Consider the following 72,089-nt stretch of genomic DNA (forward strand, 5'->3'; position numbering starts at 1 on the left):
TTGGTTACAAGCTTCTTTTTTTGCGGGTTTCAGTAAAAGGACTGGGTTGGGAAGGGGGGGTGGGGTGAGGAATCACATGAATGCAAAAAAAAAATCACAAATAAGGCTTGGTTCCCACAGTCAAAAGCATGGCGGTGACTCCTTAGTGGTAATCTCATCATCTGTCACGTAAAATATAATGTAAAACAAGGGTTTCAAGGCTAGCCCACTAAACTCCTTAAATGCTAAAACTCTATGTATTTTGCTGATCATCTTCCAAATATCTTCTCCCCAGTGCCATCACATTATGTTTGTTTTTAAATTCATCTATCAGCTTTTAGTGTAGTAAGATGAACATCAGACAAATGTTGAAATGATCACGTGGCAGGAGATCTCGCACCGCTGCTGCTGCAAACTTTGTTTACCAGTTTTCTTCTTTTCGCCACAAGAGGGCGCTGTTTCCCAAACGTGGAGATTGACTCGTTCTAGGCCACAGGCCACGTGCCTGGTTTGTCATCTCAGCTTCAGCTGTCAGCTTCACATTTTGCCTCATTGCGCCTGGTGACTCATGCCTCCTCCATGTTTGACACATGACGTACGTTTTGCGTCAAAACAAGCACATAATTAGTTGTAGGTCATGGATAGTTACTGGTTAGTCAACTATTGAATGACAATGGTCAAGAATTTCTTTCAATCTAAGGTTTTCCTGTTACTGCTAGAGAATATTCAATTGTGTTTGATGCAATACCAGAAGGTGCTAGAAGGTTACTGTGTTTTGCTCCTAAAGGTAAAAATTGTAATATTCCAAGGTTGAATCCTGATGACATATATGTTGGTAATATTTGCCCTTTACTAAGTGATAAAGCTACAAATCATTGTATTAGGTATATTATACAGAGAGATATTGTTTCTAAACCTGCAGCAGTTTTCTATTGGAATAACTTATATAATGAGATAGATTGGGAAAACACATGGGTCTTCTCAAGAAAATATATTATTACAAACAAAGTAAGAGAAGTTACTTTTAAAATACTTCATAGATGCTTATCCAGTCAAGACCAAATATTTAGTCAAGACTAAATATAAGATAAACATTGACACACTCTGTTCTTTTTGTGGTAATGTGGATGAAACAATATCTCACTTATTCCAGAATTGCACATATACTCATATTCTCTGGATTGACCTTAATAATTTTATAAATGCTAAAGTTGATTTTTCCTTTAAGTTGAGCATTCAACATGTACTATTTGGTGTATCAAAAAATTATATGACAAGCCCAGACAAAGTATTTTTGATCAACCTTCTCTTAATTATTGCTAAATATCATATTCACTGTACTAAATTTGCTAGCCAACGTCCAAATATAATTGTTCTCAAAAACTATATTGATATCATATTCAGACAGTCTTAAACTGAGCATAAACTCCAAAGCGGTTAAAAAGAGAAGCTTATGTGAAAAATATATTTCTTGATTTAAAAAAAAAAAAAATGTTCCTCCTTAAACCTCAAGCCTTCTATTTTATTTTGATATATAATTTACTGTTCTTAATTTGTAACTGCATTTTATCCTGATGTTTTGTACCTTTCCAGTATATATTTGTCAAAACAAAAAAAAAACACAATAATGGTTAATAACACACCACTAGACTATTCTGAAGTGGTCCTCTTATGAACCCTGATCTAAATCCTATTGAACATTTGTTGAAAGAGCTGAAGCACGCAGTCTGGAGAAGAAACCCTTCAAACCTGAGCCGGCTGGAGCAGTTTGCTCATTGGTAGTGGGCTAAATACTTGTCTGCATGTGCAGAGGTCTCATCCAGTTACAGATAGCCTATGGCTTGATTGCAGAAACTGCTTCTCACGGCTGTGCAACAAAGTATTAATTTGACCACGTAATTTGTCCAGGCCTGTGTCAGTTTTTTTTCTTTTTCTTCCTTTGAATGATTCATTTGAACCACAATTCAAAATCAAATTGGATTTTCATCAGTCATTTTTCAGTAAATTATTTATTATCCCTTTTGTCAGTTTCAAGCTATTTAAATAACCACTATTGGTTTTTCTTTTTCCTTCTTTTTTCTAATGGAAAGGTACCAACAAATGTGTCCACATCTGTAAGTTATTTCGGTTTCATTTGTCCAGGGGGTCTGACTCAGGAACTTAGGAGGCCTTTTAAGATGTTTTCTGACAAGGTTTGATCTTGTTTTCCTGTTCTTGAACATTGTGAACCAGTGACACGCACTTTTGTAAACCCTCTATTTTCATCCATGAAAGTTTTTGGAGTGTTTTTCACTTCTGTTAATGTTGTGAAGGGTTTTTCTTTCACCAAGAAACCGATTCTCTCTTCACATGAGTGTTCTTCCTGGCTTTTTGATGTTGTTGAGCTCACCGGGTTTATTTCTTTAGGACGTGCCGAACTTATTGCTAAGGTTTTTGCTCTCTCTAACAGATTTATGTTTTTTAGACCAACGATGGCCTCCTTCTTTTGCACCGACATCTCCTTGGACTTCATATTGGTAGCGGCAGTAAAACAAACCTGATGTCAACTCCAAACCTTTCATCTGCTTTATTTGTCTTGAAGTAGCGAGGAAACCTGAGCAATTCACTTCTCTTTATTTAACTGTACAATTACTTTTGAGCCCTGAAAAATGGAGGCACTTGGTTTGAAATGACTGTAATTCTTACATGGTAAATGTCCCATTTTGGGGGGAAAGTCTTTAATTAAAGCTGTAAGTCTATGCTTTGATCACATCTCGATTGTTTTGTGCTAAAAGTGGTGATGCATAAAGGCAAAACCATAAAGACTCTGTCATTGTCCAAATACTTCTGAGGTTATTTGTATATCCACTGCTTTTAGAGAAAGCATCATTTAGTCAGTTTCAGTTAGAAAATGTGAATTTTAGGGAGTGTTGCTTTATTTTAGCATTTGCAAATCAGATGTATAAAGTTTACTAATTACGACCTGTTAAACAGAAATAGAAAAACAACAAACCAATCAGCGATAGAAATGAGCATTCTTGCTTTTTTCATCTGGATCTCTGATCACATCCAGAACAACATGAAAACCTGATATTTGCAGATGTTTTCAGGTGTGCACATTTACCAGGTAGGACCTAATAAAAGTCCGTATCAGATACAGAAATGTGTTTAGATAATGATTAAGTTCCTGTCCAGGTCACTGCATCATTTTAAATCCTTTAGCCTTGAAAATAACAGTTTATATTTCACTATGCTTTGCAGCAAGGAAGACACAACTCTCGTTTCACTGTACAAAATCTTCATTTTTTTGTCTTTTCTTCCTTAATGACATACAACAGGGGACCCGTAAACAAAAAGAGTAATTTAATACAAGCTAAAATGCAATTCAAAAATATATAATAAAACAAAATCAATAAAAAGCAGGTCTTTTATCCCTTGTAGTTAGAGGAAATAATTTTAATACAGCTTAATATGATGTACAAAATATCACACAGTGATAAATTGCTAATAAAAAAATAAAAAACAAAGAAATGAGAGTCCTTTACCTTGGCCTCTGACTGGTAAGTTTTTTTTTTAACTTGTTTTCACAATTTTTCAGTTTTTTTGCAAGATTTTCATTGTCATCAATCACAAGCAAGTTCTGAGCCTAGCAAGGAAGAATGATTCACTTATGATACTACAGTAATACCACGTCTTAATAATCATATTCATAATGAATGAAAAGAAACACGAGTAAGAAATCAAGGAAATGATAGACATTTACAGCACATAATGGCAACTCTAGTCATCATTTACATCATCTTTCAATGTTTTCTGTTGATGTGTCATTTTGATTTGTCCTTTTTTTTTTTAATTCTTCAGAGAGAATAGAAAGCGTCACCTGGCCGACAGTAACTCTCACAAACAAAAAAAGAGAGAAAAAAAAAGAAAAACTTGTCAGCTACAGCAGGATTCGCCCCCATGGTATTCATCTCAGATTAAAAAGAAACACATGCAAAACACTGTTTACGCACCCTGTTTGTCCACTCCTAAACTAATCCACCTTCAGATTTAGTGCAACATGGAGCCAAATAGCAGTCGAATGTGACAATGTAGTGACACCTGGTTGTTTTGTCTGACAACCGCAGGATGTCACGTTGGCTGATCACACATCAGTTCAACACCCTGTTTTGTAAATAAATGTAAAAAGATGAATTGTGAATGCTAGTGTTTCAAGATTAGTAAAGTAGTTTGTACCTCTAAAGGATTAATCTAATACTTAATGTTACCAGACTTTTACCAGCCAATCTCACACTAAATTCTACTAGTTTTCTTAAAGATATAAAAAAAAAAAATCTAGTGTACTATTTGAAGTGTGGTCAGCGGTCAAGAGTTAACTCTCAGCTGAAGTAAATGAAGATGTGTCCTGTTAATGAATAAATACGATCTGAGAAGCCATTAGGTATAGACGAAAGAGTCTGCGTCAGGAGTACTCCTGGCCTTACAGGGCGTCCTCAGACGATGGTTTTAAAGTTCTTTTTCAGCCCAGGGGTTGTGCATCTCCTACTCACACAGTTTAAACGTGACTGGTCACTACGACTCAAACCGCGAGACGCTGGTAACAGCAGCCCCGTCTCCCACCTTCAGAGTCTGCCTATTTATACGCAGACGTCTGTGTGTTTAGAGATTAGTAAAAAGCAAAACACAAAAATAGTCAGATGGGATATGTCTCACGGGAACGTGGCTTCCACTAAAGCCAAATGAACTCTGGGTGATATTAAAAATAACAAGTCAGAGAAACTATCTCGGTGCTCAATTGTGTCACTGTTAAAAAAAAAAATGACATCCACACAGATAAAACCAGCACTTTCTCCTTATCTAGCTGGCCTCCGTGCCACTGACGTGGTAATCGTGCAACTGATGCACGCTCAACACCAAGAGGGCATTTCATCTCAGCACACAAGTCCAAGTGAAGCCTTTCAGAACCCCACCAGCTCAAAAACCCACCCCAAGTCCAAAAAGCTCCTCTGTCATCTGTGAGCGAGGCCCTCACTGTAAAATAACCGTTACCTCTGTACACCCGGCAAGTCTGAAACAATCAAGGTCTACATTATTCACATCCCTCTAATCAAAGCATCAGCACTGACGGCTAATTCTGAAATGTGATCACAGTAAATGAAATGGCATTTAGAACAGTGATTCATACGTCTGTAGCGCCATGAGCGAGAAACACCGTCTCTCCCTTTCTCACACAGTACGCAAAACTGGTCCCTGATTCTGACTCAAGACTGACGATGTCTTCCATAGCACCGTGGTTGAACTAGTGCATTTACATTCACACGGAGACTGTACAGCAAAGAGCACCCAATCACACGATCTGTGCCATTGGTTGAAAACACACCGACCAGACTCACGGCCACTGTTGCCTGCTTTCTTGAAGCTCTCCGTTTTTAAATGGTTAAAGTGATGCGAGAGCATCAGGCTGCAGTCAGGCTTGAAATGGATGACGACTGTGGAAGTTTGTTCTCTTATCCTGTACAGCAAAGTGACACTTAATCCCAAACACACACACACACACACACACACACACACACTTAAACAGAGGCAGGAACACAGGGACGTTACTCAGACACACCATCAAACAAGCTCTCTCACTGTCAAATTTGAAATTAAAGCTATTTGTTCAACACTGGTTAACCACTGTCTAGTGTCTCCTCACACGCAACAACATTAAACATTCTCTGATGCAAAATGTGAAACCACACACACACGCACGCACGCACGCACACACGCTCTATCTGGAGTCTTTGGAATGTAGTACATTGATTCCCAACGCAGAGACTGTCAGGTGATTTCTGTTAACACCGAGAACCACTTTAGTTTTAGTTCATGCCTGAATGTTGTCAGGCACACTTTCTCAGCTGTTTTATAAGAAAATTAAAAAAAATGATATGTGGCAGTGTGTTTGTGCATCGTGTGCAGTGTCTTATTGTTGATTCCCTCTGAAATGTGGATGTGTGTGTGTGTGTGTGTGTGTGTGTGTGTGTGTGTGTGTGTGTGTGTGTGTGTCAGAAGCTGAGGCACACAAACATACACAAAGTGCTTTGTTAGAACCGTTAGCAGATAGATCAAAATAAAAATCTAAAACAAAAAGGCAGAACAGATTATTGTAGTGTAGAAAAGTGTAACTCCAAACATGATTAGTTGAAAACAGAGCAGCAAGAATTTTAAAGTTATAAAAAAGCATTACAAGATGTGATTAGTATTACAAGAAATTCAGTGAGGCATCTGAGAAAAGGTGGCGGCGTGTGGGGGTGTCGTCCTGTGGTGGTGACCCAGCCAGTGGGTGCAGGACCAGTGTGTGTGTGTGTGTGTGTGTGTGTGTGTGTGTGTGTGTGTGTGTGTGTGTGTGTGTGTGTGTGTGTACGGAGAAGATGAAATGTTTTCAGTGGAGTCTTCAGTCTTTGTTGGCCCAGTTGGGGTTGGAGGACTGTAAAGAGAGAAGCACAGATGAACAAGGTCAGAGCAGCCGTTATCCAGAACAAGTGACTCAGAAGAGTTATTCATGGAAACGGGAACAAAACACGGAGCCGGTTTCGGCTCAGCATGGCTTTCCTTGTGATGGAGCGCTCTTTCAGGCTGTTTGAACGGAGACGCGTGAAGAATGAAAAAGTTGCTCTGATTAAAATACAAATATGCTGGCATGAAGTTTACTGCTAAAATTTGAAAATTATTCACAGAACTATTTCTATTGAGAGACTGAATTCTCTGCTGTTTGTCTAATGTAAACAAACCTGCACAGTCATGATCTCACCGATGACATTTTAATATAAAAGAGGGATTTGTGGTTTTTGTCTTTTTTCCTTGCTTGCTCCAGTTCAAAGTGAAATTATTTTACTGTATTTATAACATGGAATATCAAATATTTAAGATTAATCTTGGTTATAGTAGGTCTAACATCAGAATTGCAAAATATAATGTCCCAGCAGCATATAAGCCCAAATATTTCATGACCAAAAGATGTCATTCTTTGTTTTGTCAAACTTCTCTTCATTTATTAATAGACCCATCCCTGCATTTCATGCGTTAATTGCATTTCAAAAGCAGCCTGGCGAGTAAAGCTCTCAGCATGTTTTAGTTCTTCTTACGACACCTAAAAGACGTGTCCCCTGTTCTTCCTGCAAACACATCTTAAGATGTGAAACAAAGCCGGTACAAATTCTGCAAACCTTTCGGGGACATGTAGGGGCTGGAGGCCGATCCAGTAACCACAACCTCCTCTCCCTCAGTCATGCGTTTGTAATGTGTGGATTAAATGACTAATTTCGTTTATCTAGTCATTAATAATGCATGTACATCCTTGGAATAAATGTTGTGTTGAAGACATCGTATGTTGCTCTAAAATCTCGCCGTAGTTTTTCTTTATTAATTTTTCCCTCCCCAGTCTGCGTTATAATCTAAATTATTAATTATTACCATGCTCTGCAATCTGAACATGGTTCCTTTCCTCTAGTTTGCTTCCCCCAGTCAACAATAAGTTTCAAATGTCTCGGGGTTTATTTCGTCTGGACTAAACAAAGGTACAGGGCCAATAAACGCACCAAAAAGGCTTTTCTAGTTTTACCCCTTGTCCTTTGGCTAAGTTTGTAATACAGCCAGTCCATTAGGTCTTCGACCACTGTGGTCTAAACCTGCAGGTCATTTTTTGTCTTTTGTCCCCTCTGCTGCAGTTTGAGCTTGTTTAGCAACTGGCAAAGTGTTCTGACAGCAGGCCTGAACGCCACTGTCCATCACTGTGATGTACCGTACTCCTTTTAATCCTGTGTGGAGTTTTGTGGCCATCCTTGCACCAACATTACACCTTTCTACAATGCTAACATCACACAGCATTCTTTTCACCCCCAAAACACCACTGTTATTACCTCCCAAGGAGGAATAGGGTTTATAACAAAGATAACAGAACCAAATGTCAGGCTGTTCCAACTCAGCTGCATTCACACAGTACAGTCTGTCAGAATAAAAGCACTACAGAGGCAGAACAGAAAAAAGTGTGATGAACAACTTTGCTGATCTGGATGAACGTATCTCATACTGATCTGCATCTCAGTGTATAGGGGTTTGCCAAAATCCATTTAACCTACAACTCCCACCCCCGGGGCCCTGCCCTTTTGATTCCTGGCACCCGTCATCTCACCAGAATGAACACAAGGCTGTCACACAAAGATCTTGGCAAGTGCATCTGCGCCCGCGCTGGCAATGAAGGGCTGCGAAGAGTGGAAAGCCACGTCATGAATGGCCTCATCGTGCTTCTTCCTGTGGGCGGTGATCTCCTGCACGCACGTCCTGTTGTCCAGCATCCACAGGCGCACTGAGCAGTCGTGGCCTGGAGGAGGTGACATGCAAAGATCAATGGGACGTACCGCATATAGGGTTGTTGTACAAGCTAGCTTTGAATGCAGCTTCTGTTTTAGAAACTGGATCTGCATGTAATCAGAGAAAAAACATCTCTTAACGTTTCATTTAAAAAAAAAAAAAAAAACAGACCCAATTAACTAATTCCTGATAAATATCAAGCTGCTTAAAGAATGGAAGCAATGTTTGAACAAACTGCTGCATGTGATCACGTATTATGGAAAGAGGTTTTTCAGCATAAAGATTAGAGGTATGTGGTCCAAATTTGATATATTTTTTAAACTGATTGGTTTTACTCTAAAAGGCTGGATTGTAAGATGTAAATGTGGGTAATAAATACTCACTGCCAGAGATGAGGTAAGTGCCTTTAGGGTCCGTAGTAAGACAGGTGACCGCATCCAAGTGGGCCACCATTGAGTGAACGACTTTGCCTACAAAGACATACATGTCAGGCGTATTTAAAAGCTTTCACAGCAGAGGAAATTAACTACCAAACACAAACAATACACCTTGAGCAAATACCTGTCTTGTTGTCGAGGAAGCAGATGGTGCGGTTCTCATGTGCAGTGATGGAGACGGGCTCAGTTGGGTGACTGACAACACGGTTAATCTGCTCACTGCCTGCAAAGGAAAACAAACAATTGTGAGTTGTTTTTTTAATTTTTTAATTTATTCATCAAATATGTTGCTGTCAGCTAATTTCTGAGCGGGTGGGAGAGAATTAATCGTTTACCACGTACCATCTTTTGTGCGTGTCTCTAGCGCAGTGACGCTCTGCTCTGTGTTCAGGTCATAGAGCAGTGTTTCACCGCCGTCAAACGACACCACCACCTGGTTGGGGTCAGTGGCCACAAAGGCCACGGAGGTGGCCGTCCCGTGTTCTAGGAAAGAGATGGGACATGATGAAGCAGGGGGAGTGGACAAATCTACATACATAGCGCTGCAGTCACTTTGAGGTGCAGCCACAACAGTATTTTTTCTTTTACTAAAAGCCTAACTAGGGACAGGAGATGGAAACTAGCAATAGCTATAATCTCTGTATGCAGAACATCAGTCACATTGGCTTGTTTGTAATGAGTGAATGTGATCACATGTAAACCTGCATTCTCCCTATTAAATAAAATTTAAAAAAAAGGAAGAAAACGAAGAAAACGAGAAAAAGAACTTACAGAAAAAAACAACGTTTTTTACAATTTTACCAACTGTTTCACAATTGTGCTTTCTGAAATGTTTTGTTTTTGTTTCACTGTTGTAAAACGCGTCTATTTTATTTTTATATTTTGTCCTTCAGGGCCATACAGGCAGATATGTACCTCTCTCCTTATTAAAGACGGACACACAGGGAGACGAGTTCTGCGGGTCCCAGATGCGAATGGTGCCATCAGCTGAACATGAAGCGAGACGATGGTGAACGGATGAGTAAGTCAGACCCCAGACGCTGTCCTCGTGGCCTGCTAGTGCGCTGCTCTCAATGCCAGGATCTGAATACAAATGGGGGGGGTTATCCAAATGTTAATGAAACGTGGAGTACAACAGGTGAATACTGCACATCTGGTAAAGACTTACCGTAGTTATCGTATGGATCCACGTTAAGGTCAGGCATCTTCCAGCACCTGACGGTTCCGTCCAAACCTCCACTATAGCAGAACTCTCCATCCTCACTCATGGTCAGTGAGAGAACAGCTCCACTACACAGAGAGAGGACTTCAGTGGAATGAAGCTCATTGGTGCGTTGGATGAATCAGAGGCGAGAAGGAGCAGCAAGTATTTGTACAAGTCTCAGACTGAACTCACCTGTGCGCCCTGAACGTGTAGATGGGCTCAACATCCAACGCTGCGTTCCTGTGGAGAGGCAGTTTTTTTACATGTGCTTTATTGTTTTATTTCTCTGCTTTGTTTCAGTTCATATGTGCACAAGTACAAGTAAAAAAAAAAAAAAAAAAGTGCTGCATAATTTATTATGGGATATAATGGTTTAAGCGACAAGAGGAGGTCTTACTTTTTAGAGTGCATGGCCTTGTTCAGGTTCCACAGTTTTAGTGTACCATCCTCGGAGGCTGTGAGCAGCACTGCTTGGCTGGGGTGAAACGTCAAAGCCCGGATGGCATCGAAGTGGCTACGTAGTGTGAAGCGAGGGTTCCACGTCTTTTTGAAGTCATCCCTGTTATCCTGCATCTGATGGGACAAAAAACACACAAGACTGAGCATTTTATCAATATCATATTTCTCACTTGGATTGAACAGAAAGTTAAAATCTGCAATTACGTCTATGGAGAGATCGTTGTCATTGGCAACAGTGAGATCAGCTAATTCGCCAAGGTTCATGTCCCCTCCCCCAACAGCGTCCATAATGAAGACATCAGAGGAAAAACCCAAGGCACCACCTGCAGGTTAGAGGTGGAAGAGCACATGAGTTATTGTTCCATGTTGAGACGTGCACCTGCTCTATAAATGCTCCATATGGCAAACGATCTTAGAAAACTGTCCATTCACCCTGCTTCTCTACTCCCACATGATGTGCCAGAAAAACTATTAACAGGTGTAGGAGCAGCCTTGCTAGCTTACCCTTACACAAGCTTAAAACTCAAAACTTGGCATCTAAATTTGAGTTTCAGTATCTAAGACAATAAAGCTACTATATTTAGGAGCCGACTCAAGATTGTAATTAGAGGAAATTTGTGTTTTTATTGTTTTGTTGTGGTAACTCTTTTTAATTTTTTTCTTTTAATCAAACGGAGCATATTAAATGCAGAAGTCTTACCTTCTCCAGAGCGAGTCTGTCCTGACACAGAGGGTGGTGGGGTGGGTTTAGGGGGGAAGTCTGACATCATGCCTTGTAACTTGTTCCTGTGGTTTTCTGAACCCGGCAAGAGGAGAAACACAAAACATCCAGTCATGCCGAGAGGTGGAGGAAGGACGAAAGGCCAGCAGATGGATAGATGAGACGAATGCAGGCAAAAAAGGGAAAATTAAAAAAAAAAGAAAAAAAAAAAACTAAAAAAAAAAACCCACTACATTCTTAAACTATATGTCATTTTAATCAGTATTTATGGAGAGATTGAAGTGTATAAAACCAAAAAGCCACTACGTGAATATGATTCGAAGAATGAAATGTGAACACATAAAAAGAGAAGGCAGCATGCGTGATAACCTTTGAAATGGCCCTTGGACCACAGAGCGCATCTACAGACAAAGTTGACAGGAACACAGCTCTAAAGAGTCACAGAGTGACAGTTTGTGAAACAGGACAGAGAGACAGGTGGTTGGGAAAAGAGGCTGGTTTTATTGACAAGAAGAGATGCCAGGACACAACGAGAAGTAAAAGGTAAAAAGGTGAACGAGGGGGAAGCAAAAAAAGACAGGTACACAGGTGGCAGTGACTTTGGCAGTGCTGTTGATGTTGCTATGGCAACAGCATACCTAACTCCCGTCCATCCCCCGAGATCCGGGCCTCTCCCGCCCCCTCCCCATCCTCCCCTGAGCCAAGAAAGTCAAATTCACTGAGGGCATCCTCCGAGTCATCTTCATCCTCCTCATCCTCGGGGTCCATGTCTGTAGTCATGGGCTCCGAACTCATCTGGACAGGAAAACAGGGTAAACGACAAGTCAACATCAGAGCTTGTAAAATGACAGTTTATGGGTAAAAATTTTGACTGTTTTTTAACTTTAATTCTCAGAACTGATCAGACCTTTACACGAGACTTTTTGTTCTTGCGTGGACTGTCGATGCAGTCAGTGGTCATGCCTTGGAAGTCGTCCTCTTCGTCACTGTCGTCTTCATCGTCATCCTCGCAGCCATGAAGGAAGGGGATCTTATCCAGCACTGACCCGCCACCGCATACCTTAGAGCTCTCCTTGCCGGCATTCCTGTAAAAAAAATATTCATAATTTTTACTAACGTTACTAGAGACATTTAAAACATTTTTTTTATAAAAAAAAAACAAACATAAAATGGATGAAAGGATGAGACTTGAGTCTTGGCTACAATATTTTTACATTTGCGCATAACGCCCATTTCGACTTGTTTTATCCATCCATTTTTGTTAGTGACTGAGACTGAGATGTGAAACGTTTCCACAGGGTAAGACTCAAGTGTTGTAGTAATACTTCAGCGTAACTACATTTCAAATACCAGCAGCCTTCCTGTCCAGTAAACCTCTCTTTCATTTCTTGAACAGAATTGTTTAATACAGAATATCTTTCACTGCTTTATTATTCCACTGTATCAGGATTATAATCATGATGGATGCCGTACAGAACTCATCCCTGCCATCCAGTCAGTTAGTGTATAAATCAGGCTGTCAATAAAGGGGCTACAAGACTATATAAGATGGTCAAGTATTTTGACAGTAGCACAAGTTACTTCATTATGCCATTGGATTTAAGTTTAAATTGCCATTGAGTTTAAAAAAACTAAAATGAGACCAATTCATTTTCAGCTTAATTTCAGGTGGTTTAAAATACCTCACATTAAAAATACTCAAATGTTGTTGGGCACACTAAGAATTATTAAAAGAGTTACTTTGAAAACTGTAATACTCATTTTCTTTTTTTTCCTTTTATACCTGAACTCTGGAACCCAAGACTATTATCAAATGATGACTTTTCTTCCCCTGCTATGCGTTGCCATGTCTTTATTGCGGTTGCTGCATATCTGTGTAACTTTACACTCACTGTTTTATCATCAATAAGTAAAATTATCCTTTTTTCCTCAACACTTTGTATTTGTATCATTCTGGTAGAAATGTCACGCTTTTCAAGAAGAGAATGTTTTCCATCAGCCATACAAAGTGTTGTGAATCACTCTGGGCTGGCAACTGTGTATGCTAACTGTAACATTACTACTCCTATGAATATACCTACGTGTAAATAAACGCAAGCCAACCTAAGCCACAATGCCAACAGAAGATTACCTGTGTGTGACACCAGGACCAAAAACAATAACCCCTGTGTTCTTTCCTTAAAAATGTAAGAAGCCAAAAGCCAACCAGGATTTCAGTCCTTCAAGAAAACAAGTTAAAGCTTGTGTAGGGTAAACATCCTTCCATTTTAGGAGATGACCTTGAATGTCAACTAGACAACAACAGCAAGCAATGTTTTGGTTTCTAAGATGAGATTGAGGAGAAGAAGATATAGAGAGAACTGCAAGGTCCAAGTAGATAGCCCTGTAGGACCCCCCACATGGCAAAGGGACAGAACAATTTGAGATATTTTTCCAACACAAGACGTTTTCTGAGCCAGGCATGATCTAAACCACTCCAGGGCTGTGCCCCCAATGCCTTCAAAATGCTCTAAATGAGATATTGAAATATTAAATTATTATTATCTGTAGCCAAAAGGATGTCATTAAAATCCCTCAGCAGTGCAGATTTAGTGCTATGACGAGGCTTAAAACAAGGCTGAAAACACCAAAAAGGTTTTTAAATTGTCTGTAAACACTTTTCTACAAAGTTTTTGAGAGAAAGGGGAAAAGGGACAATTTGGATAACACAGAGGGATCCAGGCCAGGTTTTTGATCAATGGTTAAACTGTTGCACATTCAATTATTTTTTGGAACCACATTTAAACATGTAAAAACATAATAAGACCAAGAACTGATGTCTCAAAACCCGAACAAATTTCTTATAATAATAGTTTAAAAAAATAATAATAATATAGAGGTGAAACAGCATCAGTGGGGGAACCTGAGAGCTTCAGATGACCAACAATCTCATAAGTAAGACCGAGTTATGGCCTCAAGCTAGTAAAAAGCAGCAGAGCAGGGAACAGAGACTGAAGGTTCAAAAACAGGGGGTGATGTACGAGCCCTGGCTCATATTTCCAGTTGTCATATACCATCCAGGATGATATTTGACAACTGTTCTCTTTTGGCATCTTTTGAGGTTGCCTTATAACAACAACAATAAATAGCACTCACTACTGTTACAGTCTCACCGTTTAATTTGTTCCTCTATTTGTCTGACCAGCAAGGACTCTCCACCTGCTCGAGGCTCTGGCTCAGGACAGCTTTCGATAGGTGGCGGTCCATTTGCCTCCGGGCTGCTCCGTCCCAGCAACGAGCGTACACGTTTAGAGCGCATGTCCAGGATAGTGTCTGAATAACCAACTTCCTCAAGATATCTAGAGTTACATAGAGGAGAGAAGAGAGTGCTAAATATACCCAAATCCATTCAAATTTGATAAAAAAAAACATCTGTGCACATTAGTATGACACTGATATGAAAGGATCAGGTGACAGAGAGGACTTACTTGCGTAATAGTTGACGACCTTCCTTCCAGGACATCTGATTGGCTGGTTCAGAGTCTGACTCAGCTGGCCCATTGGGAACTACAGAAAGTAGATTTGTATGGAGGAATTTAACAGCGAGGTATTGTCTGAACATACAGATTATTTAATGTAATACATCCTACTAAAAGAGAAGACATGGGTTTGCTAAAACATACGTTGATCTGCCTCTATCTCTGGCTTCTTGTCTCCAGGACTCTGGTCATTTCCAGTCTTCAGTTTCTGGTGCTTAGCCCTCCAGCCCAACAAAAAACCACACAAGGCCAATGTTAAAGGAAAAAAAACTAAGTCTTGTATTGCCACATCACAATGTCTAAGGCATACAAACTCCTGTAATAACAGAGTTGGGGATAAAAAGAGAAATGTGTCTGACATGAAATTTACCTCTCTTGTTTGAGGGCGTACTCCAGCATTTTGATCCGCCTCACCAGATCCTGTTTCATATTCTCTTGCCCTTTACGCTCACCTTGTAGGAATGCCACCTGAGCCTGAAAAACACACAAACACAAGGATGGTAATGAACAGGAAAAGTACATTAGGAAAAGCGCACGCGCATGCACACACACACACTACCCTCAGTGGAATTTTTTTTGACCGGTAGACAACATTTAGTTGGAATACAAAGATGAGGAATAAAAAGCATTCAAAAGTTTTGATAGAGATGTTAATGATAGATTATAACCATTTCTTTTTTTTTTAGTCATTATTTCTAACCAATCAATAAAAGTTTGATTACAATCATAGCAATCAAACAGGTCTTAAAACAGTTACAAATACTTAGTATGTCTCTGCAGGGTTTCTGGCCTGATTTTGCAATGATTTCTAAGTGTTTGAGATTGAAATACTGCCTTATTGTCACTTGGGTCTTTTGTTAGCCCCACAGATTCCTGATGAGATTACGGTCTGGACTTTGGCAGGATAAGATTATTCTAACTCCCAACTCGGAGAGGGTTGGGAGTGAGAATAATCTTTGAACGGGTGATCGGTGTGGCGTGGCATCCGTAGTAATGCTGACCCTGTAAGGATCTCCTGTGGTGAAGAGAGTTAAGCTAAAAGGCAAGGCTCTCCATTTACCGGCTCATCTACGTCCCTACAAACACCTGTGGTTATGAACTGTATGCACTGACTGAAAGAACGAGATTCTGGGGGACAGGAACTGAAATGAGTTTCCTCCACAGGGGGGCTGGAATCTCCTGTAGAGATAGTGTGAGAATTTCCATCATTGGGGAGTAGGGCTGGGCGATATATGGAGATTTTAATATATATCGATATATTTTCAAACACGATATGGTACGAGACAATATCGTTTATATCGATTTTAAAAAAAAAATATTTTTTTTTTACATTTTTTTTTTTTAAATGATTTTGATATAGCTTATTTTGTGACAAATTGACTTGAATGTTTTATTTGAGATTTGCACAAATGTTTTGTTATTTGCACAACTGTCAGTCTCAGTGGAAAAGTCTGCCTGTTACTGTCTACATTGTATTAATTGCACAGTGTATTTTAATTTAATTGTTATGCAGGAAAGGGATATTTGTTTTATTTTATTCAAGAAGCATTTTTATTCTATATATGCAGGCAGTTTATTTTTATTTCATTTGTTTTATACATTTTGATATTGTGCAGACCTTTGTTAATAAAGGAACCTGTGTGACATTCGGCACGAGGCTTTGTATTAAAACTGACTGTTTTTTTAAGGGTTTGCCTCAGAAAAAAATGAAGCTAACAGAGATGCTATGCTATAATGCTTTGGGGGAAACCCCAATTAAGGCACAGAAAAAATATCGAGATATATATCGAGTATCGCCATTCAGCTAGAAAATATCGAGATATGACTTTTGGTCCATATCGCCCAGCCCTTTTGGGGAGATACCCGGAGTAAAGTTGCTTTTTCTCCACATCAACAGGTGGCTTCGTATATCAAGCTAGGATACCTTCTTGACACCTCCCTGAAGACATGTTTTAAGTATGTCTAACCGGGCGGAGGTCACAGGACATGCTACAGAGTTTATAAGGAACTACAGGGCTTGGGAGCACCTTGGTACTTCCCTGGAAAGGCTGAAGAAGGTGGGTGGGGAGAGGGAGGCCTTTCCTGCTTCGACTTGTGCCTCTACAATTCATACTTGAATTAGAAGTAGTTGATGGATGGAAGCCAGGATGGATGGGTGGATGTTTCCTCAACACTTGTATTTTTCATATCATTGTGTCAATGGAAATGCCAGAGCTCTTTAAATGTACCGTCAGTAATATCTTATGGCCCTTTTCCACTAGTACCTACTCAGCGCGCCCCGGCTCGGGACGGCTCGTCACGCCTCGTACCGCCTCCACCCGCTTTGTCCTCGTTTGTTTTTCCACAGCCAGGTGAGAAGTGAAGCTGGGGTGAAGCTGCTGTGACGTACTCGATTGCGCAACCCCTTTGTTTGTGTCGGCGAAATCAGCTGGAGCCGCGAATGGCTGAGAAAAAAACAGAGCGCTTGGTAGATCTGATCGTTCCTTATCGCCGGTCTAGATCCCTTTTTAATTCTCTCGTCAGCCACCAGGTTTATGAACATCTGCACCTCAGAGTTGGATCACCAAACAGACGTTTGCGTTGTATAATAAAATCGCTGCAAGTCGTTCTCGCACTGACTCCCGCTTCCTGATTCAAACGTCTGACGGCCCCGCCCCCGACCAATCGGTGGCCTGCAGTGTGATGACGTCCGATACAGGGCCGACTCAGCACGCTCAGAACCTCGACAGAATAGATACAGAAAAAGTATCTACTTGGCCAGCCTCCACCCGTCTCGGCCCGTAGTGGAAAAGCGCAAGACGGGGGCGTGGCGAGTAGAAGCGAGCTGAGTAGGTACTAGTGGAAAAGGGCCATTAATGTTGGACCATCTAATTCCAAGTAGATCCATAACTTCTTACAAGGATCCCGACAATAGTCATCCTGATGAATCAGCTAGGCAACAACCTGGTAACAGCATCTCAAGGCAGATGCTCTATCTCAACTGGACATGACTGGTCTACAAAGACACCGACCTCTCCAAGGGCTCACCTCACCATTCAAAAGATTACCATGACAAAGAAGAAATCTTCTGATTTAATTCTAAGATCGACAGAACAGAAAAAGTTTCAAATTTCAAACAAATAAATACATAATTTTACTGGGAATCAAACTTTGGTAAAGGCATAAATGGATTTTGTCTTTGTCTTTCATAAATGGGCAATCATGCTATGCTGACACATAAAACCATGACATGAGGGGAACTGAATTTGAAAAAATAAATAAATACAAATACACATGCACAGTTTCAACTTACTTCTTACAGTGAAATATTTTCTAACAACACAAATGAAGAGAAATAACTGAGGGAATATGATTGATCTGACAAGCAAGCACAAGAAAAATGACTTCTGAAAACCCAGAGGAATAAATACAGGGTTGTAGCAAGAGGGCTCTTATTTTTAGCCAAGTCCTCAATGCGCATCTGCAAAAGAGTAAAAACAAAACGCTTGCCAGCCAAATTCAAACAGCCTCTTTTAAGACAGACACATCCTTCCTCTCTCATATCCCGCCTGTTTCCTTCCTCGATGCTGATAAAATTCTTAAGCTGAGGAAAGATTTTTCATTGCCCGTTGTAGCAATATGGAAAACAAATGGTTTTGAGTTGGGGGGAAAAAAAGTGATAACGTCAAGTTTCTATAATGGCCATCTTAAGTCAAGGTCTTATACAGAGTAAACCATCATTGTGCAAAAATACCGGCTAGAGTGGAAAAGGAAGATATATGATAGATTTTTCAAGCCTGCTGTACAAAAAGTAATAGTTCATGCCTCAGACAACAAAGATCTTGCCCTCTGCTGGCTGGAGAAAGAAGGATGCCCCAGTAAAAAGAGAGAGAGAGAGAGAGATCCCAATTAGAAGCAGATTAAACAGGCATAACCTGGTTTCCACTCGAAGGATTTGCATGGATGTGATTGTACAACAGCTCTTCAAATTTCTTCTCCATCCCTCTCTTTCACTTTTATTGCCAAGTCGTGCCGGGGCATTAATTAAGCTTGTTTTACAGTCCATTTCTCCTCCATTCGCCCCTGTCTGCGTCCACGAGTCTGCTCCCACACATAAACGCAGTTGTGTAAAACTAGAACGGTCTAAAAATGCCATCTCATGGGGCAGACTCACGGTCTGCTTCAAAGTGAAATCAATCAAAGAGGAAAAAGAACACACACACCAACACAGACAGTCATGTAACCAGCAAGGAGGGCTACTGGAACACGAGATAATCTGTCAAGCAAACCTTACGGAAGCTACTGCTGCTGTGTAATCCTGATTAATGCAATGTGATTTTATATGCTTATCTGAGAGTTTGGGAGATAACTGTCAAAGCTATTATGTTAACACTCCCGGCATATTCTGCAGCTTCTGAAAATACATATAGTTTGGTTCATACTTCACATAATCTAGGAGGGGCAGGTCAGTTCATGGACATAATCTAAAAGAGTTTTACAAATAAGAATAACTAATTCATGAAATGACTAAGAAACAATAGAGAGCTATCTAATACAATATTACAGACTTAAATTGCATGGATTATGAAAGAAGCTTGTAGAGGATGGCCTGCAGCAGCTTGTAGATGTATACGTTTTATATAATGGTATGTGCCAGTCTGTGTTTCTACATTTCATGCAAACAGGAACACTTGTAACAGTGTGATCTAATCAGCCTTAGATGGTGAACTGAAATACTGAAATAAGAACTGTGAACTGAAATACAGGCTAAGCAGAGCTCTGCTCTGCTTAGCCTGTATTTTGAACCTAGCAGCATCATGGTGTGGGGGAGGCTTAGATACAGAAAGAAAGAATCTCAAGAGGCTGGGTTCAATAAAGGGCTAAACACTGATGGAAACAGACACACATCTTCACATCAGTGATTATATTTTTACTTCTACCAGTAATGTACTCCTCAGGCTGGATCCAAAAAACCATAAAAATGAATTAGAATGCACCTTTAAAATAGTTCTCAGCCTCCAAACCGAATCCTTCAAAAACAGCAGACTTGGAAAAAATGAGATTTTGTGGTATGACCACAGATAAGGAACTGCAGATTTCCTCACTTCTAAGTGATTCCAATAAGCGTTGCATTTCATAAATCTCAGCTCTCGTCAGAATAGATCACCTTGCAGTCACAGGAAGCGTGTTTTCACTCCTACTCACACACGGACGAGCCACAACATGCCCCTCACACCCCTTCGTGCCAGTCTCACACTGAGTCTCTGTTGTTTCCACTAGTGCCCACAAAAAAAACAACCCAGACACCGTCTTGTATGCCAAGTTAGAGACACCACTGCATGTTTACACGGACAAGCAGGCACGCTAAGAGCTGCCTTTCCTGACACGCCAAGGTAGCCAAAGTTAAATGTTGAGATGTTACTGCAGGAAGTCACTTTGTACCCATAACTAACCAACTCTTTTTTGCCTCTAAGACTATTTTATTTTTCATCTGCTCTCAAGTGAGGTGGTTATTATTGAGTAGAAAATGAAAATGTGAAGTGAAACAAAACAATTCCTGCGTCATACACTTAGTGTCTCGGGGGCAAGAACAAATGCAGATCTTCATTAGCCTTCTGGGAAAAAAAAGTTCCTATGACAGGAGACTCAAAATAAGTTAATTAAAAAACATAACTTCCATTGTTATACAGACATCTGTTCTGTTTAGTACACATTTACCCGTGTTTTTCTGGCTTTTGCCTGCTTCAGAGTAGTACATGCTTGTTTTTACACGTTTGGGACCTGAGCCAACAGGCCTGACTGACACATAGCAGGCCATTCATCAGCTATTTAAGGTGTTTTTATCGATTGCTGCCACGCACCAGGTCAAAAGGCATCCCTTCTTTTATCATTAAAACCCATATTAAAACCTGTTTCCATGTACATAAAACTAACCCGTCTGATTAGTAGCAAAACCATCAGTCAGTGTCTTGTCTGTAATTTGATAGCCTTGCAAACAGTGACACTGTGGTTACTTTCTTGATACCATATTGGTGAACAAACAAAGCCTAGTTTTCAAAAGGAACCCTACTGTAAGCAAACCTTTCATGCCATTCGATTTTTCATTTCTGCGGAGGAGCTTTCCTCCTCCTGCTCACCTTTCCATAATTTCACATGGAGAGCTGACACACATTTGGCCTGTTCTGTCTGTCAGTCTGTCTTTCTCTTCTTGCAAAAAGAATAGGGTCAGCTTCCCTCCTCCACTGGCCACCCTCCATCTTTCCATCCCTTCATCCCCAAGAGAGAATCCATGAACAAGCAAGTAGAGCAATGAACTTTTCTGGGACACCGTGGGTTGACAGTGTGTGTTCGAGAACGTGTATGTCACTAGAGCAGTCCCTAGAGAATGACAACTCAAAAAAGTTACATTAAAACGTGTTTGACCAGGAACCAAAAAGGTACTATGATCAAAAATGGAAAACTGAATAGAAAGAAGTGGATTCCATGCAAAGTCTCATATTTGGTAGCGGTGCTGCATGTGTATAGAGATGTTGTACGTGTGGCCTCGCTGACAGAGAAGAGCTAGTAATTAAAACACAAACGCTCAAACCCCCACTCAACAGGTAGTGATGTCATTTGGGTCACCAGTAATCATTTTTTTAACACAGGTGGCATGGTTAATAAAACAATATGGCTAAAAGAAGGAGAGTGATTCAAAGAGGGACAAGCGGTGCTTTCATTCACTATCTTTTACAAACTTTGTCCAATAAAATAAAAGTGTATTCTGTGTGTCTGAAGAACAGAGGGAACAGTATCCTGCCACCTGTCGACTGAGCTGCTGCCCTATGTTTGACCCGAAGCAACCCACCTGATAAAGACAGGGGTGTGTGTGTGTGTGTGTGTGTGTGTGTGTGTGTGTGTGTGTGTGTGTGTGTGTGTGTGTGTCAGGGTTTAATTCCTGGCCTGTCAATGGAGACACGCCACCACAGGTGGCCTCTCAGACGAACAACAGACTCACAGAGAGAGCACAAGTGTTATGCTCTCGCACAATCACACTATGCTACAATGACATCCAAACTGTCGCACACAAAAGTCACCCGGCTGCAAGATCATAGTGTTAATTCCCTGTGAAATGCTTGCGAATTGGTGGAGGATTTTGTTTGCGGTTCCATTATAGTTTTGTCAAATTAAGCACACAAAATGTCATGCGTAATACAGCATGCATGCTTGTACACTATGTTGTTAATTGTGCAGGAGGCAGCCAGCGGGCACGTTGACTGGCAGGCGCTTCAAGCTCTCTGAGAATGTTGGCTACAAAGACCAGAGGCCTGTGGGTGTTAAAATGTAAGATGGGTCAATATTTTAGCCCTGCTCTCCGGTGATCCTCTCATTCTCTCAGCACAGGATGCGGTGATAATTGTACCCGTGAAACACAGTTTCAGGACAGGCACTCGGCAGTGGGCTGTTTATGAGTTCCACTCCCAGTCTTCCACATGCCTATAAAAGTATCATGCGCAAGCCAGTTTGTTACCGTTCATCCATTTTTGATCACACTCCTATTTATAACTACATCGGTTTGAGTTGGGGGCAAAGTGAAAAGCAGAGTAACAGAGAGGAGCCAGCGTTATGTTTTCTTCTGTGGTTTTTCTCAAGCTTGCAAACTCCAGCGGATGTAGTTTAGCCTACTGTAATTACAGGCAAAATGTGACCACAGGAGGAAGGCTACATGGGCTAGAGAATGAAAAGATGAACTGTTCCAAATGCAGAGCAAAAACATGCGTGTGTGTGTGTGTGTTTTTTCTTTTTTTTTACTAATTCTGGAATAATTTGATAAGTAAGCAAAACCTTGCCCCATCAATGTTGTGCTTTGCTGCTACACTCACACAGGATGGATTTATAGTGCAACCTCTGTCTTCTGCTGCTGGTATTTGAACAACTAGGACCATCAGGTGAATCATGCCTTCCAAAAGGCCATTTTTATGCTACCAAGTCACACATATAATAAGCTTTTTCTTTGAGATTCCAATCTATGGATTTTTGAAAATGTACACCCACTTCTCTAACTTGACTGCATATTTATATATAAGTGGCAGATAATTTAATCTTGGCATATTTTATACATCCAAAGAGGTGCAAACAACACCTGCTAGTCTGACGTTCCATATGGATGGATGGACAATGCAGAAAAAAGCATTACAAGCAGCTATCCCGATCCCACACAACACTGACTCATGCATCTGTGTTGCAGTTCAAAAGGTTGATTCTGTTTTCAGAGACAGACTCTTTTCTGTAGACCATTATCTATTGTGAATCAAGGATTCTCTGATCACTGATTTATTATATTAACCAGCTAACCGGTGTGCAAGTAGAGAGCTGAGGTCTTTGTCCTTTGACCTTGTCACCCTGATCACTTTGCTTTCACTCTACAAACTGTTTTATGAATTCAATGTGTTAACTTTTCTTTGGTGTGGACTCTTATCTAAATTCTCCAGAAACTGAATAATATAATTTTTAACTACAGCAGAGCAAACAAATGTAACTTAATATGATCCTGTTTCCTTGCAAACTATTTCCGGCATAGTATGTGACCCATGCATGTACTGATTTAAAAATGCCCCTTTAAATCAGGGTTAAAAACATTAGTTTACTGAAGCGTACTCTTAAATTAAATACTCACCTGCTGTACTCTACTGCCCTTACTTTTTAACAACTTGTGCTTTTTATTATTTTACCTCTTTTCTTATCATTTTATTTGTTATTTACTTTTAATTGTGTCTTGCCGCTTTTAATGTTGATGTGTGTTGAATTGTGCTATACAAATAAACTTGCCTTGCCTTTGACCTCAGATATATCAATGAAAGCCAAGTTAGACGCATCGAATTGGTTGATTTTTTTTTTTTAATGCTTTTGCAATTTTATTTTTGGTGTCTCGTTCATAATTGTAAGTGAAGTATTGGGACGTTTATAGCGTTTTGGAAGCACAGACTGATGCTCCCCGATACCGATGCATATGTTACACACTGCGTTATCATAGTGCACTGAGATTTGTTACCAAGTGTAAACCCCTAACCCATCATTGCATTCTGTACTCCAAGGCTGGCTTACCTTCACTGACATGGCGGAGGCTTATTCATTGGTACTTGTTCATATACAAAGCTGTATTAGGTAAACTTCCATTTTACATTTGTTCTCTGATCAATTTGAAAGCCATCAGTAGTTATAGCCTGAGATCAAATGATGCTATCCTGCTGTCCATATCAAGTGCAAGGACCTATCTAGGAAAGAAAGCCTTCAGCTGTTCTGCCCCACTTGCTTGGAATAGCCTCCAAAAAGACCTGAAGTTAAACACGTCAGTGTCATTGTCTGATTTTAAAGCTCTTACAAATGCATTTTTAAATGACTCTGTTGGTACTTGTCCTTAAGTATTGTAACTTATTTACTGGCACTGTTTTGTGATGTATTTTGCATTGTCCTTCTATTTCTGTTGTTTTGTCTGTAACTTTTAAAGCTGCCATTTTTGGTCAGGTCTCCCTTAAAAAAAGATAGATCCTGGATCTCAATGGGACTAACCTGTAAAATAAAGGTTAAAAAAAAAAAAAAAAAAAAACCCACGTTAAGTCGTATCCAGGGGGTAATGGTGGCTGTTTTGGTTACGGCGAGCATCAGCTGAAGGTCGTCCACGCTGTCGTTTATTGTTTAGAAAGAAAGCATCTTTGTCGATACAGTGTGAGGATGTGTGGCCCATTAGCATGTTACCAACCTGATTGTTATGGCTGATTTATGGTTCCGCGTTACACCGACGCAGACCTACGGCGTATGGTACGCGGCGACGCGCGCCGTACGGTGCGCGTCTCCGCGTACCCTACGCCGTAGGCTCTGCGTCGATTTAGGTTTAGGTAACGTAAGTAATCAAAAAAAACAGTAAAATAATAATAATCACCCGTAGTTCGTCCCTCTCCGCCTCCCAGCGGTACTTCTCGGCCTGGAATCGTCCCCACTCGTACTGGATGAAGTGCAGGATCCCGGGCAGCGTCAGACCCGGGTCCCCGTCGTGCGGGTCCCGAGGCTGCAGCCCGAGCCCGAGCCCTGGACCGGGACCTGGTCCGGGACCGGCCCCGGCTCCGGCTCCAGCCATCCCCGGGCCCGCGGCCGCCGTGGCCGGGCCCGGTGCTGCTCTGGGCCCGTTGGGGTTGCGCCCAGCGCCGCCGCAGCTCGGGTTCGGTCCTCCACCGGATCTGTCCGCCTCCATTTTTGACCGTTCAACCTTTCGCCAGGATAGTGAAGTGGGACACGGACAAAATGTGTATGAAGTAAAATAACAAAAAGTACCCGGCCGTGCCCCCTTCTTACGACCCAGCTGTTCTTCACTGGAGGCTTTTCTCTGTTCTTCCTTTTCTCACACGGACAAATTACAATCACTTTGGAAAATACTTCCGCTCTCAGAACCACCACAATAAAACCGGCTCCCGTCACACATTTAATGCTGCGTTCCATTTACCTCGGAAGTCGGAACTCGGAACTGGGAATAACGTCACAGCCGAGTTATCAGCGTTCCAGTTACAAAGTAGGTAAACAAGTTTGTAGTTCGCATATACCACATGAAAAATGTAAATTACACTATAGCAGCATATATATGCCGAACAATACTTGTATATGACTGATTTAGTGTGACCAAAACTAGAATGAAGTGCTACGAATTTTTACAGAGCTCTCTTCTACTGTTTACAACCGGGGCAGCCATCTTGGAATGTGAACTCGGGGGTGGTAAAGACTCTCCCACTTTCCCAGTGGGAAATCCCACTTCGAGGGGCGCTCCAGTTGAAAATTCCAACTGGGAACTGTGAAATCCCCACTTCCGAGGACAAATGGAACGCGGCACTAGAGTAAGAGGGCCAGGCAGGAGAAAAATTAAAATAATATTTTATTAGGGCCAGGCAGGAGAAAAATAAAAATAATATTTTATTATGGCCAGGCAGGAGAAAAATAAAAATAATATTTTATTATGGCCAGGCAGGAGAAAAATAAAAATAATATTTTAGAGGAGAAAGATTTTTTTTCATTATGCACTTCGAGAAAAATGTCGAGAAAAAAGTCGAAATGTTGAGAAAAAAAGTCGAAGTTTTAAGGAAAAAGTCGAAATGTTGAGCAAAAAAGTTGTAATGTTGAGAATTGATTGATTGATTGATTGATTGAAGAATTTATTAGAAGAATTGCATAGGATCAGGTACAGTTTCATGACAGTACAGATTCGCTGATACAAAGTCAACTAAAAGGCATTATTCCAAGAAAGCATTACACTTGTTTACATTGGAGACCTTTTTTTTTAACTCATATAACATTGAATGACATACAGGTAAGAAGCAGTACTTTGTAGGGAAGATTGTAAAAAAAAAAGAAAAGGGGGGAATTACTGTTATTTTGCACCGAGAGAGACTAAAAGGTGAGGAGACAAATAGAATAAGCTAGGTAATACAAAACAAAAGCAGAAAACAAAACAAAAAACAAAAACAAGAAACAATAATCAGAAGGAACAGCGGGATGTGCAGTAGAGGCTTTGATTATTCCCAGTTACGAGTAGCAGCCTCCTGTAGGTGGCTTTTTAGGGCAGACTTGAAGGACATTAGGGATTTGCTCTCTTTTATGGCTGTCGGTAAGGAATTCCACATGTTGGTAGAATAGGATGCAAACGAATTTGAACCTTTCTTGGAGTTAACCCTGGGCTGAAAGTGATTTGTGGAGCTGCCTCTAAAAAAGAAAAAAAAAGAAATGTTGAGAAAAAAGACGAAATGTCGAGAAAAAAAGTCGAAATGTTGAGAAAAAAGTCAAAATTTTAAGAAAAAAGTCGAAAAGTCGAGATTAATGTTGAAGTCAATTTCGAGACAAAAGTCGAAATGTCGAGAAAAAAGAAGACATTTTAAGAAAAAAGTCGAAATGTGGAGAAAAAAGTCAAAATTTTAAGAAAAAAGTCAAAATTTTAAGAAAAAAGTCGAAATGTCGAGAAAAAAGTCGAAATGTTGAGCAAAAAAGACGAAATGTTGAGAAAAAGTCGAAATGTCGAGAAAAAAGACGAAATGTCGAGAAAAAAGTCGTAATGTTGAGAAAAAAGTCGAAATGTCGAGAAAAAAGTCGAAATGTCGAGAAAAAAGTCGAAATGTTGAGAAAAAAGTCAAAATTTTAAGAAAAAAGTCGAAATGTGGAGAAAAAAGTCGAAATGTTGAGAAAAAAGACGAAATGTCAAGAAAAAAGTCGAAATGTTGAGAAAAAAGTCAAAATTTTAAGAAAAAAGTCGAAATGTGGAGAAAAAAGTCGAAAAGTCGAGATTAATGTTGAAGTACAATTTCGAGAAAAAAGTCGAAATGTCGAGAAAAAAGTCGAAATGTTGAGAAAAAAGACGAAATGTCGAGAAAAAAGTCGAAAGTTTAAGAAAAAAGTCAAAAAGTCGAAATGTTGAGAAAAAATTATTATTATTATTATTATTCACGAAATTTCGACTTTTTTCTCAAAATTGTATTTCAACATTAATCTCGACATTTCGACTTTTTTCTCGACATTTCGTCTTTTTTCTCGAAGTGCAAAAAAAATCTTCCACTCTCAAATTTTTTTTTCTCTTGCCTGGCCCTAATACTCTTCCGTATAAAACACCCGGGCATTTTCAGCGCTAATTGGAAACATTTAACGCCAAAATACTACTGTGTAAATTATATGTATCGTTAACACAAAGTAAATACAAACTTTAACATAACACCAAAAGCAATCGTTAATTTAGGTAAAATCTCTGCAGACCCCTCACACCCAGGACACAATCTGTTTGAACTCCTCCCCCCTGGACGACAACAACAATAATAATAATAATAATAATAATAATAATAATAATAATAATAATACAATCATATGCTTTAACAATGCACCTTTCAATAACCATGTCTCCCTCATACTGTTGCATCTTTCACTTATGTTAATAAGAGCTGTCATCTGTCTATTTACTGTACAGTGAGCAAAAATAACCGAGTCAAATTCCCTGTCTTGCTTGACCTGACTTGTCCCAATAAACATGATTCTGATTCTGATTAATTTCGTGTTCGCAACTCTTATTATGTGTAACTATAAACTGTTTCCTCTCCCCTGTGTTTGCCCACTGTGGGTGACAAATAAAGGGACGTGATTTAAGCAATACAGAATGAGTATATCGCCAGGGGAGTCCATTTCCTGCCATTTTGTGAGCAGGTATATTTGAGAACAGTAAAGTTATCCAAACGTTTCCTTCCGGATTTACCAACTCTTCAGACGCCGTGTTTTTTGTATTAACGACATATGTGCCTCATAGGCACCCACTGATTTGATCTTCGTGGGTTCTTTGGGATGCTATGATTTAGTAAAAATAATATATTTTGAAACATTGTTATAACTGTTTTATGTACAATCAGAGTTTAAGGAAGTTTTGCGCAGTCCTTTTCCTCTAACACTGACACACATCAGGAGTAAACTGTCTTTCTCACCAAGGACACCTTGACTTCCTCTCCAAACTGTCCAACTTGAATTGTGCTTCATTAAAAAAAAAAAAAAAAAAAATCACACACACACACACACACACACGCACGCACATACAGATGCTTTTATTCTGAAGGGAAACAACCGGAAGTTCATTGTTGCTGCGGGCAACAGAGTCTGAAAGCGTGCTAGCATTATGCTAAAGCATACATTCAAGCTTAGATTTCTTTAATGGATATTTTTTAAGTTGCGTGTAAATGAAACAGCCTGGTGTTCGTTAAGTTGCGGCTTTTTGATTGAATAATCTAGGCTTTCCCCAAGTCACAGCGTTAATGTTATATCAAACGATGCATGTTAGTAAATGTATTTGCTGTTGCGGGATCAACCAGGTTAAATGATATTCAGTCACAGTTGGCTGAATAAAGCCACGATATCCACACTATGATGACTACAAATCAGTTATTTAGTATATATTTGACTCTGATAATCAGTACATGTTATGATGACTCTACGTCCTGCAAATTATTGTCATGCATTCAGTAAGATGGAAACAATCAAATGACGGTGAGTTGAGGTGTTGAAACGTTCAAGAAAGCCTTAATTGATGAATACTGCAGCTTTTCAACATGTATTTACAAAAATGAAACTTGCATGCTACTTATCCTGATACATTTTCATTCAAGCCATAGTTGTACTGTTGAAGTTTAAATACAAGGTTGTGAAATATTGAGCAAAACATATTTTTTTGTTTGTTTTACAGTTTGTCTGCAGTAATCATTCTTCTTCTGAAATACACACGGGGACTCACAACTTGCTGCTGGATGTCTCCATTCTTCTCCCCAGAGCCACTGGAATATAATCAGTTGCCATGCGTATTAGTTTCTGCCAAGGCCTGTTAACTGGTGCCATCGTCCTCAACCTCCTCATTCTCTACTATGTATCCCGGGCCCAGCAGCAGATGATGGAGAGGAGGAAGGACCTTGGCAGAGGCACGAGGAAGGCTGCTCAGCCAGCCTCCGGGATTGGAGGAGGTCTAGGGGTAGTTGGAGGAGCTGGAGGTGATCATGGAGCGGTTGGAAGCGAGGGACACAGTCGAGGCCCACGTGTGACTGTCCTACTTCGGGAGTTTGAAAACTTTGAAAATTATGTTGGGGACGTTGCTCATTCTTTCCTTCATCAGCGTCCAGAGCTTCCCTTCCTGGCCGTGGCTGATACGCCTCCATACCCTCCCCTGGTGCTCCCTGAGGGGGCGAGGCTTCTCATCCTCTCCCCCAGCCCAAACCAACCACCCCAAGCTCACAGGCCAGAATTTCATGTTCAGACGGAGTTTGTGTTGTTGGTGCCCGATGGAGTGGAGCTGGAGCAACCTCGGGTTATTGAGAGGTTGATCAGAGAGTTGGAAGGTGAGGGTGGGGGGCCTGTCAGGTTGGTGGCTGCACCGGTGTTGGTGCGATCAGCCGTTCAGTGTCTCCACTTGCGGGTGAATCTCAGAGAATGGACAGCTACCTACTCACCAGCTGCATCCGGCAGCAGTGGGAGCGTGTGTACTGCATTACAAGGGGATACAGTTGTCCTCATTCGCACTGAGGATCTTTTCAACCTCTCTGTCCCTCTTGGTAGGCCCCTTATTTCAGCACTTTTCGTCCAGACAGCCTTGAGAGGTTGGAAGGTCAAACTGCTGGAAAGCCCCTGTTTCTCAGCAAACCACCGACCACTGTTCAGCTCTGCACACAACCAGTGGAAGGCTGACACTCGACTGAAGGAGGCCACTGGGAAGCTCATGAGGAGTTTTGGCCTGAAGCGCCTCTTGATGTCCGATGGGAAGGAACAGTGGCACGGCTGCAGTAAAGAGACGCCTCGCTGCTTTGGCACTGTGCAAGATGACACACCAGACTATCTTTATTTGGACCGGTGGACACCACCTTGCTGTTTGCGAGCACTCAGGGAAACCACCAAGTATGTTATCAATATCCTGGAGAGTTCCGGCGTGCGCTACTGGCTCGAAGGAGGTTCTCTGCTCGGGGCCATTCGCCATCAAGACATCATCCCTTGGGATTACGATGTGGACCTAGGCATCTACCTGGAAGACATACCCAACTGTGATCACTTGAAGAACCTGGACTCAGGCTCTCTGGTGGATGCTAATGGCTACGTGTGGGAGCGTGCAGTGGAAGGAGACTTTTACAGAGTCCAGTACAGCGAGGCCAACCACCTGCATGTTGACCTGTGGCCTTTTTACTCACGAAATGGCGTCATGACCAAGGACACGTGGACAGAGCACAAACAAGACGTGGAGTTCCCAGAACATTTCTTGCAGCCGCTGGTGCCCATGCCTTTTGCTGGCATTACAGCCTTCGGTCCAAACAACCACAGAGCTTTCTTGGAGCTCAAGTTTGGAGAGGGAGTGATTGAGAACCCCCAGTACCCCAACCCTGCAAAAAAGCGTCTTGACAGAAGTAAATTATGAGACTGACAATAGAGGCTCAGGTCATTTTATGTTGCACTGTATGTGTTTACTGAAACAACATCTATTCTTTGAGCAATGTTGCCAGAAAATGAATACAAGCTGCCAAAATATTACTGTTTCCTCTAAATTCTGTTTTAACAAACAATTTAAGGATTAGAGTTGATCAGATTTAGTTTGTAGCAAGCACATGGATTTCTTTCTCAAGAGATGTAAACACTTGAGAAATGTGAATGCATATGCTAGTCTACAAACACCAGGCTCATTTAAAAATACTGTTTTTACTGTATATACCAATAATATGTTTTAAAGTATTAATATTACTGCTGTGAAGGTGAATAATATACAGTACATTTAGACAAGGTTTATGGTTAAGATTATCTTCTGCAAGATTCAAGATATTGTGAAAAGTTAAATAAGTGATTTGGATGTAACAGATATTTCATGTTTTGTTTTTTGTTGGATTTTTTTTTGTTTTTTTTACTGTTTTTTACTATATTGCCTTTTATTGTTTTATTTTTCAGATTTGCACATTTTACGAATGAATGTTATTGTACAAAAACATGCAGAGAACTCCCAAGCAGCTCAGTGACATTAAACAACTGGCCACAACAGACACCCAAAACAAAAATGGCACAAAACTACTAAGATATGATCAATTTTAACATGATTATAGATCTCTTGTAGGTCATATTGTCTATTATGTGGTCATTTTGCATTTCTTTGTTTTAATTTATTTTGGTGATGTTTGCATCTTTTTGGAGCAATCACCTGTGTCTTTGTGGTCGTTTTTGTGTTGCATTTTTGGGGTTACAAATGAAAGCTTTGGAGTTAGTTTTTTTTATCAAGTAATTCACAACATTACAGTATCATGAACTGCTCTCCAAAGACTGTTGCAAAAGATTAATTCTCTGAAATTGTAGTGCATGTTTCCCCCTCTTTGCTGTCACTGTGTGTCTTTGTGATTATGTTTACGTCTCTGTCTCCCCACACGTGGGTGTTTTCTATCATATTCTGATGGTTTAGTGTCTTGTCTCTTACGATATTTATCAGTTTAACCTCAAGGCCATCCCGTCCCCTTGAATGTCCTGCAGAAGGTCCATGGACAGCTCTTTTGTAATACAATCTTTGATCGTCCTGTTGAGGATGAAGCATAGCTCTGTAAAGGTTTAGTATATAAATGAGAATTCTAAACTCAATTACCTGGAGTAATTTACCAAAATAGAACTCGAGGTCACTATGCAGAGAAAATGTTTGATATTACAAAAACATCTATGTCCTCGGAGTACCACTGGATTTCTGTAGTGCTGTTGCTGCTATGTGATGTATTAAGGTTTACCTCCATTTCATGAAATGATCAAATAAAGAATTCTAACCGTGTCTGGTTTATTTTTTCCTGAGGACCACGTCTGTTCCAAATAAAGAAATATAGTCTCCACTTCGCCTTCTGAACACTAGATGGCACAATAGACCAAGTTGGCGTGAAGGAATCCTGCAAGTTGACAAACTGGAACCTAAGACGTGCGTGCATGTTCCTCTTGGAAATGGCTCGTCACCAGCAGTGTTCATATAAGGTAGTTAAATCAGGCAACTGTACAATTGAGACCGGTTATTTTTAGATGTAAATACATGAGACAAACAGCACTTGAGACATGTCCCCTCTTGCATGCTGCTCAGTGTGAGGATGACCAACACAGCACGTGGATCTCATGTGGCCACAAGAGTTGGAAGACTCACTGGCAACAACACAGACACGGTTAAACAAGTAAAAATGCTGTTTATATTGATTTTGCCGCAATATCTACACATTCAATATGGGAAATAAGAATTTACATTTTCAAGATGATTGTAATGAATTTATTGTACTACATATCTAAACAAGCTGACAGAAGCATCATGTACATCGCGCAAGATTGCAGAAGGGAATGGTAACATCTTAAATCACAAAGGATAAAGCAAAGCAAAAGTAGGAAACTGTTAGCACTTTCCTGTGACAATAAGACTTTACAGATTAAACAATGCATTGAATTCATTCATCTTACACTGAAAGAATAGTCTTCATAGAAAAGATAATGTTACTTTACTTTTACATAAAGCTAGAAGATATGGATGGAAAATGAACAGTGAATCTTTACTTTTTTCAAAATAACTTCAGCGTACAAATAAACCCCTCTTCTACCCGTTTCCCCACCATTTAAAAACATTTTATGCCAAAACAATTACCTATAATATTAACAGATAACAAAATATCACTATACAGTTTATCGTAAGTCTGCAAACAAACTAATGAGTTGATAGTAAATGTCAAATTTCTTTGGATTTCGATTTGAAATAAATAAAATAACTAATTAAACATGTATACAAAGGAAGCCTTAACCCAACATGAATGTTTTTTCTGTGGGGTATTAGCACAACTATAAACAGCTTATAATAAAGCCTTACATAGTTTTCTTATTTGGACAGTTTGCTGCTGCTGTTCCAATAACGTACACATCTTTTTGTAGTGGAAAGTAGTTGTATTACTTAAATGACACATGTTCCCACTACACACAAACAGTTCTCATCACTGCAAACCCAACTGCAGTAACAGCATGTGAAAAAAAAAAAAGTGGGCATTACATAAATTAAATTCCACATCATGTGGAGCAGTTGACTCCTCTCTGATTGCCAAGTCTGCCTAATTTTTGGTCTAAGAGTATGAAAAGAGTTTCTGAGGCACACTTTTCAAACAAAGTCCCACCTGAGGTCATGGCATCTGCCATACTGCTTTTGGATGTTTACATGTTTTGAAAGCTTCTCCATTCAAGTTTGGGATGACAGTGACAATATCATTTCCATTGTTATGGCATGGAATATATATATATATAACTGTACTGCTTCTTTACAACCTGGAAAAGTCATTGTGCTTCGAGTAACAATAAACATATTAACGGATTGAAAAAGCTTCAATACACTCCTCCTGCTGAAAAGAGAAGAAAAAAAAAAAGTAAAACTGCATTATCTCATTATCGCTCCCATTTTCATGCAGGTTTATGGCATAAAGTTAAACTGTAACTTCATAGTGTAGGGATTGACCTTTCAATGTCTACAAAGGATCCAAAAACAGTTACATTCAGATAATTCACCCCTGGCTTATAGGCTTCTGGCCTGTTTTGCTGGTACCGCTGAATATTAAAAAAAAAAAAAAAAGATAATTAACCCCTCATCAAAATTATCATACAATCCTAAAAATCTAGACAGATCAAATAATCTTTTTTTAAACGGTTTAATTTCTGCCCATTAAATATTTAAGCTGGTCAGAATGAACAGGAAAGTACGGTTCAGTGTGCGTAAAGTATGAACACCAGCTTGATCTCATCTACCCTTCTGGTGACAGAGCATTGCTTGCTGAGGGGAAGAAACAAAAAACATTGTGTGGCAAAACATGTAGCTCTTCTTTCTCATCCTCTGCTTCCATAGCAACCTACAGAAGTAAATCACAGAGACTGAAGAGACTTTACATGGTGACAGCAGTGAAAATAAAAATTAAATTAATCAGAATTATTGGTCACAAATTGTTGGTCACATTAATAAACAGATTTCTTTAAATAGAATTTCCCCCGAATTATATAATAACAATAATAAGCACACAACAACTATTTGGGGCTTTTGCAGATTGAACTGTATGTTGCCTGATTGACCTCTGCATTTTAGGATCTTTACTGTATTATGAAAAAAAAACATTTACAACTCAAAGAACTTAAAAATAGCACTGGACAAACCTGCATGAAAGTGGCCACAATCATGTATGCTGAGAGCCAAAGTAATTGATGTCTTATGTCTTAAATAAAAAATCTTGCCTATGGGGGGAAAAAAAAAAGAAAAAGATTTGAATCCAATTGATTTCATATTCAGTCTTTAAAAACTCCCAGAAGGCACTAGATGGGTTCCTTCATCAACAGATCAATGCATTCATGCACATTCTTCTTCTTCTTCTTCTCTACCATAATAAAAAGCTTCTTTTTTTTTTTTAATTTAAATCACCTGCAATATCTAGAGGGTCACTGGTGTAGATTTCGCCCTGGTCTCGCTTATGTGGACGTATAAACTGTTCGTATGAAAAACCATATATAGGGACTACAGAACAGCTGATACAAAAAACACAAAACATGCTCGTCTGAGAACAATCTGACTTCAAAGTTGGACAGAATCAGTCAAATGACTCATTGGACTTGTGTAAACCCAAGCCAGTCTGATGTACTAACGTCACAAAGGGAAACAAACCCCATGCTTATATAATATAGTTTGAGTAACATTTGACTCGAGTTGTCCTCCCAGATACCGAAAAGTGTTGAGGTCAGGAAGTGTATCTTCGCATCGTAGTGTGCATGTCCATCCTCTCTCTTCGCAATCTTTTCTTCAGGCAGATCAAATGGAAAAAGGGGCCTGAACTTGAGCATTCTGCTTGCAGGAGTGTCAAAATCCTCTGTTTTGGGGATAGTTCTTGATAACGTCAGTGGGGGGGGATTACATAACGGAGTCTTTGTCGCTGGAAAGTGGCATCTTGACACCTTCTGCACCACCACTTCGTTTCTCAATGAGAGGCGAGTTCTCGGGGCCAGCAGCCGAGACGTCTCCTTCCAGTTTGACTTCGCTCAACTCTACTCCTCCCTGGTGTTTGTCCACATAATGCTGCAGGAGGCCGGCTCCGAAGGCGTCGCCCTCCACATTCAGTACTGTGCAGGTACGGTCACTAAAGCAAGAGACAATGGAGCGGCAAGCCATTTTAATTTAACAATGACAAGGTTTTACATTGGATTAACTATTAGTTAATTATAAAGTTCGGATTATATTTGTCATTCTATAAACTGTCAATCACAAATAGGCAAGAATACAACACAAAAACTGCTGTGTACTTACACAATCCAGTCAACGGCTAAGATAAGAGAGATGTCACTGGTGGGAAGTCCTATTGCTTCCAGGATAATAGCCAGGGTCAAAACACCTCCTGCAGGAATACCTGCTGCTCCAACACTGGATGCCGTGGCCGTCACGCTGACACAGACAGGAGGGACAAAGTCACAGTTACACTTGGAAAACGGGAAAGAAAAAAAAAAAAATCTAATCCGACATCCCATTTGTTTTAGCTGTGTAGCTGTTGATGCTTCCAGACTTACAGGATGGTGATGACCTGGATGAAGTTAAGGGACGTGTTGTTCAGCTGAGCAATGAAAACTGCAGCCACACACTGGAAAAGAGCAGCTCCGTCCATGTTAACTGTCGCCCCGATGGGCAGGATGAAACGGCTGATGTGCTTGGATACTCCGTTATTTTCCTCCACACACTTCATCATGAGGGGCAGTGTGGCTGAGCTGAGAAAAAACAGACAATAAGAGTGTGTTAAGTGTATAAGAGAGCAGGTATGTACAGGAGAACACCAGTATTTGCTATAAGAGAGAGATAGAGAAGTAGAGAGATGGAGAGAGAGAAGCCAGCAGCAGTGAGTCAAATACCTGGAGCTGGTTCCGAATGCTGTAGCCAGAGCAGTAAAAATTCCCCAGAGGAAAGTGTAGGGGTTCTTCCTTGTAAATATGAAGTAGATGCCTGGCAGCACAAGAAAGCCATGAATAGCATGTCCAACCATGCAGCAGGCTATATATTTCCCCAGACTGGCAAACAGCGAGCCGACGTCCTCCATTTCCACAATCTTTCCAGCGACGAGGAACATGATACCAAGAGGAGCGTACCTGCAGACACAGAGGTGGAAAGGACAGGACGTTACTATTGATCAGCACCCTGACAAACCAGTGGGCCAGTGGAACCAGGCTTTCTGTTCCCACTGACAAAGAACTGGCTCCAGGCCAGAAAAAAACAGTTCCACGGTAGCACTAACTCTTTGCTGGGCTAAAAGGAAAGAACCGCTAACGTAAGCGGAGGGGCGGAGTTGTTAAGACCAACGGCAATAGCAAGACTACGAGACGTCGACATTTTCAAATAAGCGATAAAATGAATATGGATATTTAGGAAACACTTCAAATTTAAGTCAGCATCTACTTTAGCTCCATTACTGAACAATCATTTATTTCGACCTCCGCTTACAGATTCAACCTTTCTCATATGGCATAATAAGGGCCTGAAAAGTTTTGGAGATCTTTACAAGGATGGTATCTTTCGCAGCTTTGCAGATCTCTCAGGTGAATTTAATCTCCCGCCTTCTCATCTCTTTCGATACTTTCAGATTAGACACTGCGCTAAAGCTTTGTTTCCAGTTTTTCCATCCTCTCCGCCGACTCTACAGTGGGAGGTGCTTTTAAACCATGATCCACTTCAAAAATCACTGATCTCTAAGGTTTACGATGACCTTCTGTCTTACGATCTCTCTCCAGTTATTAAAGTTAGGGCTGCCTGGGAAGATGAACTGGATCTAAATTTGGAGGATGACTGGTGGGACGCTGCTCTTAAAAAAATTTACACAAGTTCATCCTGCGCTCGTCTTACACTTATACAGTTTAAAGTACTGTTTAGAGTCCACTTTTCTAAAGCTCGACTCTCACAGATCTATCCCAGTGTCACTGACGAATGCGACAAATGTCATGCCTCGTCCTGCAATTTAACCCATATGTTTTACTCTTGCCCACTACTTTCTCGCTTTTGGTCGAATTATTTTGACACCATGTCAAAAATACTCTCGGTGAATATAAAAGTCTCCCCCCATGTTGCCATATTCGGGCTCCCAGAGGACCATGGCCGGTTTACTTCAAACCAAAAAGACATTTTGGCTTTTACTTCCTTACTGGCAAGACGCCACCTTCTTCTCCACTGGAAGTCGACTAAGGCTCCTTCTAGTACCCAGTGGCTCAACGACACCATGTTTTTTCTGAAGCTGGAAAAGATTAAATATTCACTGAAGGGTAGTTGCAACAAATTTTATAATAAGTGGCTTCCCTTTCTTACATTCTTCCACTCTCTCCAGTCCCTGCCTCCTGATTGACGGATCCCCCCCCTCCCTCTCTTCTCTCATTCCTTTCTTTCTTCCTCCTTTTTATTTATCTTTTTACTTTTCTTTTGTTTTTTTTTTTTTTTTTTTTTTTTTTTTTTTTTTTTTTCCCTTTTTATTCATCTATTTTTTTAATTCATACTGTTTAGCTTAAATACTTAAATATTACTTGTATATAAGAATATAATAATTTTCGTGTATTTGTCATTGTTTTGTGTGGATTTTTTGTTCTGTTCTTAATTCCAAAAAAAAAAAAAAAAAGGAGGTAGACTGTATATCTTTTTTTTGTTTATTCCTGTTCAACTGTGCCTTACCCCCTAATAAAAATATCAAAACAAAAAAAAAATGAATATGGATGCAGCAAAGCAGCAGTGGTTTGTGGAGGAGATGTGTCTTTTAGCGATATGGTCCACGGAGGGTGCTACGCTGACCAAGTCCGTATTAGAGCAAATACGCTGTTGTTGCTTCAATTTTCGCACCAATGCAAACGCAGCGACATACCGTAGATGACCAAATAGTCGCCCGCGCGCAAATACGCGCCTGTGCTCTAATAGCCGCCGGGGGTCCGAGCCCATTTGGCATAATAAACGCCGGTTCAATTAAACGCCCGGGCGACTACCGGTAACAACCTGGTAATAACACTGTATTTGCATTGTATTGTGTACAGTATCGTTCATACTGCTCTGATCAGCTCCGTGTGTCGCCGTTACACAGACAAACTGTCTTTGTATATCAGAGCATGAAAAAAAAAAAAAAACGCTCCACCCATAACCGCTCAGCGCTCCAGTAACACTGCACCCCGCTCCGCTCCAAAAATGTTTGCATGCATATAAAATGCACATGTGCCTACCTGAAGTCTGTGTACTGGAACTCGAAGCCGGTTTTGGGGCAGGGGTGGGCTGTTCCCACACCCAAACCTGCATCCTGCCCACCTGATCAAAGTCATGGGGATTCTTTATTATTTATAATTTTATTTTTTTTATATATTAAAATCCCAAAATATCTGTACCGTTTCTGATTGGGTGTGTGCACTGCGAATCATTTTTAGACACAACAAAGAACGCGTACCGCAAAAGTTGTCTCGGCAGAGGAACCGACGTCCCAGCAAAATGAGAAGAGAAAAAAGAGGTTTTCCGAACAGCAGACAGCGCACACACTAAATGCTGATTTATGGTTCCGCGTTACACCAACGCAGAGCCTACGGTGCAGGGTACGCCGTAAGGCTGATTTATGGTTCCGCGTTACACCAACGCAGAGCCTACGGCGCAGGGTACGCGGCGACCCGCAACGTACGTGGAACTGCGCTTTTTTTTTGCTATTAAAACATGATTTGTAAAGTGAATTTGCAAAACTTAAATTACAAATAATAGTTTTTGACGTAACATCAGAGATTGTGCATGCTCTCTGTGAAAGGATGAGTCAAATCGGGTCGCAGCTGCTTCAACTGTGATTCCTTCACAAGGAGCGACCAGGATTTCAAACACGGCGGATTTCAAACATTTTCTTGCGACCTCACGATTCGTGATCGGGAGCTCGTCGTGAGGTGTTGTGTTGTGTACAGTGTGTACAATTTTAGTTCCAGTGGTACTATGGTGATCTCATATGTTCTTTGTAAGTAATGGTCTGGTGCTGCTCATTGCAAAAATAAATTGTAGCCTGGTGCAAATACCCGCCTGGTTCTTATAAACGCCTGGGGTCCAAGTGGATTTAGCATATTAAACGCCCGGGCTACTAAATGGTCATCTACGGTAACTGACGTTTGCAGTGAAGTAATGACGTGGCTCGCCTTACAAACCGGTTCTCAGCTGGTTTGCTGGACGAGCAAACCAGCTGTTGAACGAGCTGAACGAGCAGTGAAGCAGCAACAGCACTGGCCCAGAACCAGCTCTGGAACCGGTTTGGTGGAAAAGGGTAGTCATTCAAACTTTAGAGTTTTGTTTGAAAACAGCCTTCTACAAGCTCAAGGTTTCCTAGAAAACATAAAACACAGACCTTTATATTATTAGCATTAGAAGAAAACAAACAGTTTTCAGAGGTAAAACAATAGAAATGAATGAAAATAAGTTTTCACTTACTATTGACCCATACCTCAAATTCTACTTTTTTCTGATGAAATTCTCTATTGGGATTAATACAGTTTTATCAAATTGCAGCTAGCCGTGCGTTTTACAGCATTCATGTATGAGGACAACAAAGTCCGGTGTTAGTTTCAGTTATACGTGAACATATAGATTTGCTCACCACATAATCCAGGAGACCAGCACCATGGTGGCTTCGTTGAAGGAGTTGAAGAACTTGATGAGAATCTCTCCTTCCTCACCCAACTTCCTGAGAGCAATGCCAAACACGATGGCAAACACGACCAGCCCGAGAATGTTCATGCCGTCCTGGTTCATTCCAACAGGCACCTGGGCACCAAGCATGCAAAAACACCCCTCAGTAATCAATCTGAATACAGCACGATGATGATTAATTACATCAGAACAAGCGATCTTTGCTCACCTTCTCCCCTGAGATGTTCATGTTGCCACCTGTGGCATTCTTTATTTCCTTGTAAGAGGTGGCATACTAATTGGAAAGGAGAAGTTTGTTAATTTAGTATAAACCAGCTTGTACAGACCTTTACACGCACACACAGCGATTCAAAAACATAGATTTTAGAGCCAACACTCACCGACTGAAAGGCAGCAGATACAAGGTTGGACGGGAAAATGTTTCTGTGAACAGAAAAACAAAAGAAAACTTTAACTTTGTGTGCTCATTCTGTATCAGATTGCTTGGAGATGCAGGACGAGGCATTTTGGAACAGGATACAAATGTGTCAACAGTGTGTTGAACAATGTTAATACTGATTACAGATTCTGTTGCCGTGCAAACACATTTGAAACCATTAACTGGCTTTTTCTGAAGAGTTCCTCATGAAGTCTTCACAGATGGGTTTCCATAAACTACTACACAACTGCACATCACTGTCTTCTAATTCTTCCTCTAACTTAATTAAACAGAAGTAGATTTGCAGGATACCACCGACTGGCTGTCAGTACTGGTTGAAACAGCCAAAAATCACATGTTTGATCATGAGGAAACCCAACTATTAATCCATTTTTTTCCTCTTCTTGTTGTAGCGTTAATAATTCTCTGCTGACTAGTACATGCACTCACACACACACGCATGCACACACACACACAATAGGACAGATATCAAGTCTAACAGCATTTTAAATCCAAAAGAACTTAAGAAACCCTTTCACCCTTGATACCTCTGTGCTCAGCTGTCTGCAATAGATTTAGCATAATTAGGCATTAACTTCACAAGCTCTTTCAAGCCATTCATTGCCTTTCATTAAACTCTTACTGCATCATGTGACAGGCCAGCCTGCAGCTGGAGCACAGGTTGTAGTCTGGTTATGTGAAAAGAAAAGAGAAAAAAAAAAGGACCAAATGTTTTAAACCAGTGTTAGACTATTTCGTTTTTTTAAATGAAATTGTAATTTAACAATGTTTTAATTTCGCTCAAGTGACCAGAGATATTTTGTTAAAATGTCATTAAGCATACTGAACTTTTTGAATCACACTCAGTGATACAACATCAATTTTAACCTTTTAACAACAAAGTGGATGAAAGGTCCACCAATTCTGTCCAAATGTCAGAAAAACACCAGGTTTAAAGAGGCCATAGTCAAGTCATAATGGCTTACCACCATTTCAAGTCCTGCACGTTTAGAAAAGTTGGAATGTACTTTTATTTTGAACAGAGGTGAATGCACAACTCTGATCACATCCATTTCCGTGTTTCTCTTCCTCTGTTGCACCAGTTTACTGCACCCCACCTCCCCCATTAGCGAAGGAGCGGTATCATATTCATAGTCTGAAAAGCTTCTGAGATTAACACAGGCCTTTGTTATGTAAACAATCACTTGAATACATCCTGCAGGCACACACATGGCTGCTGAATGCCAGTAGTTGGGTGTGCCACAGTTCAGCTGGTCTAACACCTTTCACAGATTTTAGTAACTCTACATCACAGATCTGAGGGAGGAGCAGCGAGTCAACATGACATAGTTTTTACACCAAAGATATTAGGTGATGATTCTCATCGCTCCCAACATCTCAATCTGTGGAGAATGATAAGGGTGGAGCCTCGATTTCAAATTTAAGAATTTCTTAGAATAATGGAAAAAGAAATGCATCTATTCATCTTGATTATACAATAATCTCATAAAAAAATAACATCACTTCTCAGATCGAAGTTTTTAATCCATTAGGACCGTCTCAAGTAAGTAATTAGTTATGATTGGGGCTGCAACTAACTACTATTCTGATAGTCGATTAGACATTGACTATGAGATTCATAAATCTGATTGGTTGACTAATTGTTTCAATAATTATTGAATGGCTCTTTTATTCAGCTCTCAGCTGCGACATTTTGCATGAGGTTGTTTAAATGATGTGCTAATTAAAAATATAAGATAGATGGACAGTTATTTCATAAATACAACTTTTAATGAACTTTGCTGCTAGTCGCTATGGTGTTGCATCCACGACAGCCACATTGTTTACTTTGCTTTGTGCTCATTGTGCATGTGTAACTCTGAGCAGAGATAAGAAGGAGATGCCTCACCCTGTTGGGTTTTTTTGGCCGACAATAGTCGATAACTAAATTCGCTGGCGACTATTCTATTGACTATACTATTGAGTATCATCAATTTTTGTCGACAACGTCCACTAATCGTTGCAACCTTAAATGTGGACTCATCTTAACTTCAAATAACTGAATCGTTATCTTTAAGAATTCCAAATGAGATCCAGGTCTGGACTTTGACTGGACAGTTGCAAAAGCTTGATGATTTTAAGTCTGGGCCCCTTTGTTGCAGATCTGCTGTTGTTCTTGGGATCGTTAACCTGTTGCATGACCCAGTTTGGGTCCAAACTTTAACTGTCATCAGATCACGTTATGTCCGACTAGAATACTTAGCTGTGCAGGAGCACAGCAGACTCAACGTCTGCAAGGTACCCAAATCACGTGGCTGCAAACCAACCCCAAAATCATCAACCCTCCACCACTTTGCTTGACACTTCGAGGGATTTACTTTAACATTCTGTGTTTGGATTTTCCCAGACATTAACTTTAAATTATGGCCAAGTATCTCTGGTATGTACCATCATGAGTTTATAAATTCAACATGCCAACTGTGACTTGAAAAGCCAAAGATGTAGCCCTTAGCTTAAACTGCCAAAATAATATCACCATTTGCAGGATTAAAATGTACATTTTAAGCATTGAGCAATATACTGCATTTAATAATGCAAGTTTCCCAATGTGGCCAACTGCACATCAAACTCTTCATGGGAAAAACACACACACACACACACACACACACACACACACACACACACACACACACACACACACACACACACACACACACACACACACACACACACACACACACTTTATATGGGGGGAAAAACCAACAGCAGATAAGAAATGTCAACAAGGATGTGTTGGAGCGCCTGCAGACTGGGTAAACCTGCCATATACAGTATATCCATGTGCACTGTGTGGGCAGTTACACATGAGTTTGTCCAAACAATGACAGTTGAGCATAACACTGAGATCATGTCTGTGAACAATGACCAGGTCATTTTAATGTTTTGATGAAGTACGCAGCGCCACGTAGCACGTTCTACTCTTTCCTTGTTAAACAAACGCGGTGAGCGGGCCATCTCTAATGAGAGGCATGATGTGCAATTAGGATAATGTGGAAACATGCGAGCACGTGCAGCAGGGGCATGTGCCCAAAGTTTCCAGCACGTGATAGACACTTTTTTTTCCTTACACTTCCGTTAGCTGACAGTTGTTACAAGATGCTGAAATTGGGCATTCATTTCCAGCAAAACTTGCTATTTTGTGAACTCTTATATTTGTGGAGGCCTTAATTATTGAATATGGGATTTCTTTCCCCAACTTAGTCATTAAGAAAGTCAAACAATACTGTAAATACCCTAATCTGAGCTCTGTAAACCAGACTATTGTGTTGCAACCTGTAGATGATCTTGTTATGTAACGTTCTCTAATAATTACTAGGATAACAATGTTAATCTATAAATCAGTGTGACCAGGAGTCAGTGTAAGGATAACGCACCTCTGCTGTCAAGGAATTTCTTCTTAATGTTCAAAAATGACACGGGAAAATTAAAAATGCGTAGGGATGGCATGTGAAATATGTTCACAACTGCCAGTGGCATACCAAGTCATGAGATCACATTAACAAATGGATAAATTGTTCCCCTTTAATCTTGCAAGTCAAATGTGCCTCTGAACACAATGATTGTTTTCAGGAGGTGTTGCTAGGTCCCACTGCTGGGAGGGGAGGGGAGGGAGGGCGGAAAATTCTAGCGTTTATGGCGTGTAATTCTGCAATCCACCCTCAGCTATAATAAGCACTGAAAACAAAGTTTAAGATTTATGTACCGGTATGAGGTGAATGTTTCATACTTGAATGTGAACAGACTCTGCTTTCCAGAACGTATGCTCTGGTAAAGTCCTTCTTTGGTGATTTTATTGTGTGTGTGTGTGTGTGTGTGTGTGTGTGTGTGTGTGTGTGTGTGTGTGAGAGAGAGAACGTTAAACAACCATGCTCAGTTTTTTTTAATTTTTTTAAAATCCTATTGGGCAGTTGGGGATTAGTTTATCCTTTCAAAAAAACATTACTGTCTCAGATTGTATCTATACCAAATCCCAAAAAGTGCAAACACAAATCTACTGAATTGTAGAGTAAGATGTTACTGACTCAATGTCTACTCCGTTTCATCTCTGTGGCGAGTAAAAGCATGTGTAATGAAGCAAGCATGAGGATATTGCATCATACACACATCAATTTCCCCTTGAACGAAAAAACAAATTCACAAGTGAGGATGTGGAGGCCTAATGATAGGAGCCGAAACCACACATGTAGACAAAAGCAGTAAGAGTGGGGTTGAGAGAGGCAGGAATGTGACACGGATCATTGATTTACAGTGCAAAAGATCAATGGTTCGGTCAGCTCCACGTCCTCTGTTTCATAGTTTCTCTCTGTCTGTGCAAAGAAAGGCAGGAGGTGGTTTGAGCTACTATGATAAATAAATGTGACTGTGCTGTTCAACCATAATAGTGAAGCTCACATCCTAATAGACTTTCCTGTTTAAATGTCTCATTTCCACTCAAATCTCGAATCTCTTTAGTTAGCAGTATTGACATCATGGAAACGTTTTTTTTTTTAAGTGTTTCCTCAAAGGGAAGATTTTAACATGTAACTCTGAAACCAGACCCCGCAGCACGTCTGCAAAAACCTCACGGGTGACACGTGGACTTTAGAAATAAGCATGTGGGTTTGTAGTATGCAAGCTTCTTTCATCAGCTACACATCTAGAGCTGCGTTTCCTGGGGAACCACACTGACGCTGTTTTCCGCGGAAACCAAGTAACATCATGGTGTTGTGTTTTTCCCCTCCATTTCGGGGCTGTCCCACCTGGATGAAGGAAACATGTAAACTTCACCTTTTTTTTCCTTATTTTTCGAGGAATCTTTGTTATCCCCATGGAGGCAATTTGTTTTACTAGTGGTCTTATCTCTTACTTCTTGCTTTTATTTCATTACTTTAAATAATCCTTTTGAGGGTAGGCAATGAATAAGCTTTGCTTCAGCCTACACCTTTTCCAGTCTAGGTGTTATTTGTATATTGGAAACTTTTGTGTAATGTTTTCTTTGAACAGTGTATTCGTTTCCTTGTTGTCATTTTTATTTTATTTTGTAAAAGCTATTTTAATGTTTGTCTTATTTTTATTCTTTTTTTATGATGTCATGACCGAAATAAACTAAACTAAACATCTCATACACCTTTTACTACACAGTATTGATGTGAACTATTCTTAACTTAATTTTAATGGTTTTATTATGTCGTCTTTAAATTGATTTGTTTTAATGTGGATTTTAATGGAAAGCACTTTGGTCACCATGTGTGTTGTAAAGGGCTTTATAAATAAACATTGATTGATGTCACAAACAGCTGAAAATGATTTTGATTGATTAACCTTTTGTTCCCTTTTTTTTATAATTGTTTTCAGATTATGTTGTGTTTTTTTGTAGATTTCTGCATGTAATTCTTCCACCGGTTAGTTGGTCTCCTCTGTGTAGAAACTAAATGAGTGTAGGATTTCGTAGAAACTGAAACTATTGTTTAAACCCAACAGATAGAGGCAGAGGGAGATGAGTGTGTTTCCACAGCAGCTCCACGTGGGGAAGCAACAGCTGATGCAACTCCACCCCGACGTTACCGTCTCTCAAGGCTGATTCACCGTTCCGCGTCACAGCAACGCAGTGCCTACGGCGTATGTCGCGCGTCGCCGCGTCCCCTACGCCGTAACCCTCGTTGTGGCTCACTCACCTTATCAAGTCCAAGAAAGAGTCTATAATTTCTTTGTGAGGCGGCACGACATCATCCAGGCCCGCCGGCTTGCTGACGGACACCGACCCGGGCGAGATGATGAAGGCCATCACGACCCCTATGGAGGAGGCGATGAGGGTGGTGACCAGGAAGAAGAGCATGGCCCAGCCGCCCAGCCGGCCCAGGGCTGCGGGGTCGATGCTGGCTGCCCCCGACACCAGACTGCACACCACCAGCGGGATGATGATCATCTTCAGCAGGCGGATCAGCAGCTCCCCCGGGAACCCGATGTAGATGATCTGGGTTTTGGTCAGCGCCACGTTGCGCACGCCGAGTCCGATGAAGACCCCGACGATGACCCCGGCCACGGTGAGGATGACCAGCAGGTTGGCCATGAGCAGCCTCTTCACCCGCCGGGACAGCGGCTCCGTCCCGCTCTTCTGCTGCCTCAGTCCGTTCCCCACCGGCTCCCCGTTGGAGCCCTTCACCTCCTCCATGTCTACCATCTCAGCCATGGTGTGGGGTTAAAAGTTAGTTAGTGTCGACGAGGAAAGAGTACTTCTGCTGGTTAGTGTTGTGAAGGAAACTGCACGCCGCCGTCTCCCGATTACTTTAAAAAACTAGTGCCGAGCGCGTGTAGTGTACTTATCCTCCACATCAGTGACGTAGCGGTGTGACGCGGCCATGTGGGCATGGCCGGAGTTTGGCGCCGACCCCTGCTGCGTTCCATTTACCTCGGAAGTCGGAACTCGGATCTGGGAATGACGACACAGACGAGTTATCAGCGTTCCAGTTACAAAGTCGGAAAACAAGTTTGTAGTTCGCATATATACCACATGAATTACACTATAACAGCATATATATGCCGAACAATACTTGTATAAGACTGATTTAGTGTGACCAAAACTAGAATGAAGTGCTACGAATTTTTACAGAGCTCTCTTCTACTGTTTACAACCGGGGCAGCCATCTTGGAATGTGTACTCGGGGGTTGTGAAGACTCTCCCACTTTCCCAGTGGGAAATCCCACTTTGAGAGGCGTTCCAGTTGAAAATTCCGACTGGGAACTGGGAAATCCCCACTTCCGAGGACAAATGGAACGCGGGCCTAACCCTAACCCTAACCCTTAGGGCCAAACTAAGACAAAAAAATTACGAGAATAAAGTCATAATATAACGAGAATAAAGTCGTAATATTTTGAGAATAAAGTCGTAATATTACGAGAATAAAGTTGTAATATATTATAAATACGGTATATAAATATAACTTCACAAGATGCTCAATATTCCTCATTTTAACACAGGGAGAAGATGCTCTTCTCATGAATTTCTGAAGTTCTCATAAATTACCACTTTATTTTCATAATATTACGACTTTATTCTCATAAATTACCACTTTATTCTAGGAATTTTACGACTTTATTCTCGGAATTTTACGACTTTATTCTTGGAATTTTACGACTTTATTCTCGTAATATTACGACTTTATTCTCATAATATTACGACTTTATTCTATTACGACTTTATTCTCGTAATTTTACGACTTTATTCTCGCAACATTGCGACTTTATTCTCGTAATTTTTACGACTTTATTCTCGTAATTTCCAATTTTTTTTGTCTTAGTTTGGCCCTAATACTCCGTCGTAGATTTGTGTCTTCATTATTCAATCAAAACAAAGATTGCTTCAATCAAAAAATATATTTTCAATAAAAAAAAATGTCACTTCAATCAAAAAAAAATTGAATCAAAGAAAAAAGTGTTTGAATGCAAAAAAAAATTGAGACTCAAAAAAATGCATTTGAACACTGTTTTTCTTTGATTGGAAATGTTTTATTTGATAGAAGTGAAGTTTTTTTTTGTTTGAAGCAACTTTTTTGATTGAAGTAGTGTTTTTTGTGTTTGGGCCATATTATGGGTAGGACATTTGTGTCTTTATCATTTAATCAAAAAATAATTAATTAATTCATTATTCAATCAAAATAAAGATTGCCCCAATCAAAAAATATATTTTCAATTAAAATATATACAAAGATTTAGAGCAGATGCAGTTAATAGAGACAGTATAGTGTAAATAAGTACATTTATATAAATATTTATATGGGAATGTGTGTACAAATATATAGAAATATTCAACTATTGTATGTATGTATGTATGTATGTATGTATGTATGTATGTATGTATGTATGTATGTATGTATGTATGTATGTATGTATGTATGTATGTATGTATGTATGTATGTATGTATGTATGTATGTATGTATGTATGTATGTATGTATAGGTATGTGTGTGAGTATAATTACAGTCCATACAAAAATAAAATAAATCAAATCAAATCAAATAAAAAAAAAATCTCTTCAATCAAAAAAAAAAATGATTTCAATCAAAGAAAAAAAGTGTTTGAATGCCAGAAAATATTTGAGACGGTTTTTCTTTGATTGGAAATGTTTTCTTTGATAGAAGTGAAGTTTTTTTTGTTTGAAGCAAACCGGTCAGACCATAGGGTCAGACAGCAAACATGTCTGACCCTATGGTCTGACCAATGGGGAAGCATCATAATAGATCCATGGGAAGCATCCGCCCACTGCAGCATGTTTGTGTCAAAAGGATTCAATCAAAAAAAAAAAAGACTTCAAAACTTTTTTTCACTTTTTTCACTTCAATCAAAAAAAAAAATTCACTTCAAATCGAAAAAAAAAAATTCAATCCCAAAAAAAAGTTTTCAAATGCATTTTTTTGAGTCTCAAATATTTTTTTTTTTGATTGAATAATTAAGCCACAAATCTACCTCCATACTGCAACTACAATTTTTTATGTTATTTATGGCGATTTAACCAGGAAAAATCCAATGTAGATACAAAAACAGTCTTACTAAGTAATAGTAAATAAAGAACCAGAGACGGTATACGTGGTATTTGTAATATACATAGCTGTCAAGTTTTGGATTTAAAAATACGTGAAATTTTCCCACCGCTGTCCCACTAGCCCAACCGAGGTCCAGTATCTTACATTTTAAGACAGATTTAGGAGAAATCCAAAATAAATACCTGTCAACCACTTACAAACTACAATGATGTGCTGGTAGCCTGATAGGCCGACCTTTGTTGACACTGAAATGCTGTGTACTTCCTATTTATGTAGTTCATAATAAAACCTAAATGAAAACACAAAAGGAGAATTAAAACACATTTATTTATTTTTTAATATTTTCAGTTTATATACACATTGGTTGTCTTCAAGTGAAACATTTACATTTTCTTTTAATTTGCCATTTTCACTCATGTAGCTCTTTGGCATTCACTGATTGATGACACAGACGCATGTTTCTGTCCTGCTCATCTTTAGGAAAGTCATTTCGGTTTCCCATTTTTAGAGATATTAACACGAAGTCTTCGCTTTTTGTGCAGAAATGTTTTGAAAAAAAGGGAAATAGGTAAACTAGAATTTTATTCAGTATTTCTTGGTAGATAAAAGTAAGTAACCCTTTTGGTGGTAAGAAATTAGCCACCTAGTCCGAGGACACTACAGGGATGAGTAAAATGCCTTATGTTTGCAATGAAACATATGGATAGATGGTACACTGAGTCAAATACTTTTTGCTTTGTTTTACACTAAAAGTAAAATACAATTAGTCCCCAGAATAAAAGTCAATGATTGCTTAAAACATTTTTATAGTAGTAGATTGGTAATATGAAAGTTTATAGCCTTACTGAACTTTATTTTTTTCTTTTAAATCCATGTTTACGTCCTTAAGAGTAATGTGATAGTTAAATGCAGTCTGAACTCTTGCACTGTTTTAGATATGCATGGAGCATGGATTCAAATAATTCTATCATCAGCATAAATATTTATATTTTAGTTAAAAAAATACAGAATGGATCTCAATATGGAACCCTGAGTAACGCCCTGTGTTAGGCAGATTTGTGGCACCTTCATATTTACACTCTGTGTTCAACTTAGAGGAAAAATTCTGAGTTCAATCTACAAAGAGTTTTTGAAGTAAGCTAGCAATAATTAATAATTCTTTTAGTATCTTTCATATATTATATAAACTTTAGTTGGTTTATTATTAAAGGCAAGACAAAAACTATTGACACTTACAGCATAGCTTTTTCAGCTTAGATTAATCATTAATTGTCTGTATTACCAGCAACACAGCACCAGCAGCAACACATTTATTCCACCCCGTGTCATTTAATATTCACATTGCAACACATAAAATCTGTTGCATCATGCAAACAGTGCCCTCTGCGGACACGTGCAAATGACAAATCTGTGTGACACTGACAGATATGACTGAGAATTTTAGTTTTGAGTTTCAGTTGTTGCTATCAAACGAAAAACAAACTTTTATTCTGACAATCCAATGACTTACTCAAATGCAGTTAGTACTAAGTGGTCTTTATTGATTTTGTCAACTGAGGAAGAGATGTAGAGACCCTCCTTATACAGCTGGGCAGGCTGCCACTGGACTTTGATGTTACCTCTCTTCTTTTTGTGTTTATTTGCCTTTCCCCCAAGTGCCAAATTAACAAAGAAAACATCTATTGTTGTAGTTAAAACATCAAAGTGTAATAGACAATCACGCACAGCAGCATTCATCCAACATCTGTCATGTTTAAATAACAAAGAAAGATTAATGGGGACGAAGTTCCATCACTGGTGTACGAGGATTATTGTGATGAGAAAATGACTGTTAGATGTGGCAATAAATCACACTTACATTCTCATAGTTAATCTTTTTTTCCAGAACATGTGAAAGCTAAAATTCAGCATAAAAGTGATGAGTAAGGATGAAAATTTGAGATGAAAAATGCTGAATAACGCTGAAATTTCTGAAGTTGATGGGTTTCTGGTTGCCTGATACGCTATTTGGCATGGTGTATGTTAATGCAACAACAGACAAGACGCTCATTGTCCTGGATATAGAGGACTACAGTCTGATAGCTTAAAACTTTTGCATAGTGGTCCAAGACATGCCGGGGTTAGTTTACACTCAAACAACAATCCCAGCCCTTTTTCAAAAGGGTCCCACTGGTAAAGAAAAATAATGTGGGAAAAGCACCTTTAACACCAAAGAATGCCCACAGGACCTGGACTCAGGCTGGTGGGAAGCTCTCAGTGGATAGTTTGTTACATCAAGCTTGTCCTTTTCTTCTCTCTGACTGCGTTAATGATCGGCAGGAATCACTGTGATACATTACACTACAATAGTCTGTGAGAAAGGAGACCTTCAATGGCTAAACCTGCGGAACATAAGAGCAGAAATAGTTTTTTTTTAGAGCAGACATCATCTACGAAAATACACAGCAAAGAGTCAGTGCACATGCAGTGGAGGTTAGTTTCTGTTCTCATTTAGTGTATCAAATTGTGAAGGTTGACCTCTCAATATTCTCTTATACAGTATATCTAACATGACAACTCAGCTTCTGTTACACTCTATTAAAAGGCTTTTAAAGTGTTCAATATAATAACATAAGAGAAATTAAAAATGTACAAGATGACTGCGTCAACCTCTCGTTTCCCAAAATATAGTTTTTTTATTTTTTTTTTTTAAACACCTCAGATAACGGTTGATCAGATTGCTAAGAATTTTATATTTTTATATATGCTTTACTTTGGATTTTCTTTTCTAATAATCGTATGACACCTTTTATTTTTTTCAAAAGGTCAAAATATCTGTGTCCCAGTTCTATGTTAATGATCAATTACCTGCAAAACTAAAAGCACCATTAAGTTGTAAAACATCCACATTTTTTGAGAAAGAAGTTCACAGTTCAGCAGTTTTATTATAAATCTGCAACACTCTTGAGCCACAGTTAAATACTTAGCAAACAGTTGAGATTATCATTTGAAGATGTGTTTGAAGAAAACAGACAATGACATGGAGCACAAGCGGGCGGCTGGAAAGGTCCATCACGCTACGACTGAAACGAGAACGGGGGGGCAGCTGTCTCAGGTATCGTGAGCACAACAGAAATAGGGACATTGATAACAAAATGTGAGAAAGGTGGAGACAGCGAGGAAACTTAAAACCACACCTGAATGTGCAGTACTGTGCCAGCTTATCTTTTACTTGCTTTCTGCCGTGTCGTGTAGCCGGATCAAGGTATACTAGAAAAAGAGCTTTTACTCATGCTACATGCTTATTCACTATCTTTTTCGGTGAGGGATGGTATATTTCAGCGAGGGACAGCATTTATAGCAAGGATTTGTCCACAAAACGAAGATATGATCCAAACAATGTAGACTGTGCAAAGGAAAGTGCTGAGTCACAGTGAACACGGATATCCCAATGTTAATCTAAGATGGAATGCTGAGATTTTCAAAGTCTTGGCGTTTCTTACAACACATTCAACAAATCACATATTTGGGGGCATTTTGGAAGGCTTACAAATGACGGATGCAAACATAGGCTTATTGGGAGATAGGAGGAGAGAAAACAGGAAGAGAGTATGAAAATTAACAAAGTTACCTTGTATTAAGCACAAATATAGACAAACTGCTTACTTGTCTTTTGTTTGGATAGTGGGCACTGTCCTTCCTGCACTCAGCTTGACAAGATGTGTGAAACCGCTATGTCAACTTGTGTTTGGAAAAATGCTGAGTCATGCTTAAGCCACACTTTACATTTGGAAAAAAACAAAGAGTCATGTTTGAACTAATACACCATTTAACTGGAATGCTATGTCAGATTTATTTTTACATTTTGTTTTTTCTCTGTGTTTAGACGGCTCAGAATATTGGGTTAAAACGTCCCCTTCTGAAACAAGCCGTAGGTTTGGCAACAGTGGCTGCATCATTTTACTGGTTAAAGTTTCTCCCCTATTGCCTCTTTTCACAATGTTGAGTGACTTAGGAAAAAAAAGAAGAAGCAGCAAGCTACAGAGGTGTCAAATTAGTGTCAAAATTGTGAAAAATTGTCACTGTAATCATGCCAAATATGTGGGCATAGCCTAGAGAGCAATGCCACTTCAAGCATGCTTAGCTTTGACCCCATGACTATTATGCAAAAGTACAGCCTCATAGATGAAAGCATGACTGTAAACTCTTGTTATACCATTTTCTGTTCAAAGTATGCTACTGGGTAAACAATGTGCACAACATGTTTACCTACACCACTGCTGTTAATTGAGTTGAGGCAATAAATGATTGTACGACCCCTAAACCCAGTCTATTATCTTAAAGCTACAGTCATGTGAAAAGGAATTAGTTCAATTTATTGACAAGAAAATAATTTGGCTACAGGCGCGGTGGAGTGGCTGGTATAGTGCAGCGGTCTCACAGCAAGAAGGTCCTGGGTTCAATTCCCGCCGGGGACGCTGTGGGCACTGAGTGCATGTTAAGTTCCCCCATGACTTCAGCGCCCACACCCTGGGTGGGGTTGGAAAGGGTCTTTCTGTGTGGAGTTTGCATGTTCTCCCTGTGTTACCTTGGGTAGCAATTTGAGCTACCCTCACAAAATTATGCAGCAGTCCTGGGCTATACTGCCCCCTCTGGCCAACCGGGGCGCCAGATGGGGTAGGGAGGATCTGGCCGGAATAACGTGATCCTTTCATGCGCTACGTCCGGCCGGAGAAGCCCCACCCTGTCTGGTGAAAAGAAGCGGCCTGCTCACTCCTCAGGTTAAGGAGGAGACCTGAGCTCAGTGCAGGGCCTCCTGGGGTTGGTAGAGGGGAGCAGTGCCTAGGACTGACTTAGGTAGGAGCACTAGGTGATAAAATGGGTACAAAATCGGGGATATAAAAAAGAAAGAAAATAATTTGGCCTTTTCCAAGTTTTTAAATAAAATTAAATCAATCTCAAATCAACAACATGACATATTATACTTCACTAAGTTATTCACTTAAAGTGGCACAGTGATAACTGTAAATAATCTTTTTCTGTATAGCAAAGCCATTTTTACATAGTCTGATGGATCAGACCCGCATATAGATAGATGGAGGGTCTGAAAACGATCCATTGAGCCACAGTTGCTTATCAAACTGCCTCTACATGCAGCTGGTTTGCGCTACGACCAATCGGAGCAATGGACGAGGTAACGTATGTTATAATGTGTTTTATAGAAGTGCTCAACCAATATCTTTCTCTCAGGGACCATGTGTAACACAGCTGGATACAGCTAATGTTACACAGACATAATCATCACGGGGGTCTGCTGGAGCCTATCCCAGCTCATCACAGGGGAGAGGCAGGGGTTACACCCTGGACAGGTCGTCAGTCTATCACAGGGCCAGAATAAATCCATAAATCGTATAATTAGTTTACATCAAATACAGTTGACAGGGAAAAAAAATGAATATATTGAACGTTGATGTGACCAGTAATTTTCTTCCTGTTCAGGTTGTGAAACCTCTTGGTTGTATCATTTGCCTCAGTTTCTTCATATAACTGTAATCTGATTGCCTAACTTTGAGATCAGAAAATCTACTTCCACGTCTCTGTGTTGCTGAGTAGGTTTGGCACAATTTAACAAAAATGACAATCCCAGATGTTTTTATGGAGAATATAAAGTAGTCTCTAGATGTTTAAAATTGCACAAGGAAAGTGAGATCCTTTAAATAATCTAAAAAAGCCTTCATCTTAAAAGAGCTTTGTATCTTGTCAAAAATTGTACTGCTACCACATATAAAAACCCCATCGCACCACTGCAACACTGTACCATGTGTTCGAAAGCCATTATTTAGCACCGTATGTTTCAGCATTTAATACTTAACTCCATACTTTTCTGGCTTTCAGTGATCCTAGCTTTTGTTCAAAGACCTGGGTCAACAGCAAACACAGAAACGTATAAATGCTGACATGTGTTCATAGGTGATGTATTCCGGCTGAGGCTACTGCTCATTTCTGTAGGAGATAACTTATCACATATGCAGGCAATCGTTCCTTCAACTGATAAAAATAAAGGAGCACTGGAAATGGAAATCATTTTGCTACCTCTGGCTCTCCTCACATTTATGTAATTTGATCTATCTGCATGCTCTCTCTGCATTAGGCAGTCAGTTACCTGCTGGAGGCTGTAGATGTCTGTTTAGACTAACCTGGCAAAAACGCTCTCACAGAAGGACTGAGAGCTTCATTCTGCACCTCCATCACACAACACCAACGTTGAACAGTTCATGCAAATGAACGGACGGATACGTGTGCACGCTTGTGTGACTATGCAGAGCTGAATAAATAACCTACATAAAGCGCTCAACCCTCAGTGAGGAGAGGACACCAGTCTACTGGGTCCTATTTCCCTCTCTGCTGCAAAAGTGTTGCAACACTGCACAGAGTTCAGTTCAGCTGGATCCAGTTTTCGTTCACTTGAGCGTTATCCATGTAATGCCAAACCACAATATGTCATGTCAGGACTTTTTCGTAGTGAAGTTGCAGATAGTTTGTGCTTAAATGAGGCCTGTCTAATCTTGCCTTATAAAAAAAAACAAAAAACGCTCTTCTGTGTATTTATCACTCAGTCATGTACACACACTTTTCAAACAGAGTGTCTTATTCAATACAGGCAGCCTTCCTTCTCTGTTGCACACATTTACATTCCAGGGAACAATATTACGAGAAAAACAGGATTCCACTTCTTGTCCAAGGACACATCTGCACGTAGAGGACCGGGCGATCAGCAGCCACTGGATATTCCTGATCACACAACAGAAACGGAAAAAACAGCTATGTTTTGGTCTACAGTGCAAAATGTTCCATTTCTCCATTATGACATTTTTACATATTTTTTACATGACATGACATGATTTGAAAACATTTGCCTTATGGTCTTGTTCTTAAGCAGGTAGGCCTGAGGCTTTTGTCTGACAGTTCCCACGCCGAAGAGCTCAGCAGGAGACCCGTTTCACAAAACGTTTCCCACTCTCCTTTTCACTCTTGTGCTTCTCTCATATTTATTTATGGTAAGGTTAGAAATTAAGGAAACATGGTTAGGGTTAGAAAAATAAGCTGGGTTAGGGGTTACACCTTTTACAATTCATAGGTGAACTGCCCAGTAAAACAAAAAGCTGGAACGAAGGAATGTACTGTCTGTTCTATCTATTTCTAACTACCGGTATCTATTGTTATATGTTACCTTTTGGACATGTTGATACATTTCCTATTAGACATTTTTCTGGTGAGTCTGCACTCTTTCAAGCAGTAGAGAGGAACATTTTAGTGTTTTGGGTTTCCCTATGAGATAAGTTATTTTTACAGCGTTGTCTAAAATAACCTTTTGTTTAATTTCTTTCTCCGTCACCCTCTCATTTTCACTGTCTCATTACTTTCCTGAGTATCTTAGTAGTTAGCGTTAAGAAGATCATGTCAGACACCAACAGCTGGTCTATCAAAAAATCTGAAACATTTGACAAACTGTTGCAAACATTTCATTAAATTGAAAAGAGCTTTTCTTTTGTTCACATTTTCGTGCATTTCTGAACAGACAGTTCTGCTGTCTCCAGACAAATTAAGCACTGGTGTTTAAATAGACAGCTGACCTCTGCAACAACAGATTTACACTTATAGTATCCCTGTCCACCGGCTAGAAGTACTCTGAGGGCTGAGTTATGAGCAGCTAGACGAATGTGTGTGAGTTGCGAGTGGGTGGGAGACCAGGCAACCTGAAGATGAAAAAACCTTTGGCAGAACACAAACTTCCCAAAGGACATCTGCGGGAAGCATTCGGTCTGGGGCAGTGCAAACCAGCCTGAGCAAGTGAGAGCTCTGATTTGCTGAGATCAACACGCCCTTCTTGCCATGCCTCCTCTCCCCTTTCCCAGCTTCTGTGCCGGCAGTCCTTCTTTGGAAGACATATGATACTGAACGGCAAGGAACTAAGAATCTTCGCTTTTCATCAGCCCGCCCTCCCTCTTCTCCATTTTCTGCTTCCTACTCCATTCTTGTACACTAGCCTTCTTTGTTTGAGAAAAAAAAAACTGGATCTGAAGAACGAGGAACTGAGGAGAAAAATATGAGACTGTGTTTTTTCTTTTCTTTTAATTCTGAAATGTTAAGAGCATCACATAAAACATGTTTGACCCGTGAGATGTGATGGTATGCTTTGTAGCCTCTCTGAGGGATGGTGATTGAGTGCCAAACACTGAAAACCTTTATAGCTAAGTCATCATGACTTAAACATTTGTTCGCCAGTCTCTTATAGAGAGCACATGCTTCTGCATGCCATGGATAGCCTTTATGTTTCAAGGCTGAGGGCTCACGGGAATCTGCTCTCTGTAGCTCGTGCTTTGGTTCGCCCACAACCTTGTGAGCAGCAAGGTGACAGCTAAAATATTTTGCACACGTTGAAATGGCACTACATTCTCTGTCTGTTTATTTATGTAATCAGTAGAAACCTGACACTACAGTATGGACTAACTGAAGCTGGCTTGAGGATGTCTCAGCTTTACCACCTAAGCACACATTGAACACAATTGTCATCTAAATATGTTTTTACTATGGTGAGAGATGAATGAAATGCTTTTCTATAGGAATAATGGAGGTGTCCAGACTGCAGTTTGGCTGTTTTAGTCTATTCATTGAACACAGTTAAAGTTTAGGTAGAAGATTTTTTTTTTTCATGCTTTTTTTTTGTTTGTTTTGTTACCTGGAATTCATTTTAAACACCATTGGCATGCAATTAATTTAATAATTTCACATAAAAACAAAACCTAGCAAAACAAAATCCCAAATCCTACCCAACCTTCAACACAGCACAAAGAAGTGTTTTGTTAAGTTTCAGTTTCTTTCATCTGAAGGGATATTATAAGTGTCGTCTAAATGCAGCGGTCTGCCTTCCCTACTATCAAAACATATTATGTATTTTATGTCAGATAACTTTTTTCAGTCCACCTTCTTAATTTTTAAAATAACGAAAAATGTAAATTATTATCACTTCCTGTAGCCAGCAAGTAAGTAAAGTAAGTAACTAGCTAGTAAGTAAGTTCAAATCCTGGGACTTGTGTCAGCAGGTATCTACAAAGCCACAGACACACTGTACATAAAAAAACAAAGCAACCATGAATGGGAACAGAGCAGAAGAAGAGCAGAAGCTGCAGCTGCAGCTCAAACAGTTTTCTTCTGTTGCCCCCTGGTGTTCACACCAAGGTAGGTCTTTATGCTTAAACCTTTTCTAAACATTATATTCTGAAAACATTTAAAAATCCAACTCTGAGACCGTGTCCGGTCATATTTGAGAATTGCTAATAGCTTTTGTGCTCACACATTTCTGCCCCTGAGAAGTCACTCACATTTGTGGATATATTTACACACATGAGGGTGTGGCCACCTTGTTTGCTGTTGACGTATAATATCTTATACGGTGCTGTGTGTTTAGCTGAGTGACGTCGTAATATTCTTAGATATAAGTGTTGTAAAGACATTTATAGGTGTTTAATTACTGCCATTTGTTAAATAAGAGGGAGTATGGAATGATGTTAATGTTGACAAACTAGATCTACCACTTGGAAAAATTCTTACCTCGCAGTGATGATGTCATCAACGTGGGAAGAGTGACGTCAATGGTGTTGCCACAACAGTTGGGAAATCTGGAGATGTGTTAAAAGAATTACCTAAAAACCTTTGACAGTTCTTGTTTTTGGTTGTATGGGGTGAACTGGGATCAGGAAAGTCTGGTTTTAATTTGGAATATCTCCTGACCTCCTGCCTCTGCCTTGTAATGAATTGGAGTACTTACTCATCTCGGCTTATTCCCTTCATAACCTGCCTTATATCCACAATCACTTTTCTCATAAGCATGAGCCCTTCAATATTAAGAAGTCCACAAACTCGTGATGGCTACTGCTGAGTCGGTTTAATCTCTGGGGTCAGTATTATTTAAGGACCTTAAGGACATAAAACACAGCTGGAGATTGTTATGCTTGACATTTCTGAACAAACTCGAAGACTAACTTTCCCTGTGAGGAACTTTACGCTCATTTGGCTTTGTGCTTATTTTCAGTAGGATTTCACTATTATGGAGAGTGCACTATTCATGCAAATGAAGACAAATAATATAAAACCATGATAATCTCCACTCCCATTAGTCCTGCCCCATACGTGTCACTTCCTCCCCCCTTCCTCAGTACGTGAGCACAGATGGCAGCCTGTAATCCCCTTACTGTAGCTGATAATGCCTACAGGCCTGAGCTGTTCGCTGTAATAGAAGATTGGATCAAGCGCAGCGCTGTCATGGTGGCTGGATAAACCGCTGATGCTCCCACTGACATAGTTTGTCTTACAAATGTACAGTATGTTGGCCTGATCTGAAACGCTAACTTGAAAATGAAACACCCCTACAGTTACCAGTCAGCACAGGTAGCGACGGTACTGCATTGTCTTCTTTCTTTGCCCTGGTTTTATTCATGCCTTAATCCTCCTGTTTTTCTTTTGTAGGCCTGGATTAGATCACAACTCTCACCTAATAAAACACTTTGGCAATGCTATGGATTTACCTCCCCGTCATTCCTGGGGTGTGTATCGTCTTACACTCCCCTGTGGGTCTGTCGCTCAGATCAGTGGCAGTTATCTGGATTTGAGGTTCTGGTCCTCTCCTGCCTGCACCTGTACACTCGTGACTCATCAGTGATTTATTTTGCAGTAATTAGTCTGTCTCTTAAACATATGCGCATTTGGAAGGCAGAAAAATGGTTTAATCTAAATCCGCGCAGCAGCAGCAAGATCAATCTTATGCCAGATTAAAATACGATATAAAGTTTAGAAGGAAACTTTCTTCCTTAGGTGAGTTGAGTTTCCTTTTTTGTTATTATTTTGATTAGAAAATAGAATATGATATATTTTATCACGTTTAGAAGGAACTTCTTGCTTCAAGTGAGTTGAGATTCCTTTTTATTCCTTGGAAAATGTCATAACAGTGAAAGAGTTCGACCTGAATACTCAAATATTTAGACATTTGTTTGTTAGTTTTCCATTTTGGTTTCCGGATTTCTTTTTTTTAAACTATTTTTTGCTGCAAGAATCAGAGCACATAAAATGGTGTTCGGGCCAGTACTTATTCTCTATAATGTAGGAGACTAACGTCATAGAGCCTTTGAAAACCCTAAGACTACAAGTTATAGATCGTGGACTTAAGACTGAGGATCTTCCTGGGTCCCTATTTACAGGACTACAGCCAGACTCCTTTGTGAAACAAAGGACAAAAAAGGCTCCTGATTAGTTACTGACGCAGTTTCTGTTATGGAACAACACAATTTGCATGACACAAGACTAAAAACTTGCAATAACATTAAGCATGTTTGAGTTAGCCCTAACACCAAAACAAACAAAAGTAAAGCCTCCGATTTGGTCTGATTACCGTTTTATATCTAACAACTATGATCAAGAGAGCCTGCTTATTTCAAGCAAAACTCTTCATGAGTTTTTTCAGACTGCAAATTAGTTTGAAACTTTTAAATCCCTCAGCGAAAGAAGCATTTGAAATGCTATGTGGCATAATTTGAGTTAACTGGGGCTGTGGATGTATTTTAAAGCAGGCCTTTAAATACAAGGGCCTCATTGCACAATATTACGGGAAAATGTCAGGATGAATTAAGCAAGACATCAGGGAAAGAATCATGGATCTTCCCAAGGCTGATTTCCAGATGTGCAAAGGTCCCTAATTCATATGTTCAGCAAATAATAAACATGTATAAAATAAAAAGTCTCTCAAGAAGGCAATGGCTTTTGTGTCCCAAAGATGAACGTCCTTTGGTGTGACTTCTGCAAAAGGAATCCATAACAACAATGAAAGACTGTAAATATGCAGGCTGAAACCATGAATGTATCATTACTCACAGTAAAATGTTCTTCTTCACAGGAGCTGAAAGGCCACGCAACAAAAAAAAAGTCATTGTTTCAAAACCAATCTAACAAGACAGATTACAGTGTAGCTGCACGTGAGGAATTTCCTGTGACCTGCTCAAATCAATTCAACTCAATTTAATTCTATTCTATTTATATTGTTGTTCTTTTTCCTTCTCTTTTCGTGCTATGTCACAGATTAGCGCCGCCTGCACTTATGGGGACGTATTACGTCTCGCGCACACTCATACTCTCCAGTCACGTTGGTGTGTTTGGGAGTGTTTTTTTGACTAACTCGGGGAGACTGAGACTGCTTTTCTGCCGACGGTCGGCCGTCGGGTTGGTGTGTCCCGGCCTTTAAAAACGGGAATGTCCCGATTGGCTCCATCTGGTCTTTTTATCCTTGGGCCCCAGAGTCTCCAGCCACAGCAGCACCTCAGAACTGGTAACCCAGAAAAAGAACATACATTAAACCATTGAACAAAATGTAAATCAAACTGTACAAAAAGTTAACTAAATGGGTGCACTACGAATATAACTCAAGTACTGTCAAAATAAGTAAATGAAAACTGTTGTGCATAATTATTCAAATTATATGAAGTAGGTGTAACTAAGTGTGTATAGTACAGAAAGACAGACAAAAACAGAAGATTGTGATGGATGTTGTGTGTGTGTAGTGTGATGTGTGGAAACGAGTGTATGATTATTTTGTGGTTATGTTGGATGTAACCCCCCCAATTTAGAGCTGAAATGGTCAGAGCAGACGAGACACATAAAGCAGTGATGTTGACCTCTAACATAAGTTCAGCAACAACTTGTGATCACAGCCAAACCATCAGACTGCAGACACAGTTGGTTCTGGTAGTTGGGTCAGTGTCATGCAGCAGACCTCCTCTCCAGCCCAACAGGAACCATCTAGCAGGCCCAACTCCCAACCGCCTAATGGTCCTCTTTCACAACATATAAACCAAAGACAAGAAAACATTGCATACCTCCTTAAAATATTCTATTCTTTGCTTTCTAAAATAGTACCTGTGGATTTTTTCCATTGTCCATATAAACTGAGAATACAGTCACATGTAATATAAGAAGAAAGTACAGATTTGGTAATGTGGTAAGTTGCAAAATAAAAAACCCAACATGAACCTTAACAGCCACATTAGCAGGTCTCTCTCGACAGGAATGTGGGAGCAGGGCTCCAGTAAACATCTGTCTGCGACTACAGCCGTTTTGATTTAGTTTGGCCTTCCAGGTATAGCTTTACTTTATTGCTTGGCTAATAATGTACCGCTTTATGCGGGTGAACATGCAACATAACAAGGTTTCAGTCCTCTTTTAAAAACCTAGACCTGAAAGAATCTTGCTGATGGGAACCTGAACAGACAGACGCCAGCAGACAGAAGGTTAGTGGGGCCCCGGCGAAGGACCAGTTAGAAGTTGGACAAAGGGGTCAGACTGTCTAAACCTTTGTCTGTGTTGGAGATGGCCCTGGGATCAATGTTCAGACACAACCCATCCCGTGAGAACAATCACACCACGTAGCTCCCTGGGACACAGAGGAGCATAGGCATATGCCAATAAGGTGTGCTTAGTCAACCATCCTTAAGTATGTCTGTCACTCCACACAAACACAGAGAAACTGACATGATTTTCTATGTACAATGAAATTGTGTGAAAATATGTGGAGGCCCACAAAACATCTTTTTTCGACAGTTGTGTGCCTCTCTGTCTCACACACACACACACACACACACACACACACACACACATGAATAACTAAAAAACATACAAATACATGAACAAGATTGTGCTGCACACATGGTCTCCATTACGTATACACTAACCTGTCTATTGATTTAATTGCAAAGCCTTCAAATTATACAGATAATCATAATAAATCATCCACTCATTCTGATGCATATTTGCAAGATCCATTACCATGGCGACAACAGATGCGTCCTTAGAGCAGAGTGCAAGTGATACGGTGCATCATAAATAATTAACCTTTCCATTTATTCTGGCATATATAAGCACATCCTAACATGGGCAGGTTTTTTTATCCCTTGTGTTTGGGATTGATCTCTTTGCTGGAAGACATAATTATGATACGGTTTTGCTGTGAAGGATACAAAGTAAACCACAATTACATGTTTTTGCTGCAGAGAAGGACTTTGTGTTCATTTCAGTATGAAAAGAACATGTGTGTTTTCATTTGTCTCACAATGAAATTGGCTTCATGTAAAAACAACAGAGGAAAAAAGATCTTTTGCATTCTTTGACGAGAAGTGAAACCCTTCTCATCTCTGAAACCTGCTTGTGACTGACTCTAGGAACACATTTATTCATAATGGCAGCATGCAACAGAGGGACATTTTCCATATCATAAACACACTATCAAGCGTGTCAACTAACATCTCTTAACCTAAAGAAAATCTTAAAAAGGAAGTAACAAATCTTTGGCTTCCCACATACTTCATTTAACTAAGACAATGGCATCACATGTGACATCATATTATTGTAGTGTTAAGGAACCTGGAGTACAGAAAGAAGAGTCCAGAGCCTTACAGCTCTGAGGCATTTGTATCTTTTCAAATTCCAACTCCAAAGGTTTCCAAAATGTTAACAAGTTTCTTAAAGGATGGTAAAATATAAAATCTCTCACACACATCTGACACATGGTTTCATATTTGTGAGCATTATTGGTATGTAAAATTCACTATCCTGGCCTCAGTGACATTTTCTGAGCTCCAAAGTTTCGATAGAAGATTACAACAAATACTCAGATCGTCACAGAGTGAGACAAACATAATTTCAGTGTGCCTGTTTCCAGAAGCTAGAAGGAAAAAAAAAATGTCCAGATACTTAAACTGAAAACCAGATGTCCGCCCAGAAGACAAATACTTCTAGTATCCTAAAAATGTCCATCAATTTCAATTGCTAAACCATTTGAATTTTCTGGAGATATATACAGGTATATTAAAGGCTTTTGCACATTCAGATTCAGAAAACTTTATTCATCCCCGAGGGGCAATTGCACATATTTTAGATCACGCAAGTATGTAGCCAGTTAGCCATACCAACCATCTGTATTTTATTCCCATAGTTCACTAAATAGGCTGATGTAAAACTGATATTTTGATTTTACTTAAAAATTGTTTTACAAACAGTTATCCTTTATAGTTGAATTATTATGATTCAACATCCAATTGGCCTCTTCTTGTTCATATTATGAACTGAAGAATTTGCGTTTCCAGCCTTTTGTCGTCTTTTCCTGGATCATGGGCATCAATTATTTACATTTCCCAAGCTCATAGTTGCCTATGGTGGGGGCAGGCTTTGAAGATTGAACTTCTTTTAAATGGTTTAATATTTGCTTGCCATTGTATTTTTAAATGATAGATGCAAAAAAATCTAGTCCAATTCCCATTTTTTTAACTGTGTGAAAAGGAAGTAAGTAGTATATTTGCAACAATTTGCAATAACACTTTGTTTCTCAAGGTAAACATCAGTTGTCAAAGGAACATAAAGATGGAAAAAAATGTTTTATGTCCACTAGTTTGGATGTTTTAATGTGAAATCAAGATGTTTGCAGGATAACATTGACATAACTAACTAAGTTGTTTTACCTTCATACTGGTTCAAGTATAAGAATATATTTTATAAATCCAATACAACCATTTTCTTTGGACACAAAAGCATTTCACTGTTACAGACTGGACAGCTTCTATCCTAAATTATCAATATGCATAATTTATGTTGTTTCAAAGTATGTAAACGTTGTCTGAGATCTCAAGTGCCCAATTTATGTTTCTGTTGGAAAATAATATAAAGGTGCAAGTGTGGCAAGAGGTTTCTCAATGTAATCATTTGCAAACAGACAATCAACAACTGATGTTTTACATAAACTAATATGGCTGTGTTAATGTGAAATGAAGACATTTCCAGGATATCATAGAGCAAAATAAGACCCAAGACACAGGAAGTGTAAGTTTTCAACGATCACCACCATCACGTTCTGTTTCCGCAGTCCGATATCTGATGTGTGGAGTTGGGAGGATTACGGCTGTCGTGAGATAAGCTGAGACCCTGTTTATTAGAAGGTTTTAACATCTCTGTACTTTTAGTTGACAGAAGGAGAAATGTGGCCCAGTCAAAAGACAGAGTTGCACAGAAAAGATTTTTTAGTAAAGTAAACAGTCCTTGTGTGCCACAGGCTGCTCCCAAAGTGGAGCAAACAGCACTTCAAAAACACTTAATTTAATAATAACAGTGAAGCCGGCACGGGAGAACGGGGAGAACGCACATGCAGCGTCATGTGACGTCACATCCGCAGCCCAGCGCGGGAAATTCGGGACCGAATTGCAGCACATTTTGCAGCACACAGCCTGTTCAAGGCAAAGGAGAGATACACTAGAGGGCTCATTCTTTTGGGTTTGGAACGCTTCATCTGACATTATTACTAGAAAACTTAAAATGTATACGGATTTTTTTCATAAATCTTGCCACAATCCGGCCTCAAGCTCCTTTAAATGTTAGATTTGAAGCTTGGAAAAAAATTTAAGTAATGATTTTATCACTGAGCACAGCCTGGATTTTATGTTTTTAACCGAAATGTGGTTTGACCAAAATAACAGTGCAGCTGTTCCCATTAAGTCGACCTCTCCAAGTTACAGTTTAATCAGTGAGTCCAGAGGAGGAGGAGGGGTCGCAGTCCTATTTAATGAAATCATCCAATGTACACAGTTATCTCCTGGAAGTTTTCAGTCTTTTGAATACGTGGCTGTACAGCTGAAGCCCTCATCCAGAGTCCTGTTTCTTAATGAGTACAGGCCCCTGAATACTGTTAAGACTTATTTGATGACCTCAGTGAACTGCTGTCTATGATCTGTATTGATTTTAAATTTGTAATTATTGTTGGTGATTTTAACATCCATGTGGACAACAAGCATCAAAGGTTATTGTGCCTATCTGATCAATCCTGTGTTTTATTTGAGAGTACGACTTCAGTGAACACAAATGTTTCAACAGCTGTGATCTCAAAACGGTATATAACTGAAAACAGTAGTGAGATCTTTGTTTTTTTTTAAAGATTTTGTGGCACTGTGGCCATTATTGAAAGTAAGTTGACAGGAAATGGGTATAGAGAGAGCGGGGAAGACACGCAGCCAAGAGCGAGAGGGTGGGACTCAAACATGCGCTGCTTGCACGAGGGTGATATCCTCTGTAAAATGGTGCCCTCTCAACCCCCTGAGCTATCCAGGGCCCAGCAGTGAGATATTTAATCAGGTCTACTCTTCAGGTCTACTCACCTGCCCTGTCCAGGGCTTAAGCAACTGAGCTTGTCAGCAGCTTCAATGCTAAAAAGTTAATTGTTTTGGACACTATTGCTACCATTAAAGTGAAAGTTATCTCTGGAAGGATGGTCTTCATGGTGAAATTCCACACTGCTGAAAAATGGAAAAAGAGAGTGTCGGAAAGATGAGGGCAGATGTAGAAAAACAAACCGCCAGGTTCTTTATGACATCTATAAAGAAAAATGTAATTCTCATAATTTACATCTGAGGAATGCAAGAAGCCCTACTTTTCCCACATCGTCACCAAAAACAGTCATGATGCTTGGGCCTTATTAACTATAGCTGGCAGGCTAACAAACCCTCCTGTGTCCGTGGCAAACTTCATTCCACCATGTCCTGCAATGACTTTGGCACAGACATAATCCAAAATATTAGACAAGCAGTTGGAACATCAACAGCCGGTTCAGCCAAAGTACCGTGTCCACTGAAAACCGGTTTAAAACACCATGATACTGTTTCATCCCATTAACAGTGTAGCGAACGCACACATAAGCATTGTTTTCTGTTTGAATTGATTTATTTTACTTTAATATCCATTTATATTTTGATTATTGTGTGCATACTTTGGGGAGAATTGGTTAATTAATAACGCCATCTGACCACGCCATCACGTGGTCACGTGATGCCTTTTGGTATAGACGTGAGTTTTTTCATGGTCTGTTGGTGTGTGCAAGCAGTAATTGGAAGACAAAGAGCTGAAATACAGAAGAAATGGACTTCTAGCAACTCCTAACATTCTGGTTGGAGGGGCACACGGTATGGACAATTGAGTGAAATATTCTTCTTTATATTTGTATAATTTGTATTTTGAGAGCATTAATATTTTGTGTAATAAGTTTCAGTTAAGCAATTCACATATGGGAACATGATGGTTTCACTGATAAATATTTGCCACTGTGTATTTTGTTTCAGTGTTCAAGGTGGTCTTGGGCGTTTACAAGACAGAAAATCCTGTAATAAAACGCTTACAACCGGAACAGTCGGAGCGTTTCACTTTCATTAACCAGATGGAAAAAGTTGGGAGCAGCTATAAACAGCAAATAATGTGCATCAGTGAAACTTCTCCTCATCCTGTTTAAACATCCTGCCAACAGGTTTTTTGAAAAAGGTCTCAAGGATTTTGGAGTCAGACCTGTTACTGATCGTGAACTTGTCCTTAAAGGGGACATATTATGGCATTTAATGTATATTCTAAACAGGCCTTGAATGTCTTAAAAACAATCTAAAGCTTGTTTTTTCTACATAAATCAGAAATTCAGCCTGTGGGCCGTGTCTATAGTTTTACCGCTTCTAAAGCCTTTTTCTGTGCTCCATTCTAAGGGAAGGGGGGGGTATGATAATGAGGCTCTGCGCTGATTGGCTGCTTGAATGACGTGTAGGAGGGGAGGAGACAAAGCGTCGCTCCGGGCAGAAGAGCAGCGGCTGCGTTGCAAAGCGTGTCCACGGTTCTGCGTTAAATCAACGCGTACCTAAGCCGTAGGCTCTGCGTTAGTGTAACGCGGAACCATAAATCAGTCTTTAGTCACCTCGTCTTCACACTAATTCGCACAGGAAGATTGAATTTAATTCTAAACAGGTACACCACCGTTATTTACTCCAATTCCTCATCATTTCACTTCTTATGTTACAAGACAAATGAATCTTGTAACTGTAAAGTTAAGCTAAATACTTAGCCCATGCAAAGATCATACAAATATAAATGACATAAAAAAAAGGAACTTACCGCTGACTCGTGTGCAGTTGCCGGGTCCGTGCTGTGGGATCTGATCCTTTTATGAGGGTAAATGTCGATGCAAAACCTCATTTCTACTCTCCCTCGCTGTTCAAACAGCCACCGCTTGTAAACAATGGCGGACGCTCCGGCCGGCTGAGCTGGTTGTGGGCGTGGTTTCAGCAGCGGAGGAGACCGAGGGCGTGGTTTGCATTTTGGTGACGTAAAGAAAATGCACAAATCTAAACGGCTCACAGAAACCACATGACACTGGGGGACTCTGTAAGGCGGAAGGGGAGCAGACCTTGCAGATTTTCATGGGGTATCATCTTTCCTGTGCTGGCAGGGTGAGGGGAGACCACTTTATATATGTTAAAACAAGAAAAAACGTGTTTTTCATAATAGGTCCCCTTTAATGTCAGGTGTGTTTCCAGAACCACTAAAAAAAGCTGTAATTAAACCTCTGCTGAGAAAGGACAAGATTGTCCTTTTTTTCACCCAGTGCTTCTACATAAGTGTCAGTCCTATCCTCTCCCTCTGCCAACCCCGGGAGGGCCCTGCGCTGATCTCAAGCGTTCTTCTTGCTTGAGGAGTGAGCAGGCCGCTTCTTTCCACCCAACAGGGCTATGTCCGGCTGGAGGTAACCCTGGCCGGACATAGCGCGTGGAAGGATCACGTTATTCCATCCTGATCCTCCCCGTCCCCTCTGGCGGCCTGGCTGACCAGAGGAGGCAGGCCCGGACTGCTGCATGTTTTTGTGAGGGTACACTAGCTACCCAAAGGAACACGGGGAGGACGTGCAAACTCTACACAGAAAGGCCCTTTCGCCAACCCCACCCAGGTTATGGGTGCTGACGACATGGGGACGTGAACACGTCCTTAACACCAACAACATCCCCGACCCAGGACCTTCTAGCTGTGGGCAGCTCCAGTACCAGCTGCGCTACCGTGCCCCCATGAAATGTCTTGTTTTATTGGATCTCAGTGCTGCATTTGATACAGTTGACCACAATAGTTTACTTAAACGACTGGAGAAGTGGGCGGGTCTTTCCGGAACTGTACTAAACTGGTTCAAAACATACTTAGAGAACGGGAAGTAGTTTGTGTCAATAGATAACTTTACATGGGAAGTTCCCAAAGGTTCCATCCTGTGACCTCTTCTGTTTAATATATACATGCTCCCAATGGCCCAGATTACAAAGAACAACAAAATAAGTTACCATAGCTATGCAGATGACATAAAGATATATATTACAACATCACCAGGAGGCCAAAGCCCTGTCCAGGCTCTTGGTAAATGCACTGGGGAAATTAATGATTGGCTTTGCCACAACTTCTTCCAGTTAAACAAAAATAAGACTGAAGTAATTGGCTTTGGAGCCAAAGAGAAACAATTACAGGTCACCACAGAGCTTCAATCTATATACCTAAAAACCACCAACCAGGCCCAAAATCTGGGTGTAGTGATGAACTCAGACCTAAATTTGGAAAAACATATTAAGGCATTAACAAAGTCAGCCTACTATCACCTCAAGAATACATCAAGGTTAAAACATCTGATGTCTTGGCAGGACCTGGAAAATCTGGTTCATGCATTCATCTTTAGTAAGCTTGATTATCGTAACAGCATCTTTACAGTTTTACCTACAAAGTCAGTTAGAGAACTGCAGCTCATTCAGAATTCTGCTGCTCGACTCCTCACTAAGACCCCATCAGTCCAGCTCTGAGGTCTTTACACTGGCTGCCTGTCCGTCAGAGGATAGACTTTAAAGTTCTGATGCTGGTTTATAAAGCTCTGAATGGTCCAGGACCAAAATACATCAGTGAAATTCTGGCCCAGTATGAACGTTCCAGACTCCTCAGGTCGTCTGGATCTGGTTCTGTATCAGTTCCCAGAGTCAGAACCAGACATGGAGAAGCTGGGTTCAGCTTCTATGCTCCACACGTCTAGAACAAACTCCCAGAAACTCCTCAGATCAGCTCAAACATTTACTTAAATCACCTGTTCTCAGTTGCATTTGAATACAGCTCCAAATCTGCACTGTTACTTAGCTTGAGATTTAAAACCTGATGTTAATTTAACTACTGTTGTCTATTGTTCTTTTTTCTTTCTTTTCTTTTTGTTTAAACTTTAATTCATGCTTTTGTATTTCTCCTATGTGATGTTTTAATGTGTGTGTGTGTGTGTCTTGAGTTGTGCTATAGAAATAATCGTGACTTGCCTGCTTATCACACAGCTTTGACAAGGAGACCTTTTGAAAGATAACTTTTATACCGTTTAACAGATGTTAGTCCTACACAGGACTGAAAATAGAAACAGGTAAAAACTGTCAGTTTCAGTTCCTCATGGGCTGTCTTCACAGATCCATCCACAGCTGAACACCACACAATTCTCATATTTACATCAATGCCTACTGGAGCTTGAATTCATACTTATTTTATCAACTGAGCTTAAACAATGATAAATGAGGCCCCCTACCCCCCTGTAATATTTGTTGTGTTTCATGAATTTGGATTTGTCTTTCAGCAGGCTGGCAGAAAGCAACATATACATGGTAGTTTCCTGGAATTATTATTAGCTGGCTGGCTGGGTAAATTATCCATGCACTCTGGAGTGAGCGTTGGAGAAGTTCTCACATGCAGCCCTGCGGGCAGTGGTGCATATATGAAAATAGCTGCAGTCTCTCCTCTCTTTACAAACCAGCCTGTCAGCAGTTTCTGATCTTCCCCCCCTTGTCTCCCAACGGTGTCTTTAATATCCCATCAACTTCAGGTTATCATCTGTCAAGAAAATGCAAAAATAATATAAATGCATCAACCAGGTTTTGTGTGCATGGACACAAAAAAATAAAAAAGAAGGGGAAGGGGGTGCCATGTCTGATATTGTCATGGTTTTTGGATTTCTGTCTGCACTGGTTTCCCCGTCATGCGCCCTGTCATGGTTAGCGTTGAGGTCTGTTTCATAAAACCAGGATAATGCTGTCAGTTCATCCTGGCTTTGTCCGCAAAGAGCAATGATTATAATGTTTTCCTTTAAGAGTAGTAGTGAGAGAATGTTAGAAGATCCACTATTGTTTGTCATGCCCTTTGTCGCACCTTTATAATAAGTAGTAATGGTTCTTTTTTTTTTAGTATGTGCTTCATTTCTTCATGAGCCTCCATCAAAATATCTTGCTCATTTGGTGAGAAGTATGGCGCATGCAGTTTATCCGTTGTATAATCAGTGAATCTCATGGTCTTTTGAATAAAATCTGTGGATGTACTTTACGTGGATTACTTACAACTGGCTTGACAAAGCCACACCTCCTGAGCTTGGTTTGGCTATGTCAAGCCTGGGTTTATCTCTTATCCTGGATTTCTGAATCTGACTTTTATGAAACAGCCCTCGTTTTGTCAAATTTGGGCTCTTGTTTTTGTTGTGGATCCTGCTCAGCAGTGTTTTTAGTTAATGAACACCTTTGTTTGGAACTCCTGCTGCCTCTGTCTCCTGCATCTGGGTCCTACATCTTCTAAGTCATGGTAGAATCTACACACACGCATGGCAGAAAAATATAAATTTTCACTGATAGAGCATCTGTGTCATTACAAGGATACTTTAAGACTTCTTTAATAAAACATGTGATGTCTATTAAACCTTGATGTTAACTCTACCAATAACAGGGCTCTCTTTTCAATAAAATATAAATAACAGAAATGTCAAGCCTGCAAACTATGATGTTTTTGTCAAACTCTCCTCAGAAATGGTAACTCTGTGAACTGCGATACAGTTTTACTATTGCAAACTATTCATTTATTTTAAGTTTTAATGGATTTACTGGCATTTAATGAAGTACTTTGACACAGAATTGGATCAGCGAGAGCGAGAGAAGGCTGGGAGGAAGCGTATTAAACTGTATAGCGTACATACATGGGGTACCGGCATAACCATGTCAGATCTCCAGCACCCCTACCATCTTTAAATTTTCATGTTTTTCAAGAGACCAGTTTCAGAGGAAAGAAGCTTGACAATTGAAAGGTATCAGCATCAGTGTGATCTCTGGGATTTAATGGCTTGACAACCGTAACAAATCAACTTAACTTGAATATTTTCAGGTTTTTCTGTCTTTTAAAGGAATAATATAAAACATTTATAGTTAGATGATAAGGGATGTACACTTTCATTGCTTCCATAGACCTGGATCAATACTTGGATTGGTATTTATGACAAAACAGGCTAGTGTTACAAGCAGACGGCATGAAATCTCATTCTTTTGCGTCTATTGAACCACATGGAGATGTCTGCCACTTA

General features: G+C 40.0%; 3 protein-coding genes across 4 annotated transcripts; 1 reads left to right on the forward strand and 2 right to left on the reverse strand.

The window, feature by feature from the left end:
- Positions 1-4,840: 4,840 nt before the first annotated feature.
- On the reverse strand, positions 4,841-25,033 carry strn4 (striatin, calmodulin binding protein 4). The gene is made up of 18 exons (XM_061719381.1): positions 24,548-25,033; positions 15,020-15,123; positions 14,794-14,870; positions 14,599-14,677; positions 14,284-14,469; positions 12,039-12,216; positions 11,770-11,926; positions 11,111-11,206; positions 10,615-10,733; positions 10,349-10,524; positions 10,144-10,191; positions 9,916-10,037; positions 9,663-9,830; positions 9,090-9,230; positions 8,872-8,970; positions 8,694-8,780; positions 8,132-8,320; positions 4,841-6,427 (listed from the first exon to the last, which is right to left on the reverse strand). Exons 1-17 carry the CDS (start codon positions 24,854-24,856, stop codon positions 8,151-8,153), a joined length of 2,316 nt encoding a protein of 771 aa, XP_061575365.1. The 5' UTR covers positions 24,857-25,033; the 3' UTR covers positions 4,841-6,427; positions 8,132-8,150.
- A 3,233-nt stretch (positions 25,034-28,266) lies between these two features.
- Positions 28,267-31,933, forward strand: fkrp (fukutin related protein). 2 transcript variants are annotated; one of them, XM_061720343.1, is made up of 2 exons: positions 28,267-28,659; positions 28,856-31,933. In XM_061720343.1, exon 2 carries the CDS (start codon positions 28,964-28,966, stop codon positions 30,560-30,562), a length of 1,599 nt encoding a protein of 532 aa, XP_061576327.1. In that variant the 5' UTR covers positions 28,267-28,659; positions 28,856-28,963; the 3' UTR covers positions 30,563-31,933. The 2 variants fall into 2 exon arrangements, with proteins under 2 accessions (XP_061576327.1, XP_061576328.1); XM_061720344.1 differs by having other exon boundaries at positions 28,939-31,933.
- Positions 31,934-34,535: 2,602 nt separating this feature from the next.
- slc1a5 (solute carrier family 1 member 5) lies at positions 34,536-46,606 on the reverse strand. The gene is made up of 8 exons (XM_061719382.1): positions 45,962-46,606; positions 40,210-40,252; positions 40,038-40,103; positions 39,777-39,943; positions 36,052-36,285; positions 35,716-35,910; positions 35,459-35,593; positions 34,536-35,291 (listed from the first exon to the last, which is right to left on the reverse strand). Exons 1-8 carry the CDS (start codon positions 46,474-46,476, stop codon positions 35,066-35,068), a joined length of 1,581 nt encoding a protein of 526 aa, XP_061575366.1. The 5' UTR covers positions 46,477-46,606; the 3' UTR covers positions 34,536-35,065.
- Between the last annotated feature and the right edge of the window lie 25,483 nt (positions 46,607-72,089).

Source organism: Cololabis saira, chromosome 4 (genome assembly GCF_033807715.1).
Source record: "Cololabis saira isolate AMF1-May2022 chromosome 4, fColSai1.1, whole genome shotgun sequence".
NCBI classification, from domain to species: Eukaryota; Metazoa; Chordata; class Actinopteri; order Beloniformes; family Belonidae; genus Cololabis; species Cololabis saira.

Coding starts and splice junctions, on each gene's coding strand:
- strn4 (XM_061719381.1), bottom strand. CDS start 24,856: ATGGAGGCGGACAGATCCGGTGGAGGACCGAACCCGAGCTGCGGCGGC. Junction 11,207..11,769: donor GGGGGATGGACGGGAGTTAG/GTATGCTGTTGC, acceptor TGCCGGGTTCAG/AAAACCACAGGAACAAGTTA. Junction 10,038..10,143: donor TACACGTTCAGGGCGCACAG/GTGAGTTCAGTC, acceptor CTCTCTGTGTAG/TGGAGCTGTTCTCTCACTGA.
- slc1a5 (XM_061719382.1), bottom strand. CDS start 46,476: ATGGCTGAGATGGTAGACATGGAGGAGGTGAAGGGCTCCAACGGGGAG. Junction 36,286..39,776: donor CTGGTCTCCTGGATTATGTG/GTGAGCAAATCT, acceptor CTGTGTCTGCAG/GTACGCTCCTCTTGGTATCA. Junction 35,292..35,458: donor TTAGCCGTTGACTGGATTGT/GTAAGTACACAG, acceptor CTCTTGCTTTAG/TGACCGTACCTGCACAGTAC.
- fkrp (XM_061720343.1), top strand. CDS start 28,964: ATGCGTATTAGTTTCTGCCAAGGCCTGTTAACTGGTGCCATCGTCCTC.